At 47.9% G+C, this 71,519-nt stretch overlaps 1 protein-coding gene across 7 annotated transcripts; it reads right to left on the bottom strand.

The window, feature by feature from the left end:
- Positions 1-29,760: 29,760 nt before the first annotated feature.
- LOC100194347 (uncharacterized) lies at positions 29,761-39,056 on the bottom strand. Of its 7 annotated transcripts, none has more exons than XR_002263914.3 (16): positions 38,325-39,052; positions 37,400-37,504; positions 36,790-36,906; positions 36,055-36,237; positions 35,742-35,868; positions 35,547-35,608; positions 35,239-35,325; positions 34,746-34,832; positions 33,554-33,667; positions 33,293-33,421; positions 33,130-33,192; positions 32,169-32,330; positions 31,940-32,058; positions 30,763-31,868; positions 30,454-30,611; positions 29,761-30,238 (listed from the first exon to the last, which is right to left on the bottom strand). XR_002263914.3 is itself a non-coding variant. In NM_001359459.1 (14 exons), the coding sequence occupies exons 1-14, from the start codon at positions 38,814-38,816 to the stop codon at positions 30,830-30,832; spliced, it is 2,886 nt and encodes a 961-aa protein (NP_001346388.1). In that variant the 5' UTR covers positions 38,817-38,929; the 3' UTR covers positions 30,301-30,829. The 7 variants fall into 7 exon arrangements, 1 of the variants encoding a protein (NP_001346388.1); XR_002263913.3 differs by having other exon boundaries at positions 29,766-30,238; positions 30,454-30,643; XR_556692.4 differs by having other exon boundaries at positions 30,454-31,868; positions 38,325-39,056.
- Positions 39,057-71,519: the final 32,463 nt, after the last annotated feature.

The following is a 71,519-nucleotide window of genomic DNA, read 5'->3' as shown; positions in this document are numbered from 1 at the left end:
GAACAATGGGGCGGGGGCGCCACTGATAGGCGGGCCCCGTGGCTGGGCGGGCACGCCCGCGCGCTGTGCGAGCTGGACGCGCGGCTGGGTGGCGCGGTGCGTGCGGGACGGGGCCGCGTGGACATGGGCCTAGGAAGGGGGCAGGAGTTGAGCTTTTCCATTTTCCCTTGTTTTCTACTTTTGTTTTCTATGTTTTCTATATTCTTTTCTATCTAATTTCCAAACTCGAGCACAAACTCAAAACAAGATGAATGCATTTCAAACACATGCAACCAACAAAAATAAAATATGCGCTTCAGCATGGTGCAACATCACACGACTTTTTAGGGTTTTCTTGATACATGAATTCAAAATAAATCCCTCTACTACTTTAAAAGAGAAATAAAGGAGTGAAAACAAAAGAGAGGTAAGAGGTAACACCTGAATTTGGTGGATATTAGAGAATAAATGTTATACCCCCAAATTCAGGGTGTTACAGGGGTGCCGCCGAAGCTTTGTTTGTTGAGTGCCTTAGACCCAAACACTCGGCAAGTCACCCTCACTCACTGCCGTCACACGACTTCACTTTGTCGAGTGACCGATGGTTTTATCACCGAGCATTTTTTGTCGAGTGGTTGTGGAGAGCTCGACAACAAAGTCGTGTCCAAGTAGCTACAAGAGTACTCGATATAAAACATGGACTGAATTGTTAATTTGATATAGTATTTTGAACGTGTACGCCTAATGCTTTTTTTACCCTATAACCATAGCTATACTACGGTTTTGTCTGGTTAGGCTGTGCTTGTGAAAATACTGCAATAGGCTATGAGTTATGAAAAAGGTACTATAGACTCTGTGAGCTGTTAAAAAACTAAAAACCGTTAAATGGAAACCATTAAAAATGCTAAAAATTCTTATATATATTTTCACAGTTCCATCCAAAATGATCTTTTATTTTTACGCTGCAAAAAGGCGGCTTTTAAAAAAATATGCTTCCTAGATCGAGTCTTTTGGGTTGACTTTTGACTTTTAAGAGGTAAAAACCGAAGTCAAAAGCTAAACCAAACACTCGTTATGTGGTGTAGGTTACTCATATAGTTATTTAAAACACTGTTTTACATTAAAGATTGCACTGTTTGTAAAATAAAGTTTGAAATAAGAGATTTGATGAGAGATAAAATAAGTAAATTGCTGGAGATAGTCTAATTACTGAGATTTGTTACGGATGTGAGCCAAACATGCGGAGGCGAAAGAGTGCTTTTGCGGACGATCTCGCTCGATGCATTGGCAGTTTGAGAGAGTGGGGTGGGCGCATGTACACACATGATGCATGCATCGTCTGATCGTCTCGTCCGGTCGTCCCCTGTCAGCCGCGCGACGGCCCACGCCGGGCGTCGTCGTCAGCCAGCGGGCAGCCGGGCACGCCGCGCCCGCATGCATCATTGCCCGCGCGCGGCCGGCCCGCAACAGCCCGCGCGCGCTAGCCAACTCCTCCCAGCCTGGCCTGCCCGCGCGCGCGTCGTCGTCGCGCGCGCCACGCGGCCTCGCGCTGCATGCGTTGCGAGCGTGCTCGGCGTTCTGAGACATACGATCGAGGCAGCAGGCGCGACCGTCACTGCGTACGTACGGTACGGGCGGGCGTACGCGCCGCGCGGCGACGATCGGTAGCTGTTTCCGCGGCGTGCACCGGTGCCGTGCCGCCGAAGGTGCCTTGTCGCCGCTCGCCGATGGAACGAGAGATGGACGACGCCAGTGCCACGACGGCCTGCTAGCGCGGCACGCCGCACGCACGCGCATGCACATTGCACGCACGATCGGCTTGCTGGCGGATCCAAGGACTGGACTGGACCGGTCATCCCGGGGACGCGTGCGCGCGCACGCACTTGCCGGCCTCGTGCGTGCCCGGCCGTCTTGCGCTAAGCACCGCTGCCATGGCGAGAAAGCTTCTTATGTACGTACGCCGGCCGTATGGTGTGTGATCGATCGCGACACATATATTTCGCTTGTTATATATATCATTTCGTATCCATACTCAAGGGCGGACCTAAAACAAAATGAGAGTAAGGCTATACTTACAAGAATGGACACCAAAATACTAGAACAGGAGCATCTGCAAGGGACTTCTTGGTAAATTTAGACTCTACTAGTTCCACAGAAGAAATGAGCAGGGAACCTAGACCCTCACTCGGACCTATGTAGGTCCGCCCATGTCTATACTAGCTACAAAAATTATGCAGTGATCGCATCTATATACACTACCGAAAATTGGCTCTTTGCCGAGTACCAAATGATATTTTCTTTCGGACACTCGGCAAATAAGCTCTTTTGCTGAGTGTTTTAAGTGTTTTTTACGCTTCTTTGCCAAGTGTTTTATTTTGGACACTAGGCAAAGAGCTTCTTTGCTGAGTGTTTTTTCAAGACTAGACAAAGACAATTTAAAAATCATATTTTGAAGCAGTAAATTAATTCAAATGAAAAAGTTTTCAACTACAAATTTGTATAACTCATCAAGATGTACGATTTATGTTTTGATCATTTTTCACATGACAAAATAAAAATAATTTGTTCATAAAACATATATCTCTCTCGTAGTTTATGAAACTACAAGAGAGATGTACAAGATTTGTGAATAATGTTAGAACCATCATGTGAGATGAACAAATGACCAAACTGTTGGGGGCCTTCGTCTTCCGAAGGTCCTCAAAAACATGACTAACCATTTGTTATCAACATATTGTTAAGTATTATAGGATCTTCGGAATGAGAATAGCTTCGACGCAGAATGGTGGAAGCATAACGAAGTAAGCTTCATCACAACGACGCAGGAAGATGGAACAAGGAGAAGGTGTTATTCGAATTGCTAGGAGCAAATGATAATATTACCCCTGTGACATTTGTAAACATTGCATGTAATCTTTTAGGGTATGAATGTAATATCATATGAAGCTGTACGATTGACTATAAATAGATAAACAGTACATCATACTGTTCACGCTGGATTAAAATTGCATTCACGCTTTCGCCTTCGAACAAGCCGAAGATATAAATGTAATGTACATTATGTATCACTTTGTCAATTATGAGATGGATCTTGATGTTGTTCAACATTTTATATGAAATGAATAATCAGCGTAATGTTACATCTGTAACTATATTTTTATATTTATGAATGATGAAGACTTGTCTTTCATGACCTTCGTCCAAGATCCATTATGCCTGCAAGGAGATAATGCTTCGAAGGATGAAGGTACTTAACATTTAACAATTGTGTTGTCTTGTTTTATGGTTCAGTAATAAAAAACAAGTGGCCAACACAAACAACGAAAATAAACTTTGTAGATCTTGAGCAGCTATACAATTTTATAATTGACATTTTTTTCATTGGAAGCCAACTTTTCAACGAAAACCACATCTAAATTTTAAAAAAATTTAATTTTGAAAACGACCTCAAATGAAAAAACCACTAACATGAAAGTTTAGGTCTAAAATAATCAAATTACTCACGGTTTGTTATAATACATGAGGAATAAAAACGTAATATAGACACAATTGATGTAGTAGTATAGTGGTAGATGAGGGTATGCGCGAGAGAGAGGTTACTAGTTGAAATCTCACCATTCACAAAATATGTAAATTTGATTGATTCAAAATAATGATGAAAATGATAGGGCGATGGGTATGGTAATGACTATTTAGAGTTGTTCCCATAATTTAAAAAATATTTTGCTATTTATCTGTGTGTTTTACGATTCTTAATTTGTGGATTGCTTTTCGACAATCAGGAAAGTATTTCGAGTGTCCGAAAAAAATACTCGACAAATAACTTTTTACCGATAAAATATTTACCGAGTAATTTTTTTCGAGCGTAAAATGACATTTGCCGAGTGTCTGAGACACTCGGTAAAGAAGACGAGTCCCGTGGTGATAGCGATATTGAGCTGCATTTGGTCAATCAAAAGATCGTTGGCTGAAAAGGCTTTAAATATAGACGATGATCGTACGTGTGAAGCGAGACCGAGCTAATTAAGGCCTTGTTCGTTTGCGTCGGATTGTATTTGGAATCGTTCTAGCTAATCAAAGTTTATATAAATTAGAGAAGCGATCCGGTTAGGAATTGTTCCGACCCACCAATTCAGCACAAACGAACAAGCCCTAAGGCAGCAGACGGCGGATCTATACATAGGTTGGGCGAGCAGAGCTCAAACCAGCAAATAAAGGCGTTTTTGGACGTGATGTTGTTGGTAGTGCAGCTGTGTGCCTGTGTCCTCGCGGCGAGCGTAGTACGTAAGCTTCTTTATTTATATTTTTATACAATATAATAATCTCTAGTTAATAGAGGGTATGGAAACGAGGCCACTTACAGCACGAAACGTGTCACCTGTCAGTAGTGGCACTGACGTTTTGAGGAAGAAAAAAAAACACACAAAATTATAGCTTTGTAGTACTACTTAGTCAAGCACCTAAAACTTAACTAGTTTTTTCTTTTAAAAAATAATTGATACTTACGGTACTGTCGGCGTTTCGAGACAGGGGGTCCCTAAGCCGACGAGTGAGTGTGCTGCGTGCCCCAGTCCAGATGGGTCGAGCGCGTGGGCGAGCGCGAAGGGGGGAGAGGCGAGGCGGCCGGAGCCGAGCGTGAGAGAGGTGGAAGTCCCGCGGCCTTCGTGTTCGTCCCGCGCCCAGGTCAGGTGCGCTTGCAGTAGGGGGGTTACAAGCGTCCACGCGGGTGAGGGAAGCGAGCGGCCCCAAGAGAGCACCTGTCCCGTCCTCGGTCCCGCGCGGCCAACCTTCTCTGAGAAGGCCCTGGTCCTTCCTTTTATAGTCGTAAGGAGAGGATCCAGGTGTACAATGGGGATGTAGCAGAGTGCTACGTGTCTAGCGGAGGGAGAGCTAGCGCCCTAGGTACATGCCAATGTGGCAGCCGGAGAGATCTGGGCACCCTGCTGGCGTGATGTCGTGGCTGTTGGAGGTGCGGCGGAGCCTGATGGAGGGACAGCTGTTGGAGCGGTCGAGTCCCTGCTGACGTTGTCCTGCTTCCGTAAGAGAGCTAGGGGCCGCCGTCGTCATAGAGCTTGTGGAGCGCCATCATTGCCTCTCTGGCGGAGCTGGCCGGATGAGACGCCGGTCTTGTTCTCCGTGACCCGAGTCGATTCGGGGTGGGATGATGATGGCGCCTCCTGTTGACGTGGCGGTCTGTGCCCTAGGCAGGGCGACGTGGGGTTTCCTCCGAAGCCGAGGTTGAGTCTGCCTTCTGTTGCCGTGGCCGAGCCCGAGCCAAGGGGTCGGTCGAGGCGGAAGTCGTTCGGCCGAGGCCAGGGTGGAATCCGAGCCCTGGGGTCGGGCGAGGCGGAGTTTCGTCGTCTTCCGGGTCTTAGCCCGAGTCCGAGCCCTGGGGTCGGGCGGAGCGGAGTTCGCCGTCTTCCGGGTCCTAGCCCGAGTCCGAGCCCTGGGGTCGGGCAGAGCGGAGTTCGCCGTCTTCCGGGTCCTAGCCCGAGTCCGAGCCCTGGGGTCGGGCGGAGCGGAGTTCGCCGTCTTCCGGGTCTTAGCCCGAGTCCGAGCCCTGGGGTCGGGCGGAGCGGAGTTCGCCGTCTTCCGGGTCTTAGCCCGAGTCCGAGCCCTGGGGTCGGGCGGAGCGGAGTTCGCCGTGGCGCCTTTGGCGAGGCCTGACTGCCTGTCAGACTTACTCTGTCGAGTGGCGCTGCAGTCGGAGTGGCGCAGGCGGCGCTGTCCTTCTGTCAGACTGGCCAGTGGAGCGGTGGAGTGACGGCGGTCACCTCGGCTCTGCCGGAGGCGCGTGTCAGGATAGAGGTGTCAGGCCTCCTGTGCGTTAAATGCCCCTGCAATTTGGTCAGTCGGTGTGGTGATTTAGTCAAGGTTGCTTCTGAGCGAAGCCAAGGCCTTGGGCGAGCCGGTGATGTGTCCGCCATAAAAAGGGGGCCTCGGGCGAGACGGAAGCCTCTCGAGGTCGGCTGCCTTCGGCCGAGGCTAGGCTCGGGTGAAGCGTGATCGAGTCACTCGTGTGGACTGATCCCTGACTTAATCATGCCCATCAGGCCTTTGCAGCTTTATGCTGATGGGGGTTACCAGCTGAGAATTAGGCGTCTTGAGGGTACCCCTAATTATGGTCCCCGACAGTAGCCCCCGAGCCTCGAAGGGAGTGTTAGCACTCGCTTGGAGGCTTTTGTCGCACTTTTTTGCAAGGGGACCAGCCTTTCTCGGTTGCATTTCGTTCCGGTGGGTGCGCGCGAGCGCACCCGCCGGGTGTAGCCCCCGAGGCCTCGGAGGAGTGGTTACACTCCTTCGAGGTCTTAATACTTTGGCTGGTCTGGTCGTTCCCTCATGCGAACTGGCCGTAGCCCGGGTGCACGGTCGGGGCCCAAGCTCTCGGGCTGGTATGTTGACGCTGTCAACGATTTGGCCGGAGCCGGTTTTTGCGAGAGCAGCCCCCGAGCCTCTGCACAGGGCGAGAGGACGATCAGGGACAGACTCGGCTTTTTACATACGCCCCTACGTCGCCTTTCCGCAAGGAGGAGGGGGGGAGTACGCCATGTTACCCTCGGTGGGCACCGAACATGGTGTCTCCGATGAGCTGCAAGCGGGTAATCCGAGTGGACGTCTGTGCCCCGTTCGTTGGGGGTCGGCTAGGGGCCCAAAGGCTCGCCCAAAAGTACCTGCGGGTGATTTGCCGGACCCGGTCCCCTGGCGACGGGGTCCGAGGGCTCGATGCCTCCCTCCGATGGGATTCCGTTACAAGATCGTTCCCGCTGGTCTCGGAAATGTCCTAGGGTACCTCGGGAGCGCAGCCCGAGCCTCGGTTATGTATCGAACGTACCCCTGGTCATCCCTCGCTCGGTGTCTGAGGCGACTGTGAACCCTTCGGGGGCCAGCCTTCGAACCCCTGATCAGTAATGGGCGCGGAGCCCGAGTAGCCTGAGGCGGCCATGGAGCCCTTCGGGGGGCTGGCCTTCGAACCCCTGACCAGTAGTGGGTGTCGGGCCCACGCGATCTGAGGCGACTGTTGAACCCTCGGGGGGCCAGCCTTCGAACCCCTGATCAGTAATGGGGGGCTCGGAGCCCGGTTCCTTCGCGGAGAAGGATCCCTTTCGGGGTATCCCCCTTTCCCGGTCCCTGTTGCAAGAGATAGAGAAAGAGGAAAACGGAAAAGGATACGAATTCGGACGACGTGGCGTACCTTTTCTGAAGCGGTTATTACGGCGAAGGTGAAGCGTCGCGCGCTCCTCCCGCCAGAGGCGCCGCGTGTCCTGCCGTGGAGTTAATGCGACAGGGCGAGTGGTCGGCGGGGCGGCCGTTACGCGTGTGCGAGCCGTTTCGAGGAACGGCTGTGCCGCTTCGCGTTTTTTGAATCCTGTGTCCGGTCCAGGCGGCGTGCTGGAAACGGTTTTGCCCTGGCCTTCATATACTCGAGAGGGGGCCCGGTGACGGTTCTTCACTCTGCTCCCTTCTTTTTCCTTCAGGTTTTCGCTACCCGGGAAACTTTAGCCGGAGGAGAGAGAAACCGCCTTCCCTGCCCCCCGCGCCGCCATCTTCTCCATCTTGGTGATGGCGGACCGAGTGACTATAATCCCCCCGCGCGACCCGTGGCCCTTCTCCACGGTGACGGCGAGTGATCTGGAGGAGCTGGTCGGCGAAGGTTTACTCCGCCCCCTCACCGACAAGCAGCGGCCGGAGTGGATTCCTCCCGTGGGTGGAGACGCTCCGTCCCCACCGCCGGGGTATGTTGTGAGCTTCGTCTCCTTCCATGAGCGGGGATTTGGTGCGCCGGCGGGCCGCTTTATGCGGGCCATCTTATTCCACTACGGGGTGGAGTTGCACAACCTTTCCCCCAACTCTATCTCGCAGGCCGCTATTTTCGTAGCGCTATGCGAAGGGTACTTGGGGATTGCTCCCCATTGGGATTTGTGGACTTACTTCTTCCTCGCCGAGCCTTTCGCCTTGTCGACGGGGGAGAGGAGGATCCGTGCAGCGGTGCGGGCCGGCGGCTGCATTCTCTTGTTGAGGCAGTCGCGGGCGTCGCAGTACATTCCTGCCATTCTCGCGTCTTCGAACAAGGGGTGGCAGCGCCGGTGGTTCTACCTCCTGGAACGACGGTGAGTTGCTCCCACCATTTTCCCAGCGAGTAGTTACAGCTGCCACCGACGCCTGGCGCCACGGGACCCCGCACGAGAGGCAGAAAAATCTCGAGCCCCTTCTCCAGGCCCTGAAGGAGTTGCGGGAGGGGGGACTTACTGCTGCGGGAGTGATCGCCGCCATTCACCGTCGGAGGGTGCTCCCATTGGCGGAGCGGCGGCTGTCGCTCTGGGAGATGACCCCGGAAGCCGACTGGGAGGGCTCACGAATGTCCCCTGATCCTCTCCCTTTCGACGCCCTCCAATGGCGGGTGTCGGCCGCGATGGGGAAGCCGGACCCCCACGCATACTCCCAGCTTCGGATGCGCCCCGATCAGGGGTGCGTGACTTTGGTGAGCGTTTGCTCCTCCCTTCTTCGTATGTCTTGTTGCTCCAGGTCCTTATGATCGGGTTCCTTTCTCCCCTCCTTTTAGGATGTGGGGTGTCACAAACCCTCCCTGCCACGGGTCCCGGAGGACGCGGTGGACCGTGCAGCGCGGCGGGTTGCCGCGGAGGAGAAGAAGAAAAAGAAGGACGCGGAGAAGGCCCGGGCTCGTGAGCGGAGGCGGGCTCGGGACGCCTTGGAGAAGCGCCGCCGCCAGCAGGAGAGGGACGGACTCCCGAGGGAGCCGTCGCCGGAGACGCCTGACGACGATGATGACGACGATGATGATGATGATGACGGCATGGCCGCCCGTCTCGGCCTCAGCCTCGGCCTGGGGTATGGCCAAGAGCCGTCGAGCCAGCCCCCGAGCGAACCGACTCCGTCAGCCCCCGAAGTCGGGGCGTCGGGCTCCCGACCCGAGGCGCGGGGGCGAACCGAGAGGCCACCTGACCCCTCCGCTGAAGTAGTTTCGGAGGTCCAGACCAAGGCGTCTGTTTCCCAGAGGCCGCCGCTTGTGCCGGTAGCGGACGGGAGTGACCCTCAGGTCGTCGCTGCCGTGCCCGGGGAACCTGTCTCCCAGGCGCCCCAAGCGCCGGCGAAGCGGACCTCGGCGGCCGTTTCGAGAGCCGGGATCCAAGAAGGCTCTCCTCAGGCGCGGTGGATCATGGCCCGGAGTGGGTGAGTACCTCGGAATGTCTTCGTCTTGGCCTCCCATTCGTATGTTTTGGTTGTGATCCCCTTCCTTTTTTATCCAGCAAGCGAAGTCACGGCCAGACCGACCTGGCACCCCGGAAGGCCCTCAAGACGGCGCCGAACCGTGCGGCCAGCGCCATTCGACCGACCCTCTCGCAGGGTATCCCGACATCGGGGGTTCGGGCGTCGCCAATCTCGGGGGAGCGGGCTCCCGAGGCCGGCTCTTCAGCCGAGGCGGCGATCGTGGTTGAGGAGGCGGCTGACGCCCACGCGGCTCTGAGTTCGCCTGTCGTGCCGGTCATGCCGGCGTCTGCCACCGTCGAGGCTGCCGCCGTCCTTGTCGAAGGGTGTCCAGCCGCCGCCAGCGCTGGGATGGCTGATGCGTCGGTGCCCAAGACCCCAGAAGAGGTGGGCGCGGTCGCGCAATCTGTCCAGCCGGGCGACAGCCTCCTCGCTGTGCGGCGGAGCCCCGAGGCCCGGCGCCCGTTGCTCCGATTCCGGACCCGCGAGGCCTCGGACCCCGTCTTCGTTCTCGATGATGAGCAGGAGGACCAGTCCTGGGGTGAGCTCCGCGAGCGCGCAGAGGCGACAGTGGGGTCGCTCCGGGCGTCGCTGGAGGTTTTCTGCAGAGACGTCCCCAAAATCCTCCAGGTAGCGGTTTCGGGCGTCCCTTTCTTCCTTCTGTGTAATACTCGCTGTAACGCCCTGTTTCCCTTTCCCAGGATCTGACGGACCGGAGCGCCGCTAAGTCGTCGTTCATCCGCCGTGAGGTTGATGTCTGGGGCTCGCTGCGATCCCTGAGGTCTTCGCTCGCCGGGGCTACCACGCGCCTTTCTCAGCAAGATGCCAAGGTGGCGGATCTCCAGCTGCTATGCGCCGACCTGAGAGCCGAGGCGGCAGCGGCGCGTGCGGAAGCGCAACAGCAGCGATCGGAGCTCGCCCGAGTCGTCGAGGAACGGAACCGACTTCAAGACCGGGCTGCCGAGGCCGAAAACCGAGCCGAGGCCCTCGCGGCTGACTTAGCTGCGACCCAAGTCGCGGCCTCGGAGCACCGTGCCCGAGCCGGGAGTACGTCTTGGTCCTCCCTAGTTCTTTTTCTTGTCCGTTTCCCTTGCTTGTGCTTGAGGTATTTCTCCTGGCTACTTGCAGAGCTTGAGTCCGCCCTTGATGAGTCCGCCAAGGCGCTTGCTGAGGCGCTTGCCGGGGCCGCCGAGCAGAGGGAGGCGGACCTTGCGGCCATGTCCGAGGCCGTCTCGGACTTTTACCGTGCCCTCGGCTCTGATGACGTCCCTTCAGGAAGCTCCCCTCAGAGCCGCCTTCGAGGCTTGGGTGGTCACGCCCGCGGCAGAGTCCGCGAAGCGCTACACCATGGCGTCAGGCGGGCCTTCGCCGTGCTCGCTTCTCACTATGTTGTGGATCTGGAGCGGGTTAGTGAGGGGTACTGTCTTCCTGACGAAGACAATGCTGCTCTGGCGGAGGTGCAGCGGCTTGACGCGGTTGCCGCCGGCCCGAGCGCGGCGCTGGCGACTACCTTTGAGGCGGAGGTCCTTCCTCCTGCGGCGTCACCGGAGGTCGAGATGGACCCCACCGATGGCGGGGGTGGAGTTGAAGGCGCGGCTCCTTCCCAAGGCGGCACCTGATTCTCGCTTGAACAGTTTCTTGTTGAACGTGTGTCTCACCACGGCCGCTGAGGCCTGAACACTTTTGTCTTTCTTGCATGGAGTCGTACTCTCCTCTCTTTCCGTCTGCATGTTCGTCCTAGCTCGTCGATAATAGAGTGGCTTCTCGAGTTGGACCATTCTTCGTGGCAGGTGATGAGTGAGGTATCCCTAACCCGGAGGTACGGGAGTTCCTCGGCTCAATCGGCCTTGCCATTTTCATGAACCCGCGTTCGCTCCTCGAGACCCGGCTTCTGACATAGCCAGGAGAACGTAGCTGGGAGAACGCAAGAGGCCCCCCCTTTTTTGATTTAAAAAGATCTTGACGCAGAGGGGTTCCCCCTTTTTAGCCCCCGAGGGAGGGTCGGGCTCCGCCATGGCGAGGCCGACCCTTCCTTAATGATCGAGGCGCAGAGGCTGCCTGACGGATCGGGCCCCGGCCCGAACATCCAGCGAGTGCTCGGCGACATCCCTCAGTATGCCGGGCATGTCCGAGGGACTCCACGCAAAGACGTCGGCGTTTGCGCGGAGAAAGTCGACGAGCACTGCTTCCTATTTGGGGTCGGGCCCGAAACCGATCCGGATCTGCTTGGTGGTGTTGCCACTGGGGTCGAGGGGGACGGCCTTGACCGTCTCTACTGGCTCGAAGTTGCCGGCATGGCGCTTCACGTCTGGGACCTCCTTGGAGAGGTTCTCCAGGTCGGCGATGAGGGCCTCGGACTCGGCGAGGGCCTCGGCGTACTCCACGCACTCCACGTCGCATTCGCACGCGTGTTTGTACGTGGGGCCGACGGTGATGACCCCGTTGGGGCCCGGCATCTTGAGCTTCAGGTAGGTGTAGTTGGGGACGGCCATGAACTTCGCGTAGCATGGCCTCCCTAACACGGCGTGGTAGGTTCCTCGGAACCCGACCACTTCGAACGTCAGGGTCTCCCTTCGGAAGTTGGAGGGTGTCCCGAAGCAGACTGGGAGATCGAGTCGCCCGAGGGGCTGGACGCGCTTCCCAGGGATGATCCCGTGGAAGGGCGCAGCGCCTACTCGGACGGAGGACGGATCGACGCGCAGAAGCTTGAGGGTCTCGGCATAGATGATGTTGAGGCAGCTGCCCCCGTCCATCAGGACCTTGGTGAGCCTGACATCGCTGACAACGGGGTCGACGACGAGCGGGTATTTCCCCGGGCTCGGCACATGGTCGGGGTGGTCGGCCCGGTCGAAAGTGATGGGCTTGTCGGACCAGTCTAGGTAGACTGGCGCCGCCACCTTCACCGAGCAGACCTCCCGGCGCTCTTGCTTGCGGTGCCGAGCCGAGGTATTCGCCGCATGCCCTCCATAGATCATGAAGCAGTCGCGGACCTCGGGGAACCCCCCTGCTGGGTGTTCTTCGTTCTTGTCGTCGTCGTGGGCCCTGCCACCTTCGGCGGGTGGCCCGGCCTTGTGGAAATGACGCCGAAGCATAACGCACTCCTCGAGGGTGTGCTTGACGGGCCCCTGATGGTAGGGGCACGGCTCCTTGAGCATCTTGTCGAAGAGGTTTGCACCTCCGGGGGGCTTCCGAGGGTTCTTATACTCGGCGGCGGCGACAAGGTCCGCGTCTGCGGCGTCGCGTTTCGATTGCGACTTCTTCTTGCCTTTCTTCTTGGCGCCGCGCGGAGCAGACGCCTCGGGAGCTTCTTCCGACGGGCGGCCCTGGGGCTGCTTGTCCTTTCGGAAGATAGCCTCGACCGCCTCCTGGCCGGAGGCGAACTTGGTGGCGATGTCCATCAGCTCGCTCGCCCTGGTGGGGGTTTTGCGACCCAGCTTGCTCACCAGGTCGCGGCAAGTAGTGCCGGCGAGGAACGCGCCGATGACATCCGAGTCGGTGATGTTGGGCAGCTCGGTGCGCTGCTTCGAGAATCGCCGGATGTAGTCCCGGAGCGACTCCCCCGGCTGTTGCCGGCAGCTTCGAAGGTCCCAGGAGTTCCCGGGGCGCACGTATGTGCCCTGGAAATTGCCAGCGAAGGCTTGGACCAAGTCGTCCCAGTTGGAAATCTGCCCCGGAGGCAGGTGCTCCAACCAGGCGCGAGCAGTGTCGGAGAGGAACAGGGGGAGGTTGCGGATGACGAGGTTGTCGTCGTCCGTTCCGCCCAGTTGGCAGGCAAGGCGGTAGTCCGCGAGCCACAGTTCCGGTCTCGTTTCCCCCGAGTACTTTGTGATAGTAGTCGGGGGTCGGAACCGGGTCGGGAATGGCGCCCGTCGGATGGCCCGACTGAAGGCCTGCGGACCGGGTGGTTCGGGCGAAGGACTCCGATCCTCCCCGCTGTCGTAGCGCCCCCACGCCTGGGGTGGTAGCCTCGGCGCACCCTTTCGTCGAGGTGAGCCCGACGGTCACGTCGATGGTGCTCGTTGCCGAGGTGGCCCGGGGCCGCAGGCGCGGTGTTGCGCGTGCGCCCGGTGTAGACCGAGGCCTCCCGCATGAATCGGGAAGTCGCGGCATGAGGTTCCGAGGGATATCCTTGCCTCCGGGATGCAGTGCTCTCGGCCCGCCGGGCCGCAGCGCCTTCCAGGAGATTCTTGAGTTCTCCCTGTATTCGCCGCCCCTCGGTGGTTGACGGCTCCGGCATCGCGCGGATGAGCATCGCTGCGGTCGCCAGGTTCTGACCGACCCCGCTGGATGCGGGCGGCGGCCTGATCCTGATGTTGTTGGCGACGCGGTGCTGGAGACCTTGGGGCAGATGACGTATTTCTCCGGCCAGGGGTTGGCCCACCCATGCCTGTCCGGCGTCCCGACGGATCGGCTCAAGCGCCCCTGTTCCCTCGTTGAGCCTGGCCTGCGCCTCGCGGACTTGCTCGAGTTGTGGGTCGTAACCCCCCGCCGGAGCGGGGACCACAGCTAGCTCCCGTGGGATGTCGGCGCGAGGCACCGGCCTAGGGAGATCACCATCCTCCGGCATGCCAAGATGGTTGCCTTCGATGGGATCCCCTAGCTCGATGTGGAAACATTCGCGGCTTGGGCCGCAGCTCTCGTCACCGAGGCTGCGGCTTCCGTCGGAACGGTCGGATAGACAGTAGTCACATGCGGTCATGAAGTCCCGCATGGCACTGGGGTTGCCATGTCCGGAGAAATCCCAACCGATGCTGGGATCGTCATCTTCCTCGGACCCGGAGGGCCCGTAGGTCGAGACGTCCGTCAGTCGGTCCCAAGGCGACCGCATACAGAACCTCAGTGGGGTTGCACTCGCCTCAATGAGAGCGCCCGCCAAAACGAAGTCGTTTGGCGGGTTGAGGCCGAGTCGAAATGACGCAAGATGGGAGTTAGTCGTTACCTTTTGGTCGACGAGGAGCGACGTAGTCACATCGGGGACTGGTTGCGCCGTCGTCTCTGGTTCGAGGGCGACGTCCTGCAGGCTTTCCGCGAGCGCGCCGGCGTCGTCTTCTTGCTCGGGGTCAGCGTGCCGCGGGGGGACGGCGCTTGCCTCCGTCTCGAACGCGAGGTCGACGTCCGGCGTGCCTTCCGTCGGGGCGTCGGGGGCGTCGATTCGCTCGACGGCCGGCGAAGCGTGGCCTCCCGTCTGGCCTTGACGGCCCCGCCTCCTCCTCCGTTGGCGGGGGAGAGAACGGAGCGAGCCCGAATGTTGCTCTTCCACCACGCGGGGTAGACGTCGTCGATTCCGCCGCCGGCGGGCGGGTTGTCGGCCGCCATTGTCGTAGTCGCGCGGCGGTGGAAGAAGTGTCATGTCGTAGCTGCCGTCGAAGGACATGAACTCAAGAGTCCCGAAACGAAGCACCGTCCCGGGCCGGAGAGGTTGCTGGAGACTGCCCATCTGGAGCTTGACGGGGAGCTGTTCGTCAGCACGCAGCAGGCCCCTACCTGGCGCGCCAACTGTCGGCGTTTCGAGACAGGGGGGTCCCTAAGCCGACGAGTGAGTGTGCTGCGTGCCCCAGCCCAGATGGGTCGAGCGCGTGGGCGAGCGCGAAGGGGGGAGAGGCGAGGCGGCCGGAGCCGAGCGTGAGAGAGGTGGAAGTCCCGCGGCCTTCGTGTTCGTCCCGCGCCCAGGTCAGGTGCGCTTGCAGTAGGGGGGTTACAAGCGTCCACGCGGGTGAGGGAAGCGAGCGGCCCCAAGAGAGCACCTGTCCCGTCCTCGGTCCCGCGCGGCCAACCTTCTCTGAGAAGGCCCTGGTCCTTCCTTTTATAGTCGTAAGGAGAGGATCCAGGTGTACAATGGGGATGTAGCAGAGTGCTACGTGTCTAGCGGAGGGAGAGCTAGCGCCCTAGGTACATGCCAATGTGGCAGCCGGAGAGATCTGGGCACCCTGCTGGCGTGATGTCGTGGCTGTTGGAGGTGCGGCGGAGCCTGATGGAGGGACAGCTGTTGGAGCGGTCGAGTCCCTGCTGACGTTGTCCTGCTTCTGTAAGAGAGCTAGGGGTCGCCGTCGTCATAGAGCTTGTGGAGCGCCATCATTGCCTCTCTGGCGGAGCTGGCCGGATGAGACGCCGGTCTTGTTCTCCGTGACCCGAGTCGATTCGGGGTGGGATGATGATGGCGCCTCCTGTTGACGTGGCGGTCTGTGCCCTAGGCAGGGCGACGTGGGGTTTCCTCCGAAGCCGAGGTTGAGTCTGCCTTCTGTTGCCGTGGCCGAGTCCGAGCCAAGGGGTCGGTCGAGGCGGAAGTCGTTCGGCCGAGGCCAGGGCGGAGTCCGAGCCCTTGAGTCGGGCGAGGCGGAGTTTCGTCGTCTTCCGGGTCTTAGCCCGAGTCCGAGCCCTGGGGTCGGGCGGAGCGGAGTTCGCCGTCTTCCGGGTCTTAGCCCGAGTCCGAGCCCTGGGGTCGGGCGGAGCGGAGTTCGCCGTCTTCCGGGTCCTAGCCCGAGTCCGAGCCCTGGGGTCGGGCGGAGCGGAGTTCGCCGTCTTCCGGGTCTTAGCCCGAGTCCGAGCCCTGGGGTCGGGCGGAGCGGAGTTCGCCGTCTTCCGGGTCTTAGCCCGAGTCCGAGCCCTGGGGTCGGGCGGAGCGGAGTTCGCCGTGGCGCCTTTGGCGAGGCCTGACTGCCTGTCAGACTTACTCTGTCGAGTGGCGCTGCAGTCGGAGTGGCGCAGGCGGCGCTGTCCTTCTGTCAGACTGGCCAGTGGAGCGGTGGAGTGACGGCGGTCATCTCGGCTCTGCCGGAGGCGCGTGTCAGGATAGAGGTGTCAGGCCTCCTGTGCGTTAAATGCCCCTGCAATTTGGTCAGTCGGTGTGGTGATTTAGTCAAGGTTGCTTCTGAGCGAAGCCAAGGCCTTGGGCGAGCCGGTGATGTGTCCGCCATAAAAAGGGGGCCTCGGGCGAGACGGAAGCCTCTCGAGGTCGGCTGCCTTCGGCCGAGGCTAGGCTCGGGTGAAGCGTGATCGAGTCACTCGTGTGGACTGATCCCTGACTTAATCATGCCCATCAGGCCTTTGCAGCTTTATGCTGATGGGGATTACCAGCTGAGAATTAGGCGTCTTGAGGGTACCCCTAATTATGGTCCCCGACAGGTACCAAATAAATATACTATTGAAGTATATTCAATAAAAACAATAACGTTTATCTAACGTCACAAAAGCTGAAATTGTTTTTTTATATAAATTTAGTTGGACTCTGATGTATGCTCTGGGTCAGTACGTACTAAAATTTGCATTAGTTTTTGGGCGGAGGGAACGAGTAGTACACGAGCTACAGAAACTCCGCCTCTAGCTCGAGCTCGTCTCATAAAAAGAAGAGCACACGGGGGGAAAAGCTCTTCTTGCTACGCATACTGCGCGACCGACCGAGCGAGAGGACGACGACGCGTGTTTAGTACGAACAAATTAAAAAGATAAACTCAGCACATCATGTCGCGTTATTAGCTGCCGGTTTTTTCAGCCTGCTAGCTTTGCCTATACCGTGATTCTGTGGGCTGAGATAGACGAGACGACGACCTAGCTAGCTAAACAACCCGGCCCCAAAAGGCGCAAAGAGCTGAAAGTGACGCCCTAAGAAAGTTAGACTAGTACAAATGACACTTTTGTTTTGCAGATCGATCGACACTCCTTTAATTTTCCAGCTGACAGCAATAATATATATAACCAGTGTGTGTGTGTGCACGCGTTTTAGGCATCGAGATGCATGGCGTACGTACATCCACAACATTAAGCAGTTGACCGTTCCCAAAAGAAAACTGCATATATCATTTCAACTTGCAGAATTAATAAGCTAGATAGCTAGGTCTGCTTAAAGATATAAAAACAAGTCTAGCTGCTGAGCTAGCTAGATTATTTTAGATGGCCATATATATCCGATCGTCTAGGCGGCATATATATAGTTTCTATACGTATACGTAGTGCAGGTTTAGTAGCGAGCGAGTAGTTTGACTGTGTGCATGCGTGCATGCATGGGATCCTAGCCAGAACGAATTACTAACTATAGGATGCGTCAAGAAAACACACTAGCTAGCAGCAGCATGAGCGCTGCTAGCTATTCCAGATGCAGGCATATATAGCTAAGCTCATTGGCCGTGTGCATGCATGTGTTTTGTTTAGGGCCGGGGAGACAGATTATTTCTCTCCCACCAAGACGAACCGGGCGATCTCTGCTGTCCCTAGCCCAAAGCTGGACATGACATGATATCCACAGGAATATTACAAGGCAGGCAGGCAGGATCAGCAGCGCGAGCGAAGCAGCTCATGTGCCGTCCAGCTGCCTATGTTGCTATTTAATCGCGCCCAAGGTGCATGCATGCATGTGTGTGGTTGGATTAGGTTATTACTCGATATAGATCAGCAAACGTGCCGCCCGGCACGGCACGGCCCGGGCCCGATCTAGGCACGGCCCAAATAGGCACGGCACGCCCAGGCCCACGGGCCTACCGTGTCGTGCCTGCACAGTCCTGCGTGCCTTGCAGCAGGCCCAGGCACGGCCCGGCGGGCCGTTTTTCGGGCCGGGCCAGCCCGAAAAGCCCGATAACATACAAAATACAGTAAAACACAATTCACACAGAAAATATACACAATATTGAGCTGTTAGTGCAATGCCGCCTCATTAAAAACCTTTCTAGGTAAAACTCACACCTCGTGAGAAACCCTAGAAAGGAAAAAAGAGTACGGCCAGCTCAGTTTATAATTCAAATGTTCAAAGTTATTACAATGTACAAGCCAAAGTATCAGGACAGGTCAAGCCAAAGTATCAGGACAGATCAAGTCTAACTGCCTAAGTATCAGACTATCAGGACAGAATGACAGATCAAGACAAAGTATCAGGACACATCAAGCCAAAGTGTTAGTAGCACCAGCATCTTCATCCAGCCAGAGGTCCTTGAAGGACTCCTCTAATTCATTGTCCACCACAGCATGTTGTGCCCGTTGTTGGCCTAGCTCCCAATCTTTGATGCACACCAACATCTCCACTGTCTCTGAGTTCAAGCGCCGTCGTCGATCCTCAAGAATCCTGCCAGACAAACTGAAAGTAGACTCCGAAGAAGTAGTTGAGGCAGGAACAGACATAATGTCTCTAGCCATAATTGAAAGAATTGGATAGGTTAGTTTATGCTCATGCCACCAATTTAAGATATCAAAATCATCCTCATAGGCAGCCACATTGTCACTGTCAAGGTAAACAGTTAGCTCACAAATACCCACACCATGTCCACTACTACCTGAAGAACCTGATGCAGTTGAGGATCTAGAAGCACTTGTTCCTCCAAAAATTTTACCCCAAGCCTGTTTTCTTTTACCTGTCATACCTGATTGATGTGTGGTTCTAGATGGCCTAGCAGCACCAAACTTAGTTTCATACTTGGCATATAGCTCTAGGGTCTAGAACAAATGCAAAGGAATATAACATTGGTATAGACTTCCAGTACTTCATGAACTTAGCTTTCATTGGAACAACAACATCACTTAGATTAGTATCATGTTCATGTTCATGCAAGTGGCTAACAAATTCAAGTATGTGATGGATTACCAAAGGACTAGTGGGGTAATAAACACCAGACAAGACAACAGTTGATTCATAAAACAGCTCAAGGAACTCCAAAACCTTTTCAGCTACATACCAATGTTGTTCATTCAGTAGAGGATAGCCATAGTGTGTATTAATGAACACAGAAAACACAGACTTATATGGCAAGAGATGTTTTAGCATAAGATAAGTTGAATTCCATCTAACATCCATGTCTAAACCAAATTTTCTAGGTCTACAACCTTTTGCTTTGCAGTAATTACTAAATGAACCAATTCTCTGGTTAGAAGAGTTTAAGAAATTAATAGCAGTCCTAAACACATCTAAATAATCCTTAAGCCTTTTCAAGCCACATTTCACTATCAAGTTAATAATGTGACAGGCACAACGCTGATGAAGCACACTATAAGTTTTGTTACTGGTATCTGTTGGATCAACATCAGCACCCAAATAACCAGCAAGCATAGGTGACAATGTGAGCATGGCAGTTGAATTAGAAGAAGCATTATCTAAGGTAACAGAGAACACTTTATCAATCATGCCAAAGTATTGAATCACACAAGCAATGCGTTCAGCAATGTTAACACCATTATGAGACACTTGGATCAATTTAAAGCCTATCACACACTTCTTTAACTCCCAATCAGCATTAACAAAATGAGCAACAACAGTAATGTAGTCTTCCTTGGCATTACCAGACCATATATCAGAAGTCAAGCAAATAGAAGACACAGTAGGAAAAACATCATCTTTTAAGTTCTTTAATTTGTCATTGTATAACTTAACCATGTCTCTAGCAGTTGTAAACCTAGATACTCTAACATATCTAGGGTTGTGAGCATGCTGAATGTACTCATCCCAAGCATCTGTGTCAGCTATCCCTAAAGGAAGATCAAGTCTAGCAATCAAACGACAAAGCTCAGTTCTAGCCACTTGAGGATCATAGTCCCAGTTTCTAAAAGACCCATCAGGGTTCAAAGCAAGTCTAGTTTGAACCATAGCAGCATGATCAGACTTCTTTTTACATGATTTCTAGTGCCTAAGCAAATGTCCAGTGCCAGCATTAGAATTAGCACTCAACCTAGCTTTGCAAAATTTGCAAATATCTGCAATGCGCACCTTCTTACCATTACGGTTTTCTGTGACTTCAGTGAAGTCATCCCAAACAGCAGATCGACGTTTACCAGTGCTAGAAGAAGTCAATGAATCAAGTTCATTAGAGCCAGCAGCATCACTTACCGGCCTGGGATTAGGAGTGGTATCGACACCGAACAAGGCAGCAGCAGCATCTCCCATGTCATCGACGTCATCGGGAAGCTGCCCTAACTCAACGAGCTCCTCGTTGATGGTTCTAGGGTACCGACCGTTGTCGTCGTCGTCATCCATAACCGACTTCTATCTCGGCACCGTACCTCGACGGCAGTGGCGGCACTAGCACGACTCCGTAGTCGGCCGACGACCTACCAAAGTCCACAAGCAAGCAGCGAGGGTTAGGGTTAGGGATTGGAATGGTCAACTGGTGAGGAAGCGAGGAAGAGTGACATACCTGCCAAGCCGGAGCCCGGAGCCGGAGACGAGGGTAAAGTGCACGACGACGGACGACGCGAGAGGGAGAGCCGGTCAGCCGGAGAAGAGGAGATTAGGGTTAGGGTTAGGGATTGGGATTGGGATGGCCGACTGGAGAGGGAGAGCCGGAGAGGGACTTATCTCTGCCAAGCCGCAGCCGGAGACGATGACGGGGGACGGTGGGAGGGAGAGCCCGGAGCGGAGATTAGGGTTAGGGATTTGTGATTAGGGTTAAGGATTTCACCGATCAACCGATGCAGAGCCGGAGTCTGGAGAGGGGCGCCGCACGGAAGGGGGCCGATGACGTAGATCCGACAGAGACTACGGCGACGGCCGACGGTGAGGCGGTGAGCAGCAGAGCAGAAGGAGAGACGGAGAGGCCGAGGGCGAGAGCGAAACCGCGAGCGCGAGAGAGTGACTGAGTGAGAGAGGAGACGGAGAGTCGGGTCGGGAGCAGAAGCCGAGGCTATGCGCTTATGCCGTGCAGTGCCGCTCCCCGTACCGGGCCGGTCCGTGCCTGCCGTTCTCTGGCGGGCCGGGCCGTGCCGCCCGGCGGGCGCACCCAGCAGCCCAGGCACGGCCTGGTAAAATGGGCCGGGCTGGCCCGGGCACGAAGCCAACCGGGCCAGGCCGTGCTTGGGCCAGGCCAAAAAAACGGGCCTCGTGCCGGACTCCCGTGCTCTGGGCTGCATGCTCATCTATATTACTTGATAGATCCTCAGGGAAGACGAAGCCCATGCATGCGAATCAGTACCATAATTAACCGGACACGTCGGCGATCCGGACCCGTCCATAGCGCATCGGGATGTGTGTGCGAGAAACTCATGCTGAGTAGTACTAGCTAGTTCACCATGCGAGAAACTCATGCTGTTTTGTTAATCACATTCTCCGATGGGGGGAGCAAGAGAAATATACTGTACTACAGTGAGACAAGCTCACATTGTCCAATGCGTGGTCCCAAGGCCGCCTGTCTTTTTTTTTAAAATTAAACTAGATGCATGCATGCTGAGCGAGAGAGATTAGGTTCTCATGCATATGCATGCCAACTCCTATATCCTTATAGCTCACTCATAGCACGTCATATCAAAGAGACTATTTCTACGAACTGGAGGTGAAGGGAACTGCAGTAGCTAGAGACTATGCCGTCTTAGATTTGTTACTTCTGAAGATCCCCACCCCCCCCCCCCCCCCCCCCTGCTGATCTGTGAACATTTGAAAAGCCCTTCAGGCAGCTAACCAGATTAGTTCTAGTTCTAGGAACAGCGCGCTGGGAGAGTGGGATAACGGAGAACAATTAATATAGTAGTGTGTGCGCGCGCGCGCGCGATGCCATGCCATGCCATGTTTGCAAGATTTGCAAGCCTTTAACAACGAGATTTGATCCCATGACGCCATGTGAAGGCTGTCAGCAGGCAGGCAGGCAGGAACAGGCCCGGGGATAACTGGCCTGCGCCCTCATTCTGTGCGCTCGCCAGAACTGAGCGCTCCATAGCTAGATTCCATCGCACTGTATACCAAGAGATAATTCTTTTTTTCTTCTTTTGCATGTGGTTACGCACATAAAGTGTGGGTTTAGTTGGATAATAAGCGTGCGGGTTTTTGGGTGTGTTTGGTTGGATGTACAAGCAGATATGGAATGAGCGGCCACGGTTTCTATAGTGTTTAGATGAGAGTCATGTGATGGCGAGATAAGACCGAAGTAATTTTTTGTGGCGGCATGATCCAAAGAATTAAGAGGACGGTATCGTCCCTATCTTATCCTACATTGACCTTAAACCAAATAATTATTAGAGGAGAGGAGGATCTGTGCGTGTGATGGGAAAAAAATATTGAGGCCTTTTCACGTGAAGGTTCAATGTACGCAGAGCTGAAGAAGCCCTCCTCCTTTTGCGTCCCATTGGGCTAGTAGAGCCTAGACTAGAGCAGCAGCAGAGAGCATATTTATATATAGAGCGCGTTCGGCTGCCCATGTGGGCAAAATACTGTTGCAGCTGCAATCCCTAGAGAGAAAATACTGTAGAAGCCGCAGCCGCAGTCGGATTAAAGCCGCAGCGAACAAGCCAATACTTAACGCTGTGGCCTGCACTGCACTGCAGTCTGCATATAGACCGGAAAGATATAAAAGCTTGCCCTCGCATCGTTAATCATTGCGCGACATGTTTATTATTATTAAAAGGGGGGGGGGGGGGGGGGGGGGGGGGGGTTGCTAGCTGCGGCAGCGGCCTCCGGGTCTTGGGCGAGGTGGCGCAAATGGGTGAATCCGTTTGGAGCATGCATGGTAGTAAACAGCAGGCGTCCGGCGAGGGGGGGACAGGTGCATGTCTGCCTGGCCTCAGGCAGATCGATCCAGGCCGTGTGGTGAAACGATTAACTAAAAACCTGCTGGATTTTTTCTTGCAGCCCATCGGGGGCATAGCATAATCCATAATAGTACTAAGCGTAGCGAACACTTTTTACACGTGCGGACCCAATAAAAAGGCGTCATATGCAGTGTAGTGCAGTGCAGTGCAATGCAAGGGTGTTTTATGGCCATGGTGGTGGTGGTTGCAAGGCATGAGCGAGCGGGGGAGGGGGGAGCCAAGCGTGCATGTGAGGTGAGTGGCGGCCGGCGGCCACGGCGCCATAAATGCTGGGAGTGAGAAGAGAGGAACCTCCCTCCCTCCTGTGACCCGTGCAACTAAAAAAGATAGGCGCAGATGATGGGCGCACACCTGTTCCAGCAAGTTAATGCAGATCATCACACCCTCCGCCACCTGTGTCATTTTTTTATTTTTTGGTTTTGGTTTTGTTTTACCTTTTTTTCCTTTGCTCGATCCCTCTCATGAATCCTGAATTCCTGGTAGTAGATGGCGTACGCATGGGCAGATGCATGCTTGGTATCCAGTCACACATGTCACGTCGACCAGCTTGTTGGGAGCTCATAGGCTAATGAATGGGTGCCGCACAGCGGATAGGTTGGCGGTGTAGTAGTACATTTTGTTTCTTTTTATTTATTTATTTATGTGATATGACCATCTAGCTTATTAAGGACTGGGTTGCTTGTACTTTCTGTCACCTGTGATGCTTGCTCTCCAACAACATCTAGGTTATTAAGGACTGGCTGGCTGGCTGGCCTTTCTTTCTCTCTCTCTTTTACAACAAAAAAAAAAGTTGCTAGGTGAAATTTTAAGAGTACAATTGAGAGTTGGTGAAGCTGCAGTAAATTAAAAACTAGACCAAACCTCCCCTGCTGGTAGACCAAGCTGCTGTGCGGTTGCTTGATGACCAAGATGTCTCTCACATCAAATGTAGTAATGCCTCAAGATTCCAAAACAAAGAGCCGTTATTATTGCTGTAGCTTATCCAGCAGTACAGACTGTACGTCAATGTTGTAAACTAACCCAACTTTAATTTAGGTCGTCTAATGAGGACGATCCAATCCAAGGGACAAGGGAGCACAGTAATTACAGAAATTAATTGCTTGGGACTACTGCTCCGCTCCGTATTTTCAGCTAAACACATGTACCAGTACTACGGCTCCACCCCCACACAACTCTGCTGCATGAAAAAGAAAGAACGAAAAAGAATTTACAACGCTAATGAAACAGAGAACAGGGCATGCGCAGTTAAAAATTGTTTGACCGTACTGCATTTCACTAGTACAAAAAGGCTCAAAGCCTGCGGCACCCATATATTTGTACAGGCGGATCCGGTTATCCACCGACTGTGCTATTTTTAGTGGCGGTTCCTTAAGAAAACCGCCACTAGAAATCGTATTTCTACTGGCGGTTCCTTAAGAAAACCGCCAGTAGAAATCCATGATTTGTAGTGGCGGTTTTCTTAAGGAACCGCCAGTAAAAATACGATTTCTAGTGGCGGTTTTCTTAAGGAACCGCCACTAGAAATCATTTTTATCCTTAATTTTTCGAGTTTTTCAAACGACCTCGTATGATAAAACCACCAAAATAAAAGTTGTAGATCTCTAAAAGTTATGAAACTTTGTAGTTGACAACTTTTTTATTTGAACTCATTTCGGTTCTCAAAAATTGAATCTAAGTATGTCAAATTTAAAATTCAAATTTTGCATACTACCTCGGATGAAAAAAGTGTCAAAATAAAAGTTGTAGAACTTCAAAAGTTATTTATCTTTGTAGTTGACAACTTTTTTATTTGAATTCGTTTAGGGTCTCAAATAAGCAATTTACACTCAAATGGTTGTAATATGTGAAGAAAACAACTACAAACTAGACACAAGTCATGTCATAGACGGAGTGGTAGTGGAGGGTACGCGCGAGGGTGAGGTCTTACGGTTCGATTCCTAACAACCGCGTAGCGCGTGAATTTTGCGCGAAAAATGCCGCGACTTGCGACTTCGACGGAGACGGGCGGGTGGGGTGGGCCTAATAAAAATAAATTTTTTTACTATTTTTAAAATCCGTTTTATGTTTTCTGGAAACGATTTGCACTGGCGGTTTTATTATGTCGACCGCCAGTGAAAATCGATTTTCACTGGCGGTTTTATTACGTCGACCGCCAGTGAAAATCGATTTTCACTGGCGGTCTTCAGTTACCCGCCTGTAAAAATGATGATTTCTACTGACCTCTAGCACTGGCGGTTACGAAAAACGTCACTGTAAATATGTTTAGGACCGTCAGTATAGAGCTTCTCTGTACTAGTGTTTACTATATGTTACTATACTGACCGATGAAAACCATGCAGATTTGCAGGGAGAGGAGTTGTGCTTTGTGCATGCAGAGATCTTGGTTAAAAAAGCCGGTATGCGACCGTGCCGGTTGAGGAAGTGCGATTGGTCTATGTTGGATCGGAGAGTTGAGTTAGAGAATAACGCTAGCTATGTGGAATTTTTTATTAGTATTATTATATGGGCCACATGGTGGAGTGGGCCCGGCTGTCGTAGTAGTAAGAGTAGTTTGTTTATCTTTGATGATCAGGGTCTTAATTTGCCTTGAGATGTGCAAGGCGTGTAGGTTGAATGGATGCACGCAACAGCTAGCTCAGCGCTGAAGGTATCATCCATCTCTATGCTTAATCAGAATAAACATAATTTTGTCAGGTATCATCCATCTGCTCAAAGGTGCACGTAACTAAAAATGCATGATTTTTTTTGTAAACACACACACACACAATTAGGTGAATCCATGGCATATGTTTGGTTCATGGCTAACTATACCACACTTTGTCTGCTAAGGTTAACATTAGGCAGAAAAAGTTAGAAAAAGTGTGACAAGTTAGTCAGCGAGCCCCTAGCTTGTTTCAATTGTGTCCTTCCACTTGAGAACTCAGACTATCTTAGAAAATTCGTTGCCAGCAAAAGATCCTATATCCAAGAATCGGTTTTTATCATCTAAACCATTTCTTTTTTACTTCATTCAAAAATGTTCTAGGCTGTGCTTGTGCTTAAAAAGCGGGGCAGCTAGCTAGTCAGAAAAATTTAATTCAGCAAGTGGGTTGGGAGGTTGGGGGGGGGGGGGGGGGGGGGGGGGGGGGGGGGGGGGCAGCTAAAGCTCATTGACAGTCATGACCAAAGGAACCTTTGTCATAGAAACAAAAGGATTAGAACAAGCAAAACATGACAGGAGAGGCGCCGCGTACGTGCCCGGATTTCTCCCTCTTTGTACTTGTACCAGGGAGGGATCCTAATTCATGGCGCTTTGAATTTGGCTCTCCTCCTTGTGACCTGAAAGACTGACAGGCACAGCGCAATTGCCCTGCCCCCCCCCCCCCCCCCCCCCCCCCCCCCCCCCCCCCCCTCCAGTCTACTAGCTATTTGGTGTTAATGATGCCACTAATGACTGGGCAGCTGTGTGTACCATGATGCGCTCCATCTCCGTCTGGGCGCGCCAAAAGGCTGCACCCTTTTTATAAAAAAAGGGTTGAGCGCGCACACTGTCCCGCAGAGAGACACGCCCTTATTGCAACTTTTCAGGTAGGTCATGGCGTCACACAGCTAGAGTCTAGAGAGAGAGAGAAAGAGAGAGGCAGAGAGCATCTCTAGGGGAAGGATCCATCATAGGGAAACATGGCTTTGCACAGGGGCAGATTCTCTCTCTCTCCCCCTCTCTCTGCCTTGCACATGATCTCTCCAAGAACCCAACCAACCAACGCAAAGCTGAGTGCTTTTGCTAGTCTCTTGCGCTTGACATATATATGAGCCACACATGCATGTAATGTGACAGTGCTTACGTGAAAGCTGGCGTGTGTGTGTGTTTCTGGTAGATCCGATCTGAAAGGTGACCTCACGGCACGAGACTCCTTGACAACATCCCCCATTCGCCACTCGCTTTCTGCTTGCGTAGTCTCCCTTTCATTGCATGGTACGGTACGGTGGCAGCAGCCAGCACCGAGCTAGCTAATGCTATCGTCTATCGATCAGAGAGACGAAGCAAGCGCATGGTCGAGGTCGAGGATACGAGCCAACGAATAAAGCCCAAGTGAGGCCCACATCGTCTCCGTGCATGGGCCCCGAATCAAGCGACAAGCCCACCGCGTCGGACATGGAAAATGGCCGTATATGGATAAATGTTCCCTCCTCCACCAGCCCTCTCCACCAGACCCACCAATGTTGTATTACTATTGGCTAAGCTGATGAGCTTGCTTGCACCTGCGCCTGCACCAACAACTCCTTTTTACTGCGAAAAAAAAGGAGGCAGCTTGCTGCTGCATGTCCGGCTAGTTTGTGACAGAAGTTTCTCGCTTTCGATTTTTTTAACAGCACGAGTGCCTTTCATGCAGCAGGGAATCCCAGGTCATCAGTTGGGGCTTTTCTGTATGGCTAAAAGCTAACTGCTAGAAATTAGTTTATGTCATGTTTTACATCCTTAGCTACTAAGCCAACTAATACCTTACCTACTATCCAGCTAACTATATAATTAGCTACAAGCTAGTTTCCTCTAGTATCATTTTATTAGCTACAAGCTAGCTTCAAATGAAAAGGTTTTCAACTACAAATTTGTATAACTCAAATGAAACTAGTATCCTGTTTCATGTCAATTTAAAAGCAGTAAATTAATTCAAATGAAAACGTTTTCAGCTACAAATTTATATAACTCATCAAGATGCACCATTTATATTTTGATCATTTCTTCATATGGCAAAATAAAAATAAATTTGTTCATAAAACATATATCTCTCTTGTAGTTTATGAAACTATATAAGAGAGATGTACAATATTTATTTAATAATACTAGAACCATCATGTGAGATGAACAAATGACCAAACAATCAAAATAAACTTTGTAGATCTTAAAAAGCTATAGAATTATGTAGTTGGCAACCTTTTCATTTGAAGTCATATTTTTAACGAAAAATATGTCTGAATTTAAAAATTTTAAATTTTGAATTTTGAAAACGACGTCGAATGGAAAAACCACCAACAGAAAAGTTGTAGGTCTTGAAAAGTTATGAAACTTTGTAGTTGACAATGTTTTGGTTTGAAATCATCTTGTCATGCAAAACTTTGTTTGAATTTTAAAATTTGAATTTTTTTCAACTACCTCGGATGGAAAAAAAACACCAAAATAAAAGTTGTAGGTCTTGAAATGTAATGAAACTTTGTAATTGACAATTTTTTGATTTGAAATCATCCTCACATTGAAAAATTCGTGTGAAGTTTTCAAATTTGAAATTCAAATTTTGTAAACGGCCTCGGATGTAGAAACTATCGAAATAGAATTTGTAGTGCAACTTTATAGCTGGTCACATTTTTAAATGAATTCATTTAGTGCCTCAAATAAGATGATTCTTAAAATAAGATGTAGTAGTGTAGTGGTAGAGGAGGGTATTCGTGAGAGAGGTTGCGAGTTCTAATCTCACCCCATTCACAAACATGTAAATTTGATTCAAAATGATAGAGCGATGGGTATGGTAATGGGGTTAGTGGTTGGAGAGTTCTTCTCATAATTTAATAAAATGTTTTGCTGTGATTCTTAAAGTCTTTACCGAGTGTCCGAAAAAGTAATCGACAAAGAACCATATATCGATAAAATATTTGCAATAGTCTTTGTTGAGTGTCTGAAACACTCGACAAAGAAACGAGTCCGGTAGTGCGTACATACTTGTAGAGCTGCCGGGGGCAAAGAAAATTCAGAGAGGGAGAGAGAGATTATTCTAGCAAAGTAAAAGCAAAACAATGTGTGTACAGTACACGCTGCTTCAAGACGACCTTGTATTGCACATCATTAGGGTACGTACACTGATAATGGAGGCATCGACAACGCACCTCTAGTACACCTGCCTGCCCATAATCTGCATATAGGAGTATATAGCGGAACAATAATGCAAATTGAATGGTGTGGTCTCTCTCTACTATCTCTCTCTCTCTCTCTTCAGTGACTTCGCAGCAGCAGGATGGACGATTGGATTCCCTAGAGCTGTAGCCTGCAGTGTAGAGCATGTACGACTGCACGAGAAAGTTCATAGCCACGTCAGCCTGGAGTTATCCGTTCATGGCATGCTGCGGTCCTCCTGCCTGCGTACGTACGCACGGATATAAACTTAATTCACCACCGCTCCGATCGTGGTGCCTCACGTAACGCACGGAAACGGGAAACGACGCATACATATGCAGCAGACACGCTGCTTGCTAGCTAGCTGTTGGCGACTCCTGCACAGTGTGTGCGTGCCTTGGAATTTGACGGGTGTACAGTGCACACGGGCTCACAGAATTTAGGAGTACAACGAAGAAGTGCCCCCCGACCCGAATCTGCGACGACGACGACCGGACGACGTATGCATACTTGCATCGTTGTACATGGCACACAGCTAGCAGTACATACACGTGTGCCAACTGCCATGCATGCGTGCCCCTGTATACTGTACAAGTCCCTGTACTGCACGCTGGCTGGCCGCTCTGCCGACCGTGCATGCTTGCTCCATCGCTCGTCACGTCTCACTGCAGCCCCGGGTGGCCCCGCCCCTCTCGTGACTTGCATCGCGCGCGCATGCTGCTGTGACAAGTGGTTGATGAGCTCAATGCTGTGTGCGCACTGTTGCTCCGCCCGGATCTGTGCCAGGAGAACAAACATGAAATAATGGTGCAGAGAGAGAAAGAGAGAGAGAGGTTGCAGCCGTTCTCTCTCTCTACTGCCACTGCCACCGCCACCGCCGCCGTGAATGTGATCACGTGGCGCCCCCATCCATGCATGCATTTCATCCGTCGCATTTGTAGCCCTGCATTCCTGATCCGCAGCCTACCGATGGCCGTTGCGTGTACGCTCCCACAGTGTTCGTTTCCCAATCAATCAACAGCCCGCGCATCATGCATGCATGCATGCCTTCCACATCCACTTGTCCCCCGTGCCAAGCAAATATATGCTTGCGAGGGAGAGAGATCACACTGAGAAAGGACAGATGTAGATGACACTTTTAACTAGTTAGCAGCTAGATGTCATGTTTGGCCGTTCGTCCTGTTTGATGTCTCTATAAATAGTTAAGTAATTAAAAAATATATTTAATGATAAAATAAAATAAGTATTTACAGAAGAATTAAATATTACGGTCGGTTTAAAGTGTGTAAAAGTAAAAAAACATCATGTACTTTGGGACCACATTGGTGAGACAAAATGGTAGACAACACAGGGACACTACCCGCATCCTCCTGACTCCGTCTGATGATACATGCGTACGTATAGGTACGTACTCATGTGGAGTGAAGGCCAGATCGCCATTCAATTTTCCCTGAGCCACTGATTCCTGCCGCTCATCAACTGCAAATATTCCTGCTGTGCATGCCCCATCCAATGCATCACCCATCAATAGTACACTCTGCATGCAATGCAATGCAAGCTAGTGGTACACACACAGGCACAGGGATGTAGGGCCGTGTAGCGAATTGATGAAAATGCTCGATAGGAGAGTTGTCCATCGCATGCACGGCTCACAGCACCACTGCAGTTGAACCCCCAGTCCTGTACAAGGTCAACGTCAGAGATTTGGGACACAAGAATCCAACCAAGGATAGCGAGTATAACATCTGGCTTTTGTCTATAACACCGAGTCACCAAATATATATAAGGCCAAACATTGTTGGTGGAGCGTGGAGTACATGAGAAAGGTCCACCTATAAGGCCCATTAAACATTGTTGTACAATTTTGCGCGGAGTACATGAGAAAAGGTACACACCTGTAAGGCCCATTAAACATTTCAAAACTTCACAGCCCATATAAACATGTCAACTATTCACAAACTCTGAAAGCTACAGCCGAGTTTGGACAGAAATATACACAAAACATTTCTTCTGTCACCAGTATGAAGATGGCCTCGATGCCCAATTCAAAACCCTAAGCACGGGAGCATGAGAAAAGGTAAACCTCTGCAAGATCCCCGAAGTAGAATCCCTTCAGACTATAAACCAAGGCCACCCAGCTTCAAAATGAACAAAAAGAACTGCTTTCGCCACATGCATGTCCAAAAGAACAGTATGATGCTCACCTTACAAAGGTTTGAGGATGTACACATTGACAATCCGAACGCGAAGAACAGAGGCGACCATCTCTTACTAGAGTAAATCCAGGATAGGTTGTTGTCCTGATGCCGAGTTGGCATGAGGCCTTGATGCTCGGGAGAGTGCGGACTGTCCTTGATTTCTACCGCGCCCTCTTCCAACCGATGTGGATGGAGGAGGGGCAAGTCTTAGTAGCCCATGTGCGGCATTGTTGACCGACGTCGACAATGATCCAGAATCAGATTTTGGTAGCATCATGCTCAGGCCTGTACTGGAACTACTTGGATTGGAGAGACCTGTGCTCAATCCTCCATTTGGATTTCCGAAACCTAGAGCTGCACTGCCCTGATTCAAATAGCTGCCAGTTGAGTTTGTGCCCATTAGATTAGACGTGTTTGACCAGCTCATTTGGTTGCTTTTCGTTTGCCCTACAGAATTCCCGCTGCCACCAAAAACTATGTTGCCTGAGCTAAATCCCGAAATATTTTGATTTATGCTTGGCCAATGCTCGGTTGCTGAAATGCTATTAACATTGCTAGGTATTGGGGGCCAATCAGCAAAAGGATCAATATCATCAACTCCATCGCTAGACAGCCTTCCAGAACCATTATCCTTGCTAATAGACAAGGGTGCATTGAAGTTGGATGACGAGCTTCTTCGAGGAGGCCACTCAATGTCGACAGGGACACATGAGCCAGAAATTTTAGGTCCTGAACTAGCCGCAAGAGATTGTAGTGATGGTTGTGGTTGCGCAGGTGGGATTGTAGCTGCTGTAACATGAGAAACTGATGGTGGCTGCTTTGCCTGGGTGCTCAAATCAAAGGGGAGTGTTGTGGATTGCTTTGTTTGAGTACCGAAGTCAAAAGGGTCTACTGAGGGTTGCTTTGTTTGTGCACTAGAATCAACTGAAAGAGATGGAACACCGGATTTCTTAGTAGGACCCCAGTCTTCATCCCATGCAGGGCTGCTCTTTGCAACTGGTATTTGTCCTGACATAGGTTCAGAATGGATCCCGTTTGCCAATGAAGGTGATGATTTTACCTCTGTGTTCCCATTATCTGTAACAGTCACACCACGCTTCTCTTCAATCTTGCTGTAGAAATACGTAGTAGTTTAGTTGACATATTGATGGACACGTAGAGAGCAATGCAGGATAAATGATACCTTGTAATGTCCTTGACAAATAGCATATACTTGGCAAATTGTTGTACATTCAGTTGATGTGCTGTGAGCAATGGGAAGATGAGAGGAATCACATATTCCGCAGCAAACTCAACACCGCACTGGATCAATGAAAAGAGTAAATTGAGTATCGAGGTAAATCATGACATGGGAAAAACACTCATAATTCAGCTATGGTAAAAAAGAACATGTTAAGAAGACAAGAACTAACTTGTTTATAGATTGCATTAGCAACACCAAGTGTGCACATAAGAGTTGGCGCAGTATGGTCAACAGCTGTGCAACGCCGAACAGTCTCCAAGATACCCATTATTCCTTCTTTGTCCAAGGATGGCACAAGATCTCCTAAACAGCGCAACGCATTCACACGCACCTATATTGCAGGAACAGTTAAGAACATAAGAAAGCAACATAAGTTACAGTACAACAAAGCAGCAAATATTCGCAAAACAATGAGTAACAGAGAACGTGAAAGATAGATAGAACGATGCAACAATGGAATTCTAAAATGTCAATCTTGTACAACAAGAGTAAATTAGAATTAAAGTCAACTGAAACAACACTAAACATCGGTAAAACTACGTGTTGCTAATATTACTTAAGAAAAAAACAAATTGTAAAGCATAGCTACTTTAATAAACATATTGTGCAGCATAACTGAACTTAGCTTAGGTCCACCCGCCATCAGTCAGGTATTCAGTATTTCAGTATAAGAGCAGACCAGAGACACAGGAAAGTAATGAGTAGAATGAAAATCATAATTACATAAGAACACAAGCATTCAATGTTAAAGGATTAATATCCTTTTCTTTCTCGTATGAACCAGCTAGAACACAGAAGAGGCAGTAGTGTTCCATTTTAAAAGTTAGCAGTATTCCATGTGTGTTCATGATTAAAGATAATAAGGGTGTGTTACTGTGTTTGTTTCCCTCCAAGATTATATAAGTTGGATTATGGTGGAAGAGTAGGAGGGTAAAATATCACTTTGGAACTACAAATAAGCTGAAATAAGCTAGTATTGGGTAGCTTATTTCAGCTTATTTGTAATCTCAAAGTGATATTTTACCCTCATATCCTTCCACCATAATCTAACTTATGTAATCTAGGAGGGAAACAAACAGGGCCTAAGTACATTGATACATATAATAGACTAAAGTCTACACTGTTCATACCGCAGCAACTGTTGTCTTTAGAGCTAATCCATGTACACGAGGAAGCACAGCTTTATTGACTAGCTGCACAAGAAAAAATTACATGACACAACATGCATGCCTTGTACATACAGTCTAAAAAACAATTCATTAATCTTCATTTTTAGTATAACAAAAGAGTAACCTTGGTGTCAAGTTGACGAGACAGTGGTACTGTTCGACGCAGAACTTCTTCCTGTAACCGGGGATCATTGTCATCATAAGCCCGGACCAGCATTGGAAGAACATGTGATATCAAATGTTCCTGAGTGGCCTGCACAAGAGCACCATTAAACGACATGTTAAAAACAATCCTTTGGGATTAAGATCACCATTCCATTCATTCACATAGATAACACAAAGGAATAATATAATCTATCGATATTTCACAAGTAACCCTGATCACCTTGTTAATGATGAGATCTGCATGCTTCACAAGCAAAAGTAGAGTTTCACCTGACGCTGAAGCAAACACTGGAACAAGCGCAGGCAGTGTTGCGAGTTCAAAATCCCCTTTATCCTGTAAAAGAGCCAAAAGTAAAGGTCTTTCAGAATAGTTGAGATACATAAAAAAAGGTCAGTACATGACAAATCCTGAAATGTGTTGTGCTTCCAAAAACCAACAGACAAGAGATTAGAGTATTCAATATAGATTAATAGAATGACATAAAGCGCACGTAGTTGTTATTAAGTTGCAGTGTTTTCAAGTCGTACGACTAATCACGATTAGTTGTCCGATTAGACATAGAACGACCAGCCAACTAGTCGTCCGACTAATCACGATTAGTCGTCCGATTAAACATAGAACGACCAGTTTTTGTAGACGGGCTTTAGCTGGGCTGCTCTGTGGGCTTCTAGGGTTGAGAGTTTGAGACTTAGAACGCTCAGGTTTTCAGGCACACGCACAACTACCGTCCGGCCATCCCAGTCCTGCCCATCCACACTCCACTCCCACACATCCGCCGGCGAACAGGAAGACGCAGCCACCGGCACGCAAGGACCAGGAGCCGTCCCCACCTCACCCCAAGACAGAGACACCACCCAAGGAGGAGCCCCCGCCCTGCCCAACGGCCCAAGATAGAGCCACCATCCGCCGCCTAGAAGGAGCCGCAGTCCCCCGCCGCCCCTCCCGACCGCAACCTTCCAGGCGCCGTATCCTGACCTTGTGCAGCGCTCCTCGCCCTCAAGATAAGCACATCCTCAGATGGTAAGTAAGGATTTTTCTCGTCTGCATCTCTGCTTTCCTTGTTTGCTGAGGGCTGATTAGCCGATCTGGTCGACGACTAATCGTGACTAGTCGACTGGTCGGTAGCTATACGACTAGGTTCGACTAGACGACTTGAAAATATTGTTAAGTTGCATGCACCGACTAGTTCAACCCAAAAGCTTAAGCGAAGAGGTGGGCAATGCACTTATACACTTCAACAATAGTCAAGGTTTTACTACAGTGATATGCATATTTTACATGGAAAAGCACTAGCATTAAAAGTACATACTCAGATGTGATTCCATAACCTGAGAAACTCAATATTCTTTGCATGGAGAGAAACTCTATTCATGTATTAAAATGGATACAAATGAGAAACAGCAGAAATAACCTGAGATTCTGCTATAGTTAGAACCATAGGCAAAATCATTGGCTGCATAACCATGTTGCGTAACTCAGCACAAAGAGGAGGAAGCACCTGGTTGCAAAGAGAGTCAGCTTTGGAATAACCAATGGATCAAATAAATATACGTCTGTTATTTTTCCTGGACAAAACAGTTTGAAAGGCACAGACAGAAAAAACGGAATCACATCGTAAGAATGGGTCAACCAGAGAATTGATTCGTACTGTGACAAGTTCAAATCTAGAAATCAAGGTTTAGATATTCTTTTATTTATTTCCAACTTTCCATACAGGAAGTGCCACATGCTGATAGCAACCAAACATTATGGGATCTGGGTAGATGTGTCGGTTTAATTGAACATATGCAGGTTCCAATAGCTTCAATGATATGATATGTAGTAAAACAAAATGATGCTCAAATAAATAAAAGAATGGTGCCTTGATCAGAAGAAGATATAATGGATCACAGTATTGAACATACTTTATATCGAAGAACTCGGGAATCAAAATCCTTCCACATATCTGATAATGCCTTCAAAAACTCTGTCTTCTGCATATTATCTCTCTCCTGAAAGGAATGGTGCCTTAAAATTTAGGGCCATTGTCAGGTACTAAATTGTGTCGTTTCATTGTCTAGTCAAACAGGCAAGACTCTTGCTGCTGAGTTGACAGGTACAACTGAAAACAATTCTAGTCAAAGGTGATTCTCAGACAGCAAAGAAGAAAGACTGATACAAAAACAAGAGATTGCAACCTTTTAACTTATCCAGGGGAATAATAAATACATACAAGCAAATGGTCAAGGAAACGAAGAGCGCGCAACCTCGTATCATCCCGGAAGAAAGAAGAACCTGCAGAAAAATGTATTATTTTAAAAGTCATTTCATGAAAGTATCAGTGGTGGTCATGATTTATCCCACCAGTGAGGGACACAAAATCTCCATTGATATTCCCTTAAATGAGGGAAATAAAGGTGTTAGACACCTGTAAAGGCCATAGCACTAGGACGTGATAGTGCATCCATCGATAGCATCCTTTGCAAATCCAATACCAAATCAGAAGGAATATTAGAAAAGGCTTCACTTGTTAAATATGTCAAGGCATTCATGTACTGCAAGAATAGAGGGGGCAGAGAATCCCATCAGATAGGTGCTGTAGAATGTGGATAAAGCCTGAACAAGATGGTCTACTTGCAAAACTGAAGCAGAGAAAGTGTAAAATATACAGTTCAGACCACTGAGGCTAAAAGAACAAATCTACATTGGGTAAATGTCAACATTCAGATTTTAAAACATACCATTTTAACATTGTTATGGCAGTCCAGAAGTGGTCTACGAGCAACCAGATTGTAAGCCAAACATCCAAAGCTAAACATATCACAAGCAGAGCCAACTTTAGAATCTCTACTTTGGACCAATTCTGGTGCAGTATAGTTCAACGATGGTTGAAGAGGTAAAGCTGTATCCTCGACATCATAGTCCTAGAAAGAAAACAAGCAGATAAATTGTTAACAGGTCAGGGCATTGGAAGCAACAAAAAAATTCACAAAACGTATCTTGAAGACACAAATCACAGAAGATGTCACCAAAGTACTTAGGAATGGGTATGATGAAGCGCTAAATATGCTTAGTTGACCATTGATAACTTAACAATGTAGCGGTCTAATAATGACTAACATAGGTTCGTGGTGCACATCGTATATGCCATTACAAATCCCAGCAGTAGCAATGTGCTAAACACAATCGCCAGTTCGCCACATCACAGTAGTGGTATATTCTTAACTTTTATATGAAAAGATCAGTTCAAGACAAGAAGAAACTCTGCCAGAAAAATATGTATCATGCAAAACTGTGTGACAATTTAGAAATTAAATGATTGCAAAAAAAAGAACAATATAAGTTCAGTGGAATATTTTCTGTTACAGCAAACTTCAAAGGGATAATACAGATTAGTAATATTCCCAAAATATGGTAGAAGAATCTGCAAATTAAAGCCACCAAACTGACAAACTAAATGTATATCACTTACTAACCGAATAATGAAATAGTTGTGATGAAGTCAAACTCAAACCAACTGCTGCTTGATCAACCGAAAGAGCAAAACCAAACCCACCAAGCTTCCAAGACCCGTTAGAAGTTATAAATACCGTCTGTAAAAGAAGCAAGATTAGTAAAGTACACTAGTGTACAACTTGTTGTTGGCATAATGGATAACAAGCAAGTAACATCAAACCCATTAGGTATTCTGCAGAGATATTAGATCCCATGTGGTGCTAAGCCATCAAGCCATCAGTTCAGAGAGCAACATACATTAAAGGTTCAGTATATAGAGAACAATGTGAACAAACCAATTTGCAATTTGAGGGAAAAATAATGTCCAAGAAAGCATTGAGTTTTTCAGCAAATAAGTGCAAGTACAAAAGGCATCATATACTACAATACATAGCAAGCCTAAGAGTGACCTTAGGATCATCAAGGGGGACTGCGGCAAGGCAGAATGACTACGCTAAAATGACAAGAGAACACAAAAACATTGGGATTGTAAGAGGAAAAGGACAGAGCGAATCAATTATCTCAATACTCAATAACAGAAAAGGAACAAGCAGAAAATTATAAATGCAGAAGAATGGTGGTGTGAGGAACCTCAGGCGATATAGCTCGATGGGCAAGATGAGCATTGTTATGAAGAAAATCCAACGTCTCTGCAACTTGTAGCAGCCCATGTTTAATCTCAAGTAGCCCCATTTCCTGAAACACAAGAAAGAAATTAGCAAACTGCTGAATTAAAAATATGATCATGCTTTGGCTGTCCAAACTATTGCTATGACTAAGGCACCACTCAATACACAGAAATGCAAGGAACAAAGAATCTACAGGCATCAATCACCACTTATATGGCCTGAAAAGTTCCAAATCCACAGGATACCTGATTGTAAACTAAAAGTTTTACAGTAGAAAATCGCAAGAATCTCACAGTCAAACCTCATGTTTGAATACAATTCCGATTATCTGAAATCCTACCAAACGCCAGTGGCAGGGACAGTGTAAGATGTGAGGTCAGATAATCTTGGAGGGTTTTTACAAATCAGTGGTGTATAACTTAGGAAGTAAAATAACTATGTATTGTAAACTCTTAGAGAAACATACAAATTTTGATACATTGGTATGACAAGGATGCCATTTTTTAAGGAAGGTTTGTTGCAAAATGTTAGAAGTACAAAAAAAAAAAATACACTCATTATGCAGCTTTTCTGGATGTGACACTGCCAAATGCTGCATTAGAAACATAAATGATACCTTCTCAGATCATGCCTCTGTAATTCTATGACATTTGCTAATCAATAATGGCATGAACAGCTAAAACCAGAAACAATAGCGAGTTTTCCACTCCCATACCAACCCTAATCGCCTTAACTTGCTAGCCAGTTTTGAATGCAGCAGCAACAAGTAACAAGTAGGAAAACACGACAAAACTTTCCTTTAATCAGTCTTGTAACCTTCCTAGCAGTAAATAAATTGCCAAAGGTCGATGACACACAGAGTTAAACAAAAACACGATCAGTCGTACCATGCCCTTGACCTCCTTGGGCACCTTGCCAACATTGTCAAGGCACCCGAGCGCGTTAGCTACGGAGGCGAAGACGGGCTCAGTGGCCATGGCCATGGCGGCCTTGGTCTCGTCGAGCGCCTGCACGACGTGCAGCACGCCCGGGTGGCGCAGGCGCACGAGCCGCGCCGCGTCGGCGCGGACGAGGTCGAGGAACGCGTCCTCGGCCGCCTTCGACATCCCCGCCCGCGCCCGCGCCTCAGCGAGGGCGCGCTTGTCCAGCACCCAGACGGAGACGACGGGGTAGGGCGCCGAGGGGGCGCCATCCCGCGGTCGCGCCGTGTAGATCCGCCACGCGAGCCCCGGCCCGCCGGACCCGGCCTGATCCAGCAGCTCGTAGTCCTGCAACGGGCGCGGGCCCGTCACCTCTTGCACCGTCGTGGACACCGTCTTCTCTATCACAGCCGACGCCTTCGCCAGCGCCTGCGTCAGGGTCTTCATGTTGAGCGCCATCGCCCCCCACCGCCGCCGCTGCCGCGGCCTCCGGCGAGATCTCCTGGGAGGCCCCGGCCGCGGTGGTGGATTTCCTCTTGGAAGGGGTCGTCTGATCGGTCGGTGGCAGGCGTGTTGGTTTATAATTATGTTTTGTTTTTTATTTAAACGTTTTTTTCGGGGAGAAGCAGCTCATGCCACTGCCATGTGAGACCGCGGACGAGGGGATGTATGGAGGATGATGCTTCTTCGCGAAGGGGACGAGAAGGGGATTGCGAAATATGGGCCGTTGGTTCGACGTGGTTTTGGCCAGGATGAACGACTGGGATGCGGCATTTGGTAGGCGTGGCGAGGTTGGTCAATGACAGCGAACAGAGTGTAAGAACATCTCCAATAATTTATCGAACAGTTGCCTTAAATTGAAATGTGGAGCCCTTTAAAGCAAAAACTACTTCAACAGTGTCTTATTTTATAAAATTTGGTCCAAAAAATTATAGAGCACATTCTCGAGTGTCTCAAATATACTACATAGTGAGTTGTCCTGTAATCTAGATTTGAGTCTTTAAAATGTTTTGCTGATACCCTAAATTCTATAAAATATAATAATTTTTAAATTATATGATATTTTTATAGGTCACGTTTTAGAGATGCTCTAAGAGCATCTTCCGAATTTTTTGTTTTTTAGCCCCTTTCGTGACAAAAATTTACGTTTGGACCCCCAGAAATTTTATTTGCACGTTTGGACCCGATGCTCGGCGCCATAGGTTGTGGCGCCGAGGTAACACAGCTCGGCGCCACAGCCTATGGCGCCAAGCTGTGTGACGTGGCAGTCCGCGTAGCACCTAGCTCGGCGCCACAAATCCTGGCGCCGAGCTAGGAAATAACCGCAAACCACCTTTCTCTCTGCGCGTTTCTTCTCTGTTGAATTCACTTCAACCGCAAACCCGCTGCCGCCGTTCCCGAGTGGAAATCGCCGCCACCCGCCGTCGTAGCTCCGGCCAACCCGCTCGCCCGCCCAGCTCCGGCCAACCCGCCCTCTTGGCTTCCGGAGGGCCGCCGAGCTCGCCCGCCCGCCCAGCTCCGGCCAACCACGGCACCGGCGCTCGCCAACGGTCGACCACCTCGCCAGGACCGGCCGCCGCGCGCACGGGACCGGCGCTCGCCACCGCGCCTGCTCGCCAACGGTCGGCCACCGCGCCTGCTCGCCCGCTCCGGCCCCGGCAGCTCCCGCCCCCACTGCCGCCCGATTTTTTTTAATTTCTTAGTTAGTAAACTGTTAGCTATTGTTAGTGTTTAGTAATTAGTTAGCTATCCACTTATTTATTGTTTAGTAAATAGTTAGATATTTTGTTGTTAGTGTTTATTAAAATAGTTAGCTAGTTTCTTGCTTAGTATATTGTTAGTGTTTAGTAAATTCTTAGTGATTATATAGTTAGCATTTTGTTTAGCGCATTGATATTACATGTTTTCTGTGTTGGCAACCATCGTGTTGTCGTTTATTCGCAGGTTCTATAAACATCACTTTATAGGGGAGGTGCTGCCAAATTTTTTATTGACAATAGGTTTTTTTGTACGTAGGTGTTCGTCCGACTTGACCTTCTCCACCGTTAGCTGGACTCGTACGCGATCTCAGGTATATATTGTTTTCGTACATTATTTATATATTATGTAATTTCGTTTGATGTGTTCATTTAATATTTACTATATAGTTATTAGTTAATATATATTTATTACTTAGTAAGTTAGTAGGCTTAAGTATATAGCCATTATTGAGTTAGTAATCCATTTTTGTAATAGATGGACAGCCTAGTAACACTATACCATGGAGGAAGGGTGGAGATAGATGCTTATGGGAATGTTACTTTTGCGGGCGTTTTTATAGGAATTCGTAGCTCGGCGCCAAGATCTGTGGCGCCGAGCTACGAGGCCGCGCCGCCACCACGTCAGTGCCAGGTCAGCCCTAGGCGTAAGCAGCCGTTGCTGCCACGTCACAGCTCGGCGCCATAGGCTGTGGCGCCGAGCTGTGTTACCTCGGCGCCACAACCTATAGCGCCGAGCATCGGGTCCAAACGTGCAAATAAAATTTCTGGGGGTCCAAACGTAAATTTTTGTCACGAAAGGGGCTAAAAAACAAAAAATTCGGGAGCATCTTCAACAAGGGTCTTAAATGAGGTGATATTTCGAATTATATGGCTTATGGGAGAAAAACAGCCTGCAACAAAGGTCATGTTTTATCAAATTTCGTTAAACCACTTTAGAACTCGAAGTATAGGGTTCTAAATATAGTACCCGACCATTCGATCCCTGTTCCTTTTTCCCACATCGCGGAAATTTCACATCCGCCGGTCATTAGGTCTTGTCTCGCCTTCCACCTGCCGTCTCTTCATCCACGCCCGCTGCCGCAAAAGTACCGGTGGGACTTCCGCTCCACCATAGCCACCAGCTGGAGATTTGTCGCCGTTGTAGCCTGCAGAACATACACCCGTCTGCTAGGGACATGGAGGTCAGGAGAGCTGGGAGGGAAGCGAAGTAGTCAGTAGGCACGGAAAGGGAGCCCGAGTGTAGGTAGCGCTTCTCTTCAACGTGCCCAATTTGTTGCGACTTATATATCACTAGATGTATACTTGTGCGTCGTTACGGAGTAAATATCTTATAATAAGATACATTGAGATGCAGAAGTATTAATTGATGTTCTTTGCTCTTGTGAATGTTTACATAAAAGAGGGACAATGTTAGTGTGGTTTTGATAGAGAAGACCAAGAAAGTAGAGAATATGTACTATGTTCCAATTTCTTTCATCAAACATATGAATTGAAGCCTACTTGTCTTCATGTCTCATCTTGTCAAATTCATCGATACAAACTATTCCAAGATCAGCCAAAACCATTGCTCCTCCTTACAAATAAAACTCAAGCCGTAGAGAAAAAGAAATATCTACATCCTTCAAAAACTAAACTTTAGTAAACAACAAACAATTTGGTGAAATAGACCTATCGGGCTACTATAGCGAATTACATGTGTTGTAAGACCAGCTAAAGATGATCTTTTGCCAGATGTATATACTACAATAGATGCAGTCTTCTCTACAAATTTTAGGAACTCTTGAAATGCACATTAGTGTCACTGAACCAGAGATCTTTGGTTTTAAATAGCAAAAATAATTTATGTACAATAGTGTCAAAGTACTTAAACTGAATTATAGTACAATTCACATGATCTCGAAGCACAAGTTATGACACGTAAATCTTATTGCAACATTACTTTTCCATCAAACTGAATGCTATGACAACACAACAACAAACAATACTTGCCTATGATTTTGCTGTGGATGGATCACCGAGAAGCAAGGCATGAATGTGCCCTCTCAAACGTACACCATTAGTTAGCCTCTACAGTGAGTAGTGAAAGGGAAATAGGGTTAACCTTTTCCCAGTATTAATTTTGGTGGTTGAATGCCCAACACAAATATTGGACTAACTAGTTTGCTCTAGAGTATATGATTTACAGGTGTATAAATGTTCAACACAAACCAATAAAATATTGAAGAATAGGGTTCAAATTCAAAGGAGCAAGAAACCAAGTGTGCCCTGGTCTGGCGCATCGGACTGTCCGGTGTGCCACCGGACAGTGTCCGGTGCACCAGGACCGTACAATCCCAAATCAGTCACTCTCGAATTTTCGCCAGCGCGCTCCGCTATAATTCACCGGACTGTCCGGTGTGCCCATGGACAACAGCCACCCCCAACGGCTTGTTGGTGGTTGAGGGCTATAAATACCCCCCAACCACCACCACTCCAAGCACCCAAGCATTCCACACATTGCATTCAATACAATAGCAATAGACTTCACTCCAAGACCCAAATCAAAGTGATCGATCCACTCAAAGTTCCAAATTCAACTCTAGCGCATTAGGGCTTGTGAGAGGATCACTTGTGTTTCTTGTTGCTCTTGTTTGCTTGGTTGGCTTTCTTTTCTTTTCATTTGTTACTCTCAAGTGCTTTGTAAGCAAGGCAAGAGACACCAATTGTGTGGTGGTCCTTGCGGGGTCTAAGTGACCCGTGAAAAGTAAGAAGAAAGCTCACTCGGTTTAGGTGACCGTTTGAGAGAGGGAAAGGGTTGAAAGAGACCCGGTCTTTGTGACCACCTCAATGGGGACTAGGTTCTTTAGAACCGAACCTCGGTAAAACAAATCACCGTGTTCGCCCGCTTTATTTCTTGGTTAATTTGTTTTCCCCCTCTCTCCCAGACTTGATATTCGTTCTAACGCTAACCCCAGCTTGTAGTGTGTGCTTAAGTTTATAATTTTTTATTCCGCCTATCCACCCCCCATCTATGCGACTTTCAATTGGTATCAGAGCTCGATGCTTCATTAGAGTTTAACGACTCGAAGTGATGTCAGGAGGATCCGCCAAGAGGGAGATGAAAACCAACGAGAAGGCCACAAGCCACGGGAAGGCTCCATCAAGGGAGTCTGGCACCAAAGGCAAGGAGGAATCCCCTCCTCGCGTCAAGTCGCATCGGAGTGATGACAAGAAGAAGAAGATGAAGAAAGTGGTCTACTACGAGACTGACTCTTCGTCGTCCTCCACATCCGACTCCGACGCGATGTCCATCACTTCTAAGCGCCATGAGCGCAAGAAGTATAATAAGATGTGAAAGTGCATTCATCCCTTTTGTGAGTTTTGGTGATTTGGATAACAACACATTTAAAGGTCTAACAAGTTTGCTAAGTGTTGAACAGGAAATTTAGTATGATGAACATACTTGAATAGTGTATAATGATCAGTGAACAAGGTTCAACACAAGGTCAAATAACCAGTGAGACAATGCAAATGGATATAATATGGTCTCTATATTGGTTTGAATATATGGACAAGTCCTGAGAAATCATTATGCATAAATATGATCATAATAGAGGTTGAAGTGATTAAGAGGATTGGTCAAGCCAAAGTGAATAAGATATGAGGAATCGTGAATTGGCTTGACCATATTACTATTAGTCCATATATGAATATATGAGAATCAAACTAGAGCTTGATTGATCTTAGCAGTTATATCTAGATGACATTCAAGCAAGGTTCACAGTATTGAAGAAATGATTCTCTCAATGGATGCTCAATAGGATGTGACTCAAGAATGGCTTGATAGGGTGAAGATAGCAAGGAAAGGGCTTCGAGGAACTAAGCGAAGGTGAAGGCCAAGCGACGGCTTGTAGACCGAGGTACCATGGCTAAGGTGAAGAAGAGAGTACTTGCACTAAGTTGATGAACTAATCAGCTATGAAGAGTTACAACATGTTGATGCATCAGTAAGGTGACTTGAAACCATGATTTGAACTCATATATGGTGAAATGGCACAAGTCACAGGCTTGATTTGTGTTTACTTCAAAAGGTGAGACAAAGATGTTTGTGATCCTTATGAAGCAACATCATGGAGAAATCACACTTGAGACACCAATGACTCAAGGAGTTTACTTAATTATATTTTATTTGACTTGAGTATAGGAATCATCGTACTATCAAGGGGGATCCATAAAGAAGGCTAGTGTTGGTACTAAAGCTCAAAATCCTTGATCTAAAACTTCCATTTTACCCTTGTTAATCCTTAGTGAAAGTATGTAGTACAACCTTTTTAAGTCTATCTTGGCCAAAATTGCTTTTTCGAAAATACAGGTTCAACCGGTTTTTGCATTGTTCACCTTTTTGGAAAATACAGGTTCAACCGGTTTTTGCACTGTTCACCTTTTTGGAAAATACTGGTTCAGTCGGACACTCAACTAGTTTTTGTCTGGTGGAAACAGGTTCAACCGGTTTTTGCACTGTTCACTTTTTTCTGCCAATCTGTTGTGTCAGCCAAAAAACTGTGCGCAGCTTTTTGAAAAACCGGTTCGACCGGTTTTGGGACCGGTTCAACCAGTTTTTGGGCAGAAAAGTCAAAAACGGCTAGTTTTGGAGCCCCACCTATATATACTCACTCCTACCTCTCTCCCCACAGGAGAGCACGACCCAAACCCCATTTCTAACCTGAGAAACACCTCCCACTCTCTCTCACACACCTCTTGTCTCTCCCATTTCAAATCTTTGGAGAGAAATCTTTGAGTGAGTTTGAGAGCTGCGATTTTTGTGCTTCATCTCCAAATCTTTCTTACTCTTCTTCATTCGAGCTTTGGTACTATATCGAGTTCTTTGTGGATTCATTACTCTTGGAGCTTCTAGCTCCTAGACGACTAGGTGTCTCTTGTGAGTCTGCAAATCTTGTGGAAGACCACAAGAAAGTTTGTATTACCCGCTCGTTTGAGCAAAGATTATTGTGTGGTCTTGACCTTTGTGGTCGATAAAGGGAGGATTAGGGTTGAAAGAGACCCGGCTCTTTGTGGGCGCCTCAACGAGGAAGTAGGGCACCTTGGTGGTGTGACCGAACCTCGGGATAAATCTTGTGACTCTTGTGTTCTTGCTCATTGTGTTTGTTTGTGTTCTTCGTTCTCTCACCATTGTGTGGAAGATTTGTTTATATCTTTTTGGTGCGTGGATTTTGAGAAGTGCCCTTCTTAGATCTACTACTTTGAACCCTGTAGATCAACTTGAACATCTCATTTCCAAAGTTAACTAGGTGAATTTTGAGATCAATTCAGTTTATATCTCATTCTTTAGTTGAGCTCGTGCAAACCGGTTGAACCGGTTTTACCCAGTTCGTTTCTAGTTTTGTTGAAAAAGTTTTAACTTGCCTATTCACCCCCTCTAGGCAACTTTCAAGATGCCACTTTGTTATCCCCGTATTTCTAAGTGCACTCCATTACTTTTCGTCCCATTAGGCAAGCCACCATGATTTGATGGTGAAGATTATTCTATGTGGAGTGATAAAATAAGGCATCACCTAACCTCACTCCATGCAAGCATATGGGACATTGTTGAATTTGGAGCGCAGGTACCTAATGTGGGGGCGAAGACTACGACTCGGACGAGGTCGCCCAAATACGACACTGTTGGGGACTTGTTCTCAAGTGCTAAGAGTTAAGAACAAGGCAACATAGAAAATGTTAATCGTTAACATCCTTCGTCCTCCGAAGCATTATTTTCCTTAGGATATAATGACTTGCGGACGAAGGTTATGAAGGACATACCTTCATAAATTCATTAAACAATGACGAAGGATGAAATATAAAGAATGTAAAAGAAAACATGAACAATCATTTATTATTATTGAGCATAAACAAAAATATTATTGAACTACAAGTGTACCTTCAATCGGAAGGAAACGACAGTACAAGCGTGACGCAAAAAGCGAATGCCAAGTCAGCGTGAACAGTACGGGGATACTGTTCACCTATTTATAGACACGAGACATAGCCCTTACAAAATTACATTCATGCCCTTTACATTTGATAATAACTCTATAGTAGTCTATCGAGGTCTGAATAGCCTTTTCATCTTTAAGTCGGTTCCACTCTTTGCTGTTACGCCGAAGCTTTCCTGATTGACACCTTCGGCTCTGTATCAAGCTTCGTATTATTCCGGTCTACTTCGATGCCGACTTTAGTCCGAGGGTACCTGTTCACACATTGTACTACAGAAATACTGTTAGATCCTGTTTTTGAGGACCTTCGGACGCCGAAGGTCCCCAACAGTAGCCCCTCGCAATATTAATTTGTTTGAAATAATAAATTTAGATTGCGATATGGACGAAGGCTTTACGCCGAAGGTCCGAAAAAACACCTTCCCTTTGCTAGAATAGCAACATTCAATGACAAGTGGGGTCTTTCAACTTTCAACGCACCGAGCATATAAATACGGCCATACCGCAAACTCATTTTGCACACTTTCTGGCCAACCGCTCCCGCTCACTTCAATTTTTAGCTCCTGTGCACTGTGATTTGCTAAGCTTTTAGCTTTGAAGCTTCGGCTTTGAAAACAGTTTTTTAGTGTCTCCGAAGATGTCTGAAGCTGCTAAGAAGGCTGCTGCTGAGATGAAGCTGAGTCTTGATGAAGAGAAGAACTTAGGATTTCTTATAGCGATGTCGAAGACCAACACAGAAAAAATCACCAAGGAGATTCTGGAAGGGCTGTCTGAAGATACTGGTGACAGTGAAAGTTATGATGTGGACAGTGGTGGCGAAGACTCCGAAGATCGCCCCTAGCGACCAAGCCATTCAGTTTATGGTAAATCAACTATCAAAGAGAATCATCTTGTTAACATGAGAGGAAGGTATTTCCGGGATTTGTCCGTTGTGAGGGCCGATGAAGGGGAGAAGACTTGTCCACACCCCGAAGAGAATGAAGTTGTAGTGTTCCGAAGCTTTTTGAAGGCTGGGCTGCGATTGCCCTTGAGCAGCTTCGTCGTGGAGGTGCTGAAGATTTTTGAAGTCTATCTTCACCAACTTACCCCCGAGGCAATCATAAGGCTGAATATCTTCGTGTGGGCCGTGCGAAGCCAAGGTCTGAAGCCTGATGCAAAAAGTTTCTGCAATATGCACGAATTATCATACGAGACAATACCTTGGGGTAAGGAACAGTATCACAATAACTTTGGCTGCTACAGTTTTGTTTCTCGGTCTGGGTCAAGCTGCCCCGTGCCAACTTTTTGGAAAAGATGGCCCAGCGGCTGGATGACAGAATGGTTCTATGTAAAAAATGATCTGAAAGCACGAGAAGATATCAAGGGTATAATTATGCGCCCTATTTGGCAAAGCTTCGGCCTTCGCAGGCCGAAGGTTGAAATGAATGAAGCTGCCGAAGAATGTCAGAGAGCCTTCGGCATTGTTTGCTCTTTTATAGGAACAAGGGACTTAGTACAAGAGCACATCGCCTTCAGGGTGTGGCCGCTTGCAGAGAAATGGGAAATGCCACAAGAAACCATGAAAGAGGCCGACGAAGGTGGACTTATCAGGTTTAAGTACACTTTTAAGTTTGGAGATAAATTTATTGAGCCAGATGATGAGTGGTTGAAAAGCATTGATAATTTAAGTGATGAGCTACTTGGGACCTACTCGAAGGCCGAAGATACTGCAATGTCAGCAGCCTTCGGAGGCCGAAAAAAGAAGAGGCTGAATCGGGTATTTGATGCCATCGGGTTTGTCTACCCTGACTATTGCTATCCCACCCGAAGGCAGAAAAGAAAAAATACAACCTCCGCAAAAGAAGAAACTGCAGCTGCTCCTAGCGAGCCGGAACCGAAAAGGAAGAAGATAAAGGTTCTTACGCATCGGCCGCGCTATATTGAACCAGCTTCGGTGCCTGAATTTACCGGAGAAACTTCTTCGGCCACCGAAGCTAAAAAACCAGCCGAGCCAACTTTGCTGCCAGAAGTTGCAGAAACGGCCGAAGTGCCAATAAAGACAAAATTGGAGCAATCAAAGATTTTGTTACCAGAAACGAAAGAGAAGGCCGAAGCGCCATTCACAGAAAAAATGGAGGAGATAAAGGAAACAACTGAGGGCTCCAAAACATCAGAAGTTTTGAGTCCTACAGCAATCATTGGGACAGCAAAAAATGAAAAAGTGCCAGCCGTAACTCCGAAGAGAAAGAGAATGACTAATGTGCTAGATGTACTAGAAACGATCAAATCTTCGAGCACACCTCCGAAGAAGGCTGCTGCTACTCCTGAAATAACAGTTGAAACTTCTGGTTCTAAAATTCCAGAGCAAGGGGCTGAAGCCGAAGCTGGGCCCTCAGAGCCCGCAAAGGGAAAACCCTTGGAAAGTGAGGCAGAAAAAATAACAAAGCCAACTTTTGTTGAAGAAACCGGTGTTGTTGCCCCCGAAGCATCCCCCGAAATCCGTGATTATATTTTCCGTCATGCTTCGGGGAAAAAATTATCAGAAAAAGAAAAACAAGAGGCCCAGCATTATGCCCAAAAACTGAAATATCCAAAGGGGGCGTTAATATTTAATGGCACTGGAGAAGAAGACTTCTTGTATTGTCTTCCCGACAGCAAGGAAATTTCTGTCTGCCGGGAGATGAGCAAGAGCTTCGGATTCCCGACTTTAGAAGACGGGCTCTCAGTGCTGTCGAAGAACGATCTGGCCGACAGCCTGGCTTACAATAGCTTAAAGGTACGATATATGAAAATCCTTGTATTTTTCCGTTCGTTTAAACCTACTGACACACACACATATTTCTCTTTGCAGGGCTTGATACTTAGCAATGCTCTTAGAGCACAGAAAGATGCTGAAGACGAAGGGTGTACTATAGCCCTGAGCAACCTTCGTTCCGAAGTAATTGAACTGAGGAACGAAGGTCTCGAAAAAGACAAAATATTATACTCATTGATAAATAAAATAAAAGAGGACGAAGCTGCTTTTAAAATTCAAGCTGAAGCTCAGAAACGCGAAATTGAAGACCTTCGGAAACAGCTGGCCAGAGCCAAGGAAGAACGCATACTTGAAGAAACAAAGCGTGAACTCAGCGATCAATGGGCAGATCACCTAGAAGTGACTGTTGAAGAGCTTCGTTCGTCCAAAAAGAGATGCTACAATAAATCTATAGATTGTGTCAAGAAATTAAAGGCTAGCTTCGCCAAGGTCGGCGCATTCTCAAGTGAAGAAAACTTTTCAAGAGGCAATCCCGAAGGTGTCATCGAATGGATTAGCCACGAAGTCGAAGCCTTCGAAGAAATTTTAAATAGCCGAGGAGATATATGTGCCTTCTCTGGCGCTAGAGGGATTGCCACTATCTTAGAGAAGGAGGGCTGTGAACATGTAAAAATTTTAGCACAGTCCGAAGCTGCTTTGTCCTTTGAAGATACAAAAGATCCTTCGGCCGAAGCTAGTATAATTGGTGGAAAGTTTTTTACTGATATCTGGGATAATGGTGGCCGAGAGATGGCCGGAGAAATTATTCGAAGAAGTGAAAAGGGGATTCACGATGCTAGAGAAGTAGCTGAGGCTGCTAAAAAGGGCACAGAGGCCGAAGGTCAATTAGGTATCAACTAATAGTTTTTATCGTGTTGTAATCTTAGGCTTTAAGATTTGTTTATGATTTGTAATAGCAATATAGCCGTGTCCTGTCCTTCCTCAGATCCTACTGAAGTATCTCCGGGTGCTCGGCCTAGGGGTGATGATGAAATTAAAAAGATGGCCGAAGCTATTATGGATGAAGTTGTCGATCGACTGTTGAACGAAGCTGCAGAAGTGGTACTTAGGGAGGACTAAATGCTATTGTAAAAACATTTTAGATGTAACATGTGTAATATCTTGTAATCCTGTATGTAATATATTTGTCTTATTTTTCTTTATGGTTCAGTTCTTTACGATGCATGAAACGTTACATACGTACCGTTTTTGAGTGGCGAAAAAAACACCTTCCCTTCTTTTCATGCTTCGTGAAGAAGAATTACCATTTATCACAACAATATCCGAAGTATCCCGAAAAGTGTTGAAGCTTCGTAGAAACATTCCTCAAGGCTTATGCTTCGGAGATCAATATTGTTTCTCCTTGTGACTTGGCATGATTCGCCTCTTTTTCAAAGCGTTTTCCCGAAGATTGATATCATATCTCTTTCTTATGCCACATGCAGTATGATGCATGATGCTTATGTTATGCAAAATGATGTGATGATGTTATGCTATGTAAGGTGATATTCCGAAGGCACACACATATTTGCGCGATAAAACACAATCTTTTTGCGAGCCAGCATTAACTTTTCGCTATAAGCCTCCCTTAGGAGCTTCTTCGCCTTTTACTTCAGCGGAATCAGCGTTGACTTTTCGCTATAAGCTCTGCATTCCCTTAGGAACGTCTTTGGAGCTTCTTCGCCTTTTACTTAGGCGGTATCAGCGTTGACTTTTCGCTGTAAGCTCTGCATTCCCTTAGGAACGTCTTTGGAGCTTCTTCGCCTTTTACTTAGGCGGTATCAGCGTTGACTTTTCGCTGTATGCTCTGCATTCCTTTTGGAACGACTTTGGAGCAGAAAACTTACACTGCGCTCCCTTCGGAACGACTTTTTGTGACTTCATCAAACTTACTCTGCGTTCCTTAGAACGACTTTTTGTTGCTTCGAAGAATTTTCGATAGTCCGAAGGTCCTTTTTATTATCACAAGCCGGTGAAGAAAACATATTTTCCTTGTAGGAACCAACGAAACTAATTACATGAAACCTAAACAATGTCCTTTATTATAGAAAATAAAACTGAATGAAAAAGATTACTATTAAGGTAGGATATTTGTCAATAGATGTGCTTTGATTCTGGCACAGTGCTGTTGACCGTGCGAGCTTCGGACTGTTCTCTGAAGTCCCTTTGATGCGGAGCATATTGGCTCCCTTCTGGCTGCTGGCCTTGCTGCAACGGAGGTAGAGGCGGAGGCTGTTGCCAGGAAGCTTGAGGCTGACTTGCCGAAGCAACAGAGACTGCAGGATGGTTGCCCACATATTCTGGGATGTAGGGCGAATGATACGAAGCTGTATGCATGACCTGCTTCGGCTGAGCTTGTTGTGCTGCTGCTTCAGCTATTTCCTTTTGCTTCTGAATAGTGACATGGCACATCCTGGTAGTATGGCCTTTGTTCTCACCGCAGAATAAGCAAAAGATTCTTCTCGGTTGATCGCCAAATCTTCCTCCGAAGCCCCTGGCGCCTCTGCCTCTTGGAGCTGGAGGTCGGAAGGAACTTTGTTGTTGCCCTGAAGCCTGTGAGGAGTATTGTGGCCTTTGTTGCTGACTCCCTTTATCATCATTCTGAGTGGAATTGTGAATTGACCTGACATGCCTCGGGTAAAACCTTCCTCCGAAACCCTTGGTCATTTCAGAAAACCTGAAAGCCTCCTCCCTTCTTTGACGAAAATCATTGTCAGCTCGAATGTATTCGTCCATCTTCTGGAGCAGCTTTTCCAGCGTTTGTGGTGGCTTCCTGGCAAAATACTGTGCTGACGGCCCTGGCCGAAGCCCCTTGATCATAGCCTCAATGACAATCTCATTGGGCACTGTTGGCGCCTGTGCCCTCAATCGTAGAAACCTTCGGACATATGCCTGAAGGTACTCTTCATGGTCCTGAGTGCATTGGAAGAGAGCCTGAGCAGTGACCGGCTTCGTCTGAAACCCTTGAAAGCTAGTTAACAGCAAGTCCTTCAGCTTCTGCCATGAAGTGATCGTTCCTGGTCGAAGGGAGGAATACCAGGTTTGAGCAACGCTTCTGACAGCCATAACGAAAGATTTGGCCATGACTGAAGCATTGCCACCGTACGAAGACACTGTTGCTTCGTAGCTCATCAAAAACTGCTTCGGGTCTGAGTGGCCATCAAATACGGGGAGCTGAGGCGGCTTGTAGGACGAGGGCCAAGGTGTAGCCTGCAGCTCAGCGGACAGGGGAGAAGCATCATCAAAAACAAAATTCCCATGATGGAAATTGTCATACCAGTCATCTTCGTTGTGAAAACCCTCCTGATGAAGATCTTGATGCTGAGGCCTTCGGTGTTGCTCATCCTGAGCAAGATGGCGAACTTCTTCAGAGGCTTCGTCTATCTACCTCTGCAGTTCAGCTAGCCTGGCCATCTTCTCCTTCTTGCGTTGAACCTGCTGCTGAAGGATTTCCAGATTTTGAATCTCCTGATCTAGATCATCCTCCGGAGGTGTTGGACTGGTAGCCTTCCTCTTCTGGCTTCGTGCTTCTCTAAGAGAAAGGACGTCTTGATTGGGGTCCAGTGGCTGCAGCGTGCCAGCCCCTGGTGCTGAAGTCTTCTTCGGCGGCATGACGAAGGTGATGCTTGCCGAAGGTGTTGAAACGCTCAAAAAATGGAAGTGAGTTCACCGGAGGTGGGCGCCAATGTTGGGGACTTGTTCTCAAGTGCTAAGAGTTAAGAACAAGGCAACATAGAAAATGTTAATCGTTAACATCCTTCGTCCTCCGAAGCATTATTTTCCTTAGGATATAATGACTTGCGGACGAAGGTTATGAAGGACATACCTTCATAAATTCATTAAACAATGACGAAGGATGAAATATAAAGAATGTAAAAGAAAACATGAACAATCATTTATTATTATTGAGCATAAACAAAAATATTATTGAACTACAAGTGTACCTTCAATCGGAAGGAAACGACAGTACAAGCGTGACGCAAAAAGCGAATGCCAAGTCAGCGTGAACAGTACGGGGATACTGTTCACCTATTTATAGACACGAGACATAGCCCTTACAAAATTACATTCATGCCCTTTACATTTGATAATAACTCTATAGTAGTCTATCGAGGTCTGAATAGCCTTTTCATCTTTAAGTCGGTTCCACTCTTTGCTGTTACGCCGAAGCTTTCCTGATTGACACCTTCGGCTCTGTATCAAGCTTCGTATTATTCCGGTCTACTTCGATGCCGACTTTAGTCTGAGGGTACCTGTTCACACATTGTACTACAGAAATACTGTTAGATCCTGTTTTTGAGGACCTTCGGACGCCGAAGGTCCCCAACAGACACTTTAACTCCCAAGCAACTACTATACTCCTTGCCTCTCTATGTCGAGAGGAGTATAATAAGGTGCAAGGGTTAAAAAGTGCCAAGGAGATTTGTGATGTCCTAAAGACCACGCACAAAGGAGATGAGGTGACCAAGATCACCAAGCGGGAAACGATTGAGTGGGAGCTCGGTCGATTCGTCCTCAACCAATGAGAGGAGCCACAAGCAATGTATAACCGGCTCAAGACCTTGGTCAATCAAGTGCGCAACATCGGGAGCACAAAATGGGATGGCCATGAAATTGTCAAGGTTATTATAAGATCCCTTGTCTTTCGTAACCCTACTCAAGTTCAATTAATCCGTGGGGATCCTAGATACAAATTAATGTCTCCCGAGGAAGTGATAGGAAAGTTTGTGAGCTTTGAACTAATGATCAAAGGCTCCAAACACATCATCTACTTGGAGCAAGGCGGCACCTCCACACCCGAGGTACAACCCGTCGCATTCAAAGAAGAGAAGAAAGAAGAGTCTACATCAAGTAGGCTCCCCATCGACGCCTCCAAGCTCGACAATGAGGAGATGGCGCTCATCATCAAGAGCTTCTTTCAAATCCTCAAACAAAGGAGGGGGAAGGATTATAAACCTCGCTCCAAAAGGGTGTGCTACAGATGTGGTAAGCCCGATCATTTTATCGCTAAATTCCCAATGTCTAGTGATAGTGACAGGGACAACGACAAAATGGGGAAGAAGAAGGAGAAGAAAAGATACTACAAGAAGAAGGGCGGCGATGCCCACGTGTGTCGGGAATGGGACTCCGATGAGAGCTCCACCGACTCCTCCTCTGACGAGGATGCCGCCAACATCGCCGTCAACAAGGGCCTCCTCTTTCCCAACATCGGCCACAAGTGCTTCATGGAAAAGGACGGCAAAAAGAAGAAGGTACACTCTAGAACCACCCCCAAGTATACTACATCTAGTGATGAAGGTAGTTCTAGTGAAGATGAAGATGATCTACTTACCATTTTTGCCAACCTTAACATGCAACAAAAAGAAAAATTAAATGAATTGATAGGAGTCATTCATGAGAAGGATGAACTCTTGGATAACCAAGAGGAATTCCTTATTAAAGAAAACAAAAGGCATGTTAAAGTAAAAAAATGCTTATGCTCAGGAAGTAGAGAAAAATGAAAACTTGACTAAGGAGCATTTGCCATGATTCAATTACCAATCTTAGAAATGAAAATGCTAGTTTAAATGCTAAGATTGATAAATTGAATGAACCAATTTCTATCTTTAGAACTGAAAATGCTAGTTTAACTTCTAAGGCTAAATGTTTGCAATGATTTTATTTCCTGTCTTAGAAATGAGAATATCATATTACATGCTAAGATAGATGAATTAAATGCTTGTAAACCCTCTACATCTACTGTTGATCATGTCACTATTTGTACTAGATGTAGAGATGTTAATGTTGATGCTATAAATGATCACCTTGCTTTAATTAAACAACAAAATAATCATATAGCTCAACTAGCTGCTAAAATTAATGAGCATGAAAGTGAAAATGAAAAGTTTAAATTTGCTAGAAGCATGCTCTATAATGGGAGACGCCCTAGCATTAAGGATGGTATTGATTTCCAACAGGGAAGCAATGTCAAGCTTAATGCCCCTAAAAGACTGTCTAACTTTGTTAAAGGCAAAGCTCCCGTGGTTCAGGATAATGAGGGCTATATTTTATATCCTGCTAATTATTCTAAGCACAAAATTAGGAGAATTCATGCAAAGAAATCTCATTCTGTTTCTCACCATGCTTTTATATATAAGAATGAGGCTTCTAGCTCTAGGCAATCAACTCATGTTAAATTGCCTAAAAAGAAAAGTCCTACTGCATCAAATGAGCCTAACATCTCATTTAAGACTTTTGATGTATCTTATGTTTTAACTAACAAATCAGGCAAATTAGTTGCCAAATATATTGGGGGCAAACACAAGGGGTCAAAGACTTGTGTTTGGGTACCCAAGGTACTTGTTTCTAACGTGAAAGGACCCAAGACTGTTTGGGTACCTAAGAACAAGGCCTAAATTATTTTGCAGGTTTATGCATCCGGGGCGTCAAGTTAGATAATTGATAGCGGATGCACAAACCACATGACAGGGGGAGAAAAGGATGTTCTCCTCCTATGAGAAAAACAAAGATCCCCAATGAGCTATCACATTCGGGGATGGAAATCAAGGTTTGGTCAAAGGATAGGGTAAAATGGCTATATCACCTGACCATTCTATTTCCAATGTTTGTCTTGTAGATTCTTTAGATTACAACTTGCTTTATGTATCTCAATTATGCAAAATGGACTACAATTGTCTATTTACAAATACATGTGTTACTGTCTTTAGAAGAAGTGATGATTCAGTGGCATTTAAAGGAGTATGCTATACTTAGTTGATTTTAACAAGGCTGAACTCAATACTTTCTTAATTGCTAAGACTAATATGGGTTGGATCTGGCATCTCTGACTAGCCCATGTTGGGATGAAGAATCTTCACAAGCTTCTAAAGGGAGAGCACATTTTAGGACTAACAAATGTTCATTTTGAGAAAGAGGGTTTGTAGCGCATGTCAAGCAGGAAAGCAAGTTGGCGCACAACATCCAGACAAGAATATAATGACAACAGACAGGCCATTGGAGTTACTTCACATGGATCTATTCGGCCCGATAGCTTACATAAGCATCGACGATAGTAAGTACTGTTTAGTAATTGTGGATGACTATTCTCGCTTCGCTTGGGTATACTTTTTGTAGGAAAAATCACAAACCCAAGAGACCTTGAAGGGATTCTTGAGACGGGCTCAAAATGAGTTCGGATTAAGAATCAAAAAGATAAGAAGTGACAATGAGACGGAGTTCAAGAACTCACAAATAGAAGGATTTATTGAGGCTGAGGGCATCAAGCATGAGTTCTCTTCTCCCTACACACCTCAACAAAATGGTGTAGTGGGGAGGAAGAATAGAACTCTACTGGACATGGTGAGGACCGTGCTTGATGAATACACGACTCCAGACCGGTTTTGGGCTGAGGCGATTAACACCGCCTGCTACTCCATCAACCGACTCTACCTTCACTAAATCCTCAAGAAGACATCATACGAACTCCTCACCAGTAAAAAGCCTAATGTTTCATATTTTAGAGTCTTTGGTAGCAAATGTTTTATTCTTGTTAAAAGAGGAAGAAAATCTAAATTTGCTCCTAAGGCTGTAGAAAGCTTTTTACTTCGTTATGAGTCAAACACAAGGTGAAAGTTGCCTAGAGGGGGGTGGATAGGCGAAACCTGAAAATTATAACTTTACACCCCAACTAGATCCCTTGATTAGTGGTTAGAACAAGATACACAATTGTCGGAGTATAAAAACTAAGTCCTTCGCTTGTAAGGAGTATTGCTTTCAAATAATGCGGAATTGATAAATCAATACTACTAATAAGTCTATGAGAATAAATCAAGAGGGCTTAGATAAGAAGAGCAATAACACAAGTTCTTTCTTGCAAGGTGTTGCTTCACTAAATGAGAATTTAACTTAAAGCAACACCAAATGGTATTAGCAAATAATAGTGCAAGAAAAACTTAGAAAGGGAAAGAACAAACAAATCACAAGCAATAAGCACACGAGACACGGGTGATTTGTTTTGCCGAGGTTCGGCCCTCGAAGGCCTAGTCCCCGTTGATGAGTCCACTAAGGACGGGTCTCTTTCAACCCTTTCCCTCTCTCCACCGATCACACAAGACCGGCGAGCTCTTCTTTTTCTCAAGGATCACTTAAGACCCCGCAAGGATCACCACACTCTTTGGTGTCTCTTGCTAGCTTTACAACCCTCCAAAACTTTGGAGGAAGTTCAATGGGAGTCAAAACTCCACGCGCAAATGAACACAAAGATGTAGCACACACTATCTCTCAATGAATCTCACAAGGCACTAGTGCTAAACTCAAATGAGTAGCTCTCTCTTGCTTGCTCTCTCTTTTGTGGCACTTGTGTTGGTTGTAGTGGTCTAAATCTTGTGTATAGGATGGATCAATGAATAGAGGTGGTTGGGAGGGCTTGAATATGTCAACTAGATGACTTGGAATGTTGCTTGGGCTCCCTCTCCTTGAAGTGGCCGGATGGGGTGGTATTTATAGCCACCAATCAAATTGTAGCCGTTGGAGAAGGTTGCTGGCGATGGGCGCACCGGACAGTGTCCGGTGCGCCGCCACGTCATCTTATCGTTAGGCCTTGGAGCTGGTCGGTCGTTGGAGGCTTTGTCCTCATGTGGCACCGGACAGTCCGGTGTCACACCGGACAGTCCGGTGCCCCTCTGACCTTCTGCTCTGACATCTGAATTGCACTGTTCACTTTGCAGAGTCGACCGTTGCGTGCAGATAGTCGTTGCTCCGCTGGTGCACCGGACAGTCCGGTGGCACACCGGACAGTCCAGTGAATTATAGCGGAGCTGCGCCTGGGAAACCTGAAGATGAAGAGTTTGAGCTGATTCACCCTGGTGCACCGGACACTGTCTAGTGGTGCACCGGACACTGTCCGGTGGCACACTGGACAGTCCGGTGCGCCAGACCAGGGCACACTTCGGTTTCCTTTTTGCTCCTTTCTTTTGAAGCCTAACTTGTTCTTTTGATTGGTTTGTGTTGAACGTTTGGCACCTGTAGAATTTATATTCTAGAGCAAACTAGTCAGTCCAATTATTTGTGTTGGGCAATTCAACCACAAAAATCAATTAGGAAAATGTGTAAGCCTATTTCCCTTTCAATCTCCCCCTTTTTGGTGATTGATGCCAACACAAACCAAAGCAAATATATAAGTGCATAATTGAACTAGTTTGCATAAGGTAAGTGCAAAGATTACTTGGAATTAAACCAATATACATTCCTTAAGATATGCATGGATGGCTTTCTTCTAATTTTAACATTTTAGACCACGCTTGCACCACTTGTTTTGTTTTTGCAAACTTTTTGGAAATTCTTGTCAAAGTCTTTTGCAAAATAGTCAAAGGTATATGAATAAGTTTTTGAGAAGCATTTTCAAGATTTGAAATTTTCTCCCCCTGTTTCAAATGCTTTTCCTTTGACTAAACAAAACTCCCCTTAATAAAATCCTCCTCTTAGTGTTCAAGAGGGTTTTAGATATTAATTTTGAAAGGGGTCATACCAATTTGAAAACACTTCTTTAAATGCAAATTGAAATACTAAATTTTTGAAATTGGTGGTGGTGCAGTCCTTTTGCTTTGGGCTAGTACTTTCTCCCCCTTTGGCATGAATCGCCAAAAACGGATACTTGTGAGTGAAATATAAGCCATATTAACTCCTTTCTCCCCCTTTGGTAAATAATATATGAGTGAAGATTATACCAAATTGGAGAGATGGCGGAATACCGACAAAGAGTGGATAATACCAATGGAGTTGAGTGGAAGCGTCTTCTTTGCCAAATACTCCATTTCCCTTTCAATTCTATGACTAAGCATGATAATACACTTGGAAACACATGAGTCATAGACATAAAAGAGACATGATCAAAGGATATAAATTAAGCATGATCATAGTTCTATATAATATAGATTGCTCCACCTAAATATGTGCATGGAGAGGGACACATATTTTGGCCTTAAATGCCAATTGCACATAATTAGGTTAATGACAACATATCTATATCATACAGAATGTGAAGTGCATTGTGTCATAGTATAAGTGTGATGCTCATGACAGTTTATGCACTTATGAAAGCATATTAGAAACATCTTAAGCATTTGCCCTTAAGGATTTCAAAGAGGCTTAAGGACCATCCACCTTTGTAACAAAGGCAGCTTATCCTCGTTACAAGGTTAAGCTTTAAGCTCTTTGACAATGAAATTACTTCACCCAGTTTTAACAAAGATGCAAGAATGAATGTTTAAGAAGTTAAACTAGATATGAAGCAGGGCTAATGCATGAACATGCTTTCTCTTCCTTTTATACAAGAAATGCAAAGAAAGTATGAAAAAGGAAGATTTAGGTACAAGTTAAAACGAAGGAAGTTGTTTTACCCTTTTGTACCTTCACATAGAGACGCTCTCTTCATTGTGCTTTGTCCTTAGTCTTAGTCGCTTAAGACCTATACTCAAGACAATATATGGAAATATTTTGCACAAGAGAGAGTTCTACAACTAGTGATCCTTTCCTAAGTCATTGTCAGCGTATATCAAATGGATCACAAATTGCATAGATGAATCATGAATTCTCCTTTTAACTTAGTGCATACCAAGATAGGTCGATTGAAATCATATAAGGCACTAAGAAACATAAGTGTTAATTGAATTTTATTCATTGATAAAACAAATAATAGATGTGACCAAAAGAACAACATAGGCATTAGATTATCATATAAGCTTAAAAACAGGAGAATCCAGTAAATATGCTACTTTAACAATGAAAGCTACAATCCTTGATAAAGGTGACATTACTTTACCAAGATGGATTGAAATGTAGTAGCATGCTTTGTGAGAAACTTGTTCTCGTACAAGAGACTATATGAGATTACTAAGATAAAGTGTTAGTCTCAATATAGAAATAGGCTCCCCCTAAAGGTATGCATCAAGAAAATGAATTGGATAGATGCACTCACTTTTAAAGACAAATAGGGAGAAGCACTATTCATCTTGATCAAGGCTTATTTGCAATATATAACTTATGCCTAGTTATTCTCACAATGAAAAATATTTAGAATGCTTACAACCACACCATTGATTGTTTTGAAGATCTCATTATCCAAGTAGGTGTTGTTGCTCTTGATGTCTTTCTCTTTCATGTGAGTGTCCTCCCTTTGTAGTTGTTTCTTTTTCTTTCCAAACTTATTGAAAAATACTCAAGAAAGATGTTAATAGCACAAGGGAGTATATGATGAACGATGATTTCTTTAGATGGAAAATAAGAACAATTCATCATCCATAAGTCACATAGACATGAAGTAAACTTCTTAACATTAGTGCACATCGTTAAGAAAAAGGAATATGCATTTTTTTAAAAACATTTTGATCAATCATAGGAAATTTACTTCTTCATATTGAATTCGTTAATCATTACTTAGAAGCAATCAATATGAGAACATATATAGCAAAGGCATGAAATAGATTCTAATGGACAAGTGCATTTTATGAGAATGAGATTGAATGCACATCCAGCCGACTTTGGTCCAATAAAGAATCTATTCTTCACATAGGTAGAATATGATAAATTAGCGTAAACAACCATTGATGGGAACTATATTTGATTAAGAAGATGAGTTCCCATACCTTTGCTTTTACCTTTCTTCCTTTGGGTGAAGAGTAACCTTTGAGGTTTATGGCTTTAAATTTGCACTTACTCTCTTGTAGATTTTCATAAGTAAGCTCAAGAGATACGTCATTAGTAACACAAGCACTAGTTTCCTTTTTGTAATCATTTTTTACAAGGAATGAAAAGTGGATTACTAAAGCATGGAAACTTTACAATATGAACTAGATTATTCCTTGAAGTATGCTCAGTTTTAACTTATAAAACAAGCATAGTTAGTTCTTTTAAGATTATGGGAATAAATCTAATTCATAACATGGAGAGCGATAAATGAAGAAGAAACATATCCAATATAAGCAAGAAGCAAAACAACATAAATCATTGGATAGACTTTTCTTTTCATGTTAGATTACGCATCTCCAAAGAGAAACATATTCTATACTAGTGAGACTACATGGGTTACTTAGATAAAAGCATTAGTCTCACTATTCTAGTTATAGAGAGAATCTTCCTTTTATAAGTGTCCTAAGGATTTGAATTCTTACATGACACTTTATTCTTTTAGGAACTTGGAATATCTCTCTATATCTAGAATCATGGCAATAATAAGACAATTAGTGTAAAACATGCCATGGGGTACTTACAACAATTTAAAGCATGTAGATTGCTATGGTATAGAAATGATGAATGTACAATCTACCATATGAGAGGAATTTCTTCAAAGAATGGTGACATAATTTAAAAACATTTGAAGTGCTTTCTTTTCTATGTGACTACACAAGACACATAAGAAATGATATTTTAAGATACTTGCACTTAAAAGCATAAATGTTACCATCCTTTGTCTTTCCTCCATGTTGTAGGTCTTGACTTTTTGGCACAGGATAATTATTTATTTCCTACAACATCAATATCTTCCCTCGAGATGATATGAGTTCAAGATATAGTAATTTGAAAAATAACCTTGGGTCAATCATGGATATAGATCTTTGAAGATTGATAGCTTGAGTTAACAAGAGCTGACTTGACTTTCTCAAGCACCCCAAAGCTTCATATCATCTCCTTCTCTTCCAAAGCTTGTCAAGCATATTTTGGTACCCATCTCTTGATTGGTCCATCAAGGTTAGTCAACAAAGATCTAGGAACCCAAACGTCCTTTGTGCTAGCACTAGGTAAACTCATTACCTTTCTAGCACAAGTTGCAATTTTGGGTTGCCTAGTTACATGAGAATTAATTGACAAGCTAGGAGTGGGATTATTACCAATGGGACAATCCTTGCATTGATGTCCCTTCTTTCGGCATATGTAGCATAGGCGATCCTCAAGTCTTGAGGATTTCTTATTTCCTTGTTTCTTTCTTGCTACATGGTTAGTGAATATTTTCTTTTCTAACACTATGCCTTTTTGTTTCAAATGGGGACAAGATTTAATAAAGTGTCCCTTCTTTGAACATTTAAAACAAAGTTTATCATCCTTGTTACTAATCAAGTTATTTTTAATATAGGGACATGACCTAATCGAGTGTCCCTTTTCAAAGCATTCACTACACTTCTTACTTCTCTTAGTATGAAGTGTGACTTGATTGTTACCTTGGATGTTACCTTGTATGGAGGCATGGTTGAGGCTTTTGGAAGAGGCATTGATTTTCTTCTTTTGTTCCCTCCTCTTGGCAATCCTCAAGTCCTTGACATTTTCTTTAAGGGTTTTAGTCCATGCCACGGTTGTTCCCGTCTCAAGCTTCTTCACCATGAGATCACGGTTATCTTGAGAAGGGTGAGCAATGCACTTCCCTTTAAGTTATGTCAAGCTCATCTTTAGCCTCTCATTTTCTTCCTTGAGCTTTTGATATGTATAATCTTTTGTTCCTGCAAGTTCTAGCTCAAAGGAAGATTTGCTTGTCGATGGACAACAAGCATTAGCACATGGTAATGTAGTTTCAATTTGAATACATGTGCATGAGTGAGGTTGTTGGGATTTTAAGTTTTCTATCATAACCTCATGAGCAATGTTTAATATGATATGATCTGTTGGGGGCCTTCGGCTTCTGAAGGTCCTCAAAAACATGATTTAACAATGTCTCTGGAGTATAATGTGTAAACAGGTACCTTCAGACTTAAATCAAAACCACAGCGTGAAGATGCACAAAGAATATGAAGGATGGCGCAGAGTCGAAGCTATGCGCAGGGGAGCTTCGGCGTGATAGCAGAAAAAGAAACCGACTTAAAAGGGAAAAGGCTATTTAGACCCCGATGGATTGCTATAGAGTTATTAGCAAATGTAAAGGGCATGGGTGTAATTTTGCATGGGCTGTGTCCCGTACCTATAAATAGATGAACAATGCTCCCGTACTGTTCACGCTGACTTGACATTTACTTTCGCGTCACGCTTGTACCCACGCTTTCCTTCGAGCCGAAGGTACATTTATAATTTGTTATTGTTGATACAGTAACGTAAATAAAAATAAGTTGATAATAATGTTTAAAGTGTTTATATTATTTTTCATATCTTGTGTATGAACCCTTATTCATCATTTATTGTGCTTATGAAGGTTTGTCCTTGATAACCTTCGTCCGGAATTCATTATATCCGAAGGGAGATAATGCTTCGAAGGACGAAGGACTTTAACATTTAACACTTTTTATGTTGCCTTGTTCTTAACTCTTAGCATTTGAGAACAAGTCCCCAACATGATCATTCATAAGATTTTCATGAGAACATAGAAGCATATCATATTTTTCTTGAAAAATTAGATTTTCATCTTTTAGCTTTTCTACTTGGTCCTTAAGCAAGACATTCCTATTTACTAATTGAGCGATACAATGTAAAGCGTTATCTTGCTCAATTGAAATAGTTCCGTACCTTTGGACCAAATCAACATGAGAGCACTTTAGCTCCTCATGTTCTTTAGTCAACTCGTCAAAGTATAGCATTTTCATGGAGAGAACATTTTCTAGCCTTTGACGAGCTTCGCTTTGCTCTCTCGCTCTTTCTAGAAGTTTGAGCATGACCGCCTTATCTTCTTGGCTTAGGCGAGCGTAGAGTTGCATGAAGCTTCTTTCTTCCTCCTCATACTCGTTTGTGCTTCTGCTATCATTTTCATTAGCCACACAACATATGTGGGAATCGAAATGGGAAGACAAACCTCTTGGAGAGGTGGATTCATCGTTTGGTCTCCATCGGTCATTTTCTTCTTCTTCCTTGCAAGGGTTAGTATCACAAGGACCAAAGGAAGTAAAACACAAAGTGAACTATCATGTTTGGACTCATCAAATTTGACTTTAATTCTAGTCCAAATATCATGTGCATCATGAATAGATTCATTATAATTTGATATGAAGGCACGATAATCTTCATTGCTAAGAGAATTACTTAAGATGTCATAAGCTAGATAGTTTAAGCGTATACATCTTTGATCTTCGTTGAAAGCATTTTTCCTATCATAACTAGGAGGTATAATACTCTTGTATAAGATTTGTTCTAATTGTGGATCTATAGTTCTAAAAGCATTTAATACACTAGTAGACCATGAACCATAGTTAGAACAATCGGAAAATAATATCTCAAGAGTTACCTCATTCCGAGTTGTGTTCTTATTCTTTTGGGATCTTCTTTGAGCCATCACTTCGAGTTGTTAGACTCAATATGAAGTGCCTAGTTCTGATACCAATTGAAAGTCGCCTAGAGGGGGGGTGGATAGGCGAAACCTGAAAATTATAACTTTACACCCCAACTAGATCCCTTGATTAGTGGTTAGAACAAGATACTCAATTGTCGGAGTATAAAAACTAAGTCCTTCGCTTGTAAGGAGTATTGCTTTCAAATAATGCGAAATTGATAAATCAATACTACTAATAAGTCTATGAGAATAAATCAAGAGGGCTTAGATAAGAAGAGCAATAACACAAGTTCTTTCTTGCAAGGTGTTGCTTCACTAAATGAGAATTTAACTTAAAGCAACACCAAATGGTATTAGCAAATAATAGTGCAAGAAAAACTTAGAAAGGGAAAGAACAAACAAATCACAAGCAATAAGCACACGAGACACGGGTGATTTGTTTTACCGAGATTCAGCCCTCGAAGGCCTAGTCCCCGTTGAGGAGTCCACTAAGGACGGGTCTCTTTCAACCCTTTCCCTCTCTCCACCGATCACACAAGACCGGCAAGCTCTTCTTTTTCTCAAGGATCACTTAAGACCCCGCAAGGATCACCACACTCTTTGGTGTCTCTTGCTAGCTTTACAACCCTCCAAAACTTTGGAGGAAGTTCAATGGGAGTCAAAACTCCACGCGCAAATGAACACAAAGATGTAGCACACACTATCTCTCAATGAATCTCACAAGGCACTAGTGCTAAACTCAAATGAGTAGCTCTCTCTTGCTTGCTCTCTCTTTTATGGCACTTGTGTTGGTTGTAGTGGTCTAAATCTTGTGTATAGGATGGATCAATGAATAGAGGTGGTTGGTAGGGCTTGAATATGTCAACTAGATGACTTGGAATGTTGCTTGGGCTCCCTCTCCTTGAAGTGGCCGGATGGGGTGGTATTTATAGCCACCAATCAAATTGTAGCTGTTGGAGAAGGCTGCTGGCGATGGGCGCACCGGACAGTCCGGTGCGCCACCGGACAGTGTCCGGTGCGCCGCCATGTCATCTTGTCGTTAGGCCTTGGAGCTGGTCGACCGTTGGAGGCTTTGTCCTCATGTGGCACCAGACAGTCCGGTGTCACACCGGATAGTCCGATGCCCCTCTGACCTTCTGCTCTAACATCTAAATTGCACTGTTCACTTTGCAGAGTCGAACGTTGCACGCAGATAGCCGTTGCTCCGCTGGTGCACCGGACAGTCCGGTGGCACACCAGACAGTCAGGTGAATTATAGCGGAGCTGCGCCTGGGAAACCCGAAGCTGAAGAGTTTGAGCTGATTCACCCTGGTGCACCGGACACTGTCCGGTGGCACACCGGACAGTCCGGTGCGCCAGACCAGGGCACACTTTGATTTCCTTTTTGCTCCTTTCTTTTGAAGCCTAAATTGTTCTTTTGATTGGTTTGCGTTGAACCTTTGGCACCTGTAGAATTTATATTCTAGAGCAAACTAGTCAGTCCAATTATTTGTGTTGGGCAATTCAACCACCAAAATCAATTAGGAAAAGGTGTAAGCCTATTTTCCTTTCACAAGGGCATATAGAGTCTTCAACAAATCCACTGGATTAGTTGAGGTTTCTTGTGACATTGTGTTTGATGAGACTAATGGCTCCCAAGTGAAGCAAGTTAATCTTGATAAACTAGATGATGAAGAGGCTACGTGCGTCGCTCTAAGGAACATGTCCATTGGGGATGTGTGTCCTAAGGAATCCGAAGAGCCCACTCAAGCACAAGATCAACCGTCATCTTCCAATCAAGCATCTCCACCAACTCGAGATAAGGATCAGGCTCAAGATAATGATGAAAATGAAGATCAAGAGAATGAGCCACCTCAAGAGGAGGACAATGATCAAGGGGGAGATATTGATCAAGACAAGGAAGATGATCAAGAAATTCAGGGTCAAAGACCGCCACACCCAAGAGTCCACCAAGCAATTCAACGAGATCACCCGTCAACTCCATCCTTGGTGATATCCATAAGGGGGTAACTACTTGTCGGCGTTCCGAGACCGGGGGTTCCCTTGGGCCGACGAGTGAGTGTCGCCGCGTGCCCCAGCCCAGATGGGTCGAGCGCGAGGGCGAGCGCGAAGGGGGGAGAAGCGAGGCGGCCGGAGACCGACGTGAGAGAGGTGGGAATCCCGCGGCCTTCGTGTTCGTCCCGCGCCCAGGTCGGGTGCGCTTGCAGTAGGGGGTTACAAGCGTCCACGCGGGAGAGGGAAGCGAGCGGCCCCAAGAGAGCGCCTGTCTCGTCCTCGTCCCCGCGCGGCCAACCCTCTCTAAGAGGGCCCTGGTCCTTCCTTTTATAGGCGTAAGGAGAGGATCCAGGTGTACAATGGGGTGTAGCAGAGTGCTACGTGTCTAGCGGGGGAGAGCTAGCGCCCTAGGTACATGCCGTCGTGGCAGCCGAAGAGATTTTGGCACCCAGCTGGTGTGATGTCGTGGCCGTCGGAGGAGCGATGGAGCCTGGCGGAGGGACAGCTGTCGGAGCCCTGGGTCGGGCGGAGCGGAGTTCGCCGTCTTCCGGGACTTAGCCTGAGTCCGAGCCCTGGGTCGGGCGGAGCGGAGTTCGCCATCTTCCGGGACTTAGCCCGAGTCCGGGCCCTGGGTCGGGCGGAGCGGAGTTCGCCGTCTTCTGGGACTTAGCCCGAGTCCGAGCCCTGGGTCGGGCGGAGCGGAGTTCTCCGTCTTCCGGGACTTAGCCCAAGTCCGGGCCCTGGGTCGGGCGGAGCGGAGTTCGCCGTCTTCCGGGACTTAGCCCGAGTCCGAGCCCTGGGTCGGGCGGAGCGGAGTTCGCCGTCTTCCGGGACTTAGCCCGAGTCCGAGCCCTGGGTCGGGCGGAGTGGAGTTTCCTGTGGTGCCTTCTGCAGGACCTGACTGCCTGTCAGTCTCACTCTGTCAAGTGGCACTGCAGTCGGTGCGGCGCAGACGGCGCTGTCCTTCTGTCAGGCCGGTCAGTGGAGCGGTGAAGTGACGGCGGTCACTTCAGCTCTGTCGGGGGGGCGCGTGTCAGGATAAAGGTGTCAGGCCACCTTTGCATTAAATGCTCCTGCGATTTGGTCGGTCGGTGCGGCGATTTAGTCAGGGTTGCTTCTTAGCGAAGGCAGGGCCTCGGGCGAGCCGGAAATATGTTCACCGTCGGAGGGGGGCCTCGGGCGAGACGGAAATCCTCCGGGGTCGGCTGCCCTTGTCCGAGGCTAGGCTCGGGCGAGGCGTGATCAAGTCGCTCGAACGGACTGATCCCTGACTTAATCGCACCCATCAGGCCTTAGCAGCTTTATGCTGATGGGGGTTACCAGCTGAGAATTAGGAGTCTTGAGGGTACCCCTAATTATGGTCCCCGACAGTAGCCCCCGAGCCTCGAAGGGAGTGTTAGCACTCGCTTGGAGGCTTTCGTCGCACTTTTTTGCAAGGGGACCAGCCTTTCTCGGTTGCGTTTTTGTTCCGGTGGGTGCGCGCGAGCGCACCCGCCGGGTGTAGCCCCCGAGGCCTCGGAGGAGTGGTTTCACTCCTTCGAGGTCTTAATGCATCGCGTAATGCTTCGGCTGGTCTGGTTGTTCTCTCATGCGAGCTGGCCGTAGCCCGGGTGTACGGTCGGGTCCCAAGTTCTCGGGCTGGTATGTTGACGCTGTCAACGGTTCGGCCGGAGCTGGGTTTGCGAGAGCAGCCCCCGAGCCTCTGCACAGGGCGAGAGGGCGATCAGGGACAGACTCGGCTTTTTTACATACGCCCATGCGTCGCCTTTTCGCAAGGAGGAGGGGGGGAAGCGCCATGTTGCCCTCGATGGGCGCCGAACATGGTGTCTCCGGTGAGCTGCGAGCGGGTAATCCGAGTGGACGTCCGTGCCCCGTTCGTTAGGGGTCGGCTAGGGGCCCAGAGGCACGCCCAAAAGTACCTGCGGGTGATCTGCCGGACCCGGTCCCCTGGCGACGGGGTCCGAGGGCTCGATGCCTCCCTCCGATGGGATTCCGTTACAAGATCGCTCCCGCTGGTCTCGGAAATGTCCTAGGGTACCTCGGGAGCGCAGCCCGAGCCTTGGTTATGTATCGAACGTACCCCTGGTCATCCCTCGCTCGGCGTCTGAGGCGGCTGTGAACCCTTCGGGGGCCAGCCTTCGAACCCCTGATCAGTAATGGGCGCGGAGCCCGAGTAGCCTGAGGCGGCCGTGGAACCCTTCGGGGGGTCGACCTTCGAACCTCTGACCAGTAGTGGGTGTAGGGCCCACGCGATCTGAGGCGGCTGTCGAACCCTTCGGGGGGCCAGCCTTCGAACCTCTGATCAGTAGGGAGGCTCGGAGCCTGGTTCCTTCACGGGGAAGGATCCTTTTCGGGGTATCCCCCTTTCCCGGTCCCTGTTGCAAGAGAGAGAGAGAAAGAGGAAAAAAGGAAAAGGATACGAAATCGAACGACGCGACGTACCTTTTTTGGCGCGGTTATTACGGCGAAGGCGAAGCGTCGCCCGCTTCTCCTGCCAGAGGCGCCGCCTGTCCCGCCGCGGAGTTAATGCGACGGGGCGAGTGGTTGGCGGGGCGGCCGTTGCGCGTGCGCGAGCCGTTCGAGGAATGGATCACGGGCGCGTTGTCTTCACGCCGTGAGAGGGGGTTCTCTTGCTGCCCCCGGATGGGACGTGAGCTTGGCTGACGACGTGACTGCTTCTCCCGCCCGCCTGCCACCGTCCTTACTGCCGGCCCATTTTTGACCGCATTGACCGCCGCGCCAGGCTGGCGCTGCTGGGTCGTGCGCTGGGTCGCCTCGAGTCGCGGTATTGGTTCTGCAATCGAGGAGGCGTGGTGGCGGCGCAAGTGCCGGTGCAGTTTCTTGCATGAAGCATCCGGCGCGCCGGTTGCGTGACGCGTGGGCCTGGGCCTCCAAGCTGGGCATGTCGGGAGTCGGAGAAGCGTGCCCATTTAGCACGGTTGCATGCCGCCTGCATGGCTGCCCGCCCCTTTCGCCCGTTGGTCTAGGCAAAAGTGGAGGGTCACTTGTAACCGCTGGGCGGTCGTGTGCACCGCGCGCGGCGGTTTGGCTTTTTCTGCTTTGAGTCGGCAAGCATGACATGTGGGACCCAGCCCCCGCGCCACAGGGGAGGGCCTTGGAGCGTGTTGGAGAAGACTCAGCTCGTGACGGCTGAGGGCGCGAGTAGGGATAGTCGCCTTTAAAAGGAGGGTGACCCCCTTGGAAGGCGACCATGTCTTCGCGCTCCCTTATGCATCATGTCTTTCCACCTTCCAAGCCCCCGGATGGGGGATACCCGCCGTCTTTTCGCCCAATCGTTGGAGGAACGCAACTCCGTGGGAGTTGGTACCTTTCAGCCATCGTTCGGCTTCAAGGATTTTCATCATGCAGCCCGGTTGCACCCCTCCGCCGGCGGTCACCCAAGACGGTGACCACCAGCCCCTGGGTGGGGAGAAGCAAGCCGGGCTGCGATCTTGGTCCCACCCTCAGCTTCAAGGATGTTCATCATCCTCGCTGGGGTGGAGGCCGGGCTAAGCCGGAGCTCTACCTCCCGCGCGGGTTAGTGGGTCGCCCTCTTCTGCGGCGTTCGAGGGAGAGGGCGCTCACTGGCCCTGCGGGCGGCCCGGACTTCGACAACGCGGGGCTGGTCGACGGCGGGCGTCGTCACCCCCAGCGTGTCGAGCTCGTCGGCTTGGCCCCTGGTGGCCCCTCCTGCCGGAAGGCGGCTGCCGTGCCGTGTGCACGGGAGGACCGCCCAAGACGCCGCACGCTGCTAGAGCGGCGTTCGTGTTCTGGGGTGGTCCTGCCTTTGCACCGGTATGGCACCTCCGCGCGGGGGTCGGTGCCCCACCCGTCCGGGAGGATTTGAGTGGGGATCTGCCGGAGGGCTGATGGCCTCTGCCGCCGGTGCCGAGGTGGAGGCGGCTCGAGAAGTCCTCGTCGCTGACGGGATCACCGCTACCATCCGCGCTTCGGGCCTCCGGCTCTTTGCACTTGTCCTCGCCCCTCGAGCGTCGGCATGGGTGAGGGCAAGATTGCAGCAGCGCCCACCCCAAGGCCTGCGCCGCTGCAGTTCGGCCACCCGGAGCGGGGGTCGTTGTCGTCGCTGTCAGAGCGGGCGGCGGCGAGCCGCCCGTCAGTCTTCCGTTGCTCCGCAGGCCCTCCCCCATCGAGTGGGGTTGTTCGTACCTGCGGAGGGGAACCAGAGTTCCGTTTGTAATGGCACTTTGAATGCCAGTGCTTTTTGTTCATTGTGGCTGTCGAGGCCTGAACATGTATGTAATTTTGGCACGGAGCCGTGTTTTTTCCTCATTTTCGAGCACTAAGACTTGCCTGTTGGTTGTCTGAACCGCTTCACCAAGCGTGAGTCACCCCGTGTTAGGTGACGAGTGAGGTATCCGTATCCCGGAGGCGTAGGAGTCCCTCGGCTCGGTCGGCCTTGTTGTCTGAGGCTTCTCTAGCTTAGTTAAAGGGACCCCTTGGCCGCTCTTCGACGAGCCGAGGGCAGGGGTAGCGATATCAGCATGAACAGGGGCAGAGTTGGCTCAAAAATGAAACCTGGTTGGCCGGAGCCTAGCCGGGTTGCCCGCTGGCGGGACCGACGCTGGAGTTGACTAGCCGAAGCCTCGGGTCGGGCGGGCACCCTCTGAGGACGGCTGGCCGAGGTCCCGGGGCGACCGACCGAGCCCCCTGCTCGGGCCGGATTCCCGGAGAAGACCCTGGCAGCGATTGCCCGGGCGTGGCGATGACGTCGTCCTTTAGAGCGGAGATCCTTGGACCGCGTCGCCGTCCGAGGCTAGGTCGGACCTCGCCGCAGGTGTCGTCGATGCCGAGGGTGCTGCTGCCCCCTTCCAATGTCAAGACCCGAGCCTGTAGGATCAGATTGTCTTGTAGCGTGTGCCTTCTGCGGCCGCCAAGGCCAGAACATACACCCTCGCTGCGTTGTAAAGCTGCGTCTCTTTTCCTCTTGTTTCAAGTATCTGGACTTTTTTGTCGGCAACAAGGATGTTTGTGCGAGCGAGAGTTGCTTCTCACGGAAGGTGATGAGTGAGGTATCCGTATCCCGGAGGGGTGGGAGTCCCTCTACTCGATCGGCCTTGCCGCTTACGCGCACTTTCACCCGTCCATGAGGCTCTGTCACCGACTCAGTCGAGAAGGCTCGAAGGATCGCTTCGGCAGAAGAGCTTCCAAACGTGAAGACTTGTTCGGCCCGCGGAATCACTTATCCGAACGCGAGTTACTTATCGTAGAAGGTGATGAGTGAGGTATCCGTATCCCGGAGGCGTAGGAGTCCCTCGGCTCGGTCAGCCTTGGCTGCTTACGTGTACTCCGTCGTTTTCAGGATCCACTTTTCGAAGTAGTCAAAAAGCACGAAAGATATTCTAGCAGAAGAGATCTTTTTTCGAGGAAAATTTCGACGCAGAGGGGGTTGCCCCCCTTTTAGCCCCAGAGGGAGGGTCGGGCTTT

This window comes from Zea mays, chromosome 8, assembly GCF_902167145.1.
Source record: "Zea mays cultivar B73 chromosome 8, Zm-B73-REFERENCE-NAM-5.0, whole genome shotgun sequence".
In the NCBI taxonomy this organism is placed as follows: Eukaryota; Viridiplantae; Streptophyta; class Magnoliopsida; order Poales; family Poaceae; genus Zea; species Zea mays.
The sequence above is the reverse complement of the archived record's forward strand: the minus strand, read 5'-3'. Positions and strand labels throughout refer to the sequence as shown.

Excerpts from the sequence above, each read along its gene's own strand:
- LOC100194347 (NM_001359459.1), bottom strand. The coding sequence starts at position 38,816 with ATGGCGCTCAACATGAAGACCCTGACGCAGGCGCTGGCGAAGGCGTCG. Across the intron at positions 32,331-33,129 it reads TAAAGACAACAGTTGCTGCG|GTGCGTGTGAATGCGTTGCG; the intron begins GTATGAACAGTG and ends CCTGCAATATAG. Across the intron at positions 32,059-32,168 it reads CTAATGCAATCTATAAACAA|TGCGGTGTTGAGTTTGCTGC; the intron begins GTTAGTTCTTGT and ends TCATTGATCCAG.